At 38.6% G+C, this 60797-nt stretch overlaps 3 protein-coding genes and 2 non-coding genes across 5 annotated transcripts; all 5 read left to right on the forward strand.

The window, feature by feature from the left end:
• The first annotated feature begins 15230 nt into the window (after positions 1-15230).
• Positions 15231-15315, forward strand: TRNAM-CAU (transfer RNA methionine (anticodon CAU)). Its single transcript is given in 2 exon segments — positions 15231-15268; positions 15280-15315. It is a non-coding gene; the product is annotated as a tRNA-Met (tRNA).
• Positions 15316-16688: 1373 nt separating this feature from the next.
• LOC132294270 (lysine-specific histone demethylase 1 homolog 1) lies at positions 16689-19803 on the forward strand. Its single transcript, XM_059792069.1, has one exon. It carries the CDS (start codon positions 16918-16920, stop codon positions 19399-19401), a length of 2484 nt encoding a protein of 827 aa, XP_059648052.1. The 5' UTR covers positions 16689-16917; the 3' UTR covers positions 19402-19803.
• A 1166-nt stretch (positions 19804-20969) lies between these two features.
• On the forward strand, positions 20970-21061 carry TRNAY-GUA (transfer RNA tyrosine (anticodon GUA)). Its single transcript is given in 2 exon segments — positions 20970-21006; positions 21026-21061. It is a non-coding gene; the product is annotated as a tRNA-Tyr (tRNA).
• Positions 21062-22114: 1053 nt separating this feature from the next.
• Positions 22115-54183, forward strand: LOC132294271 (uncharacterized). Its single transcript, XM_059792070.1, has 5 exons — positions 22115-23152; positions 25569-25704; positions 26722-28437; positions 52120-52577; positions 53839-54183. Exons 1-4 carry the CDS (start codon positions 22311-22313, stop codon positions 52522-52524), a joined length of 3099 nt encoding a protein of 1032 aa, XP_059648053.1. The 5' UTR covers positions 22115-22310; the 3' UTR covers positions 52525-52577; positions 53839-54183.
• Positions 54184-54472: 289 nt separating this feature from the next.
• LOC132294272 (metacaspase-3-like) lies at positions 54473-59449 on the forward strand. The gene is made up of 6 exons (XM_059792071.1): positions 54473-56424; positions 56787-57117; positions 57237-57354; positions 57944-58114; positions 58824-58883; positions 59061-59449. Exons 1-5 carry the CDS (start codon positions 55908-55910, stop codon positions 58881-58883), a joined length of 1197 nt encoding a protein of 398 aa, XP_059648054.1. The 5' UTR covers positions 54473-55907; the 3' UTR covers positions 59061-59449.
• The last annotated feature ends 1348 nt before the right edge of the window (positions 59450-60797 follow it).

A 60797-nucleotide genomic window follows, 5' to 3' on the forward strand; every position in this document is an offset into this window, starting at 1 on the left:
CCATCAATTCTATCCAACGACCCAGATCAGAGAATGTAACCTCTTCCCATGCACTCGACCACACTAAATTATTCGCTGGTCATCAGGACCATCCTATTGTCCTGATTTGAGGTGCACTGAAGTTCTGTATACCACATCACACCAAATCCCTCTCCCTATGATCAAACCGCATCAATTAGTCAGATCTGCGACACACCATAATACAATGTACTGCGCCGCACTGGGTTGCACGCTCTTTTGAGGCACCGATTATACAGATGCAGCCTCCAGTGTATATATAAATTGTACACACACACACACACACACACACACATATATATATGTATAATTTTTCAAATAAATATAGAAACATAAATCAAATAGATTCCAAAAAATATAGAAAAATTTCAAAAAAATTCAAAAAATCCCAAAAAACCCTAATTAATCCTCCTAGATTACAGATTAAGTATAATAGTTGATTTTAAATATATACAACCTATATATATATAATTAAAATTTAACAATTCTAAAAATAAAATAATAATAAAACATGTTTTTAGTACTCCGATTTAATCCTGATTTAATTAAATAAAATTAACTTAATACTTTTGATTAATTCGTTCCAACCATGATTTTTAAGCAAATAAAATTAATCAAATATTGATACTCAAGGTGAAATCCTTATGAGTTTTAAGAGCAAAGTTAGAGAATAACTTGCTTGAAGGTTTCAAAACGAAACCAACGCTTCAAGTTTTGATTATCTCTTCTAATTCCGGCGTCCTCTTTCTCAGATCCGACTTCCTCCTTGTCAGCATTCTCATCTTCTCTCTCTGTCTCTCTTATTTTTAAACGTGTAAACCTTTAACAATAAAACCTTATGTGTATATTTATACACATTAAAATCCAAACCCTATTCCTAGTAGGATTACCAAATAAAATAATAAAAATAATATTTATCTTAAATAATATATATATGTATAGTTCCTTCCATGCTAATCCTTAACTAATTAAATCACACACACACACACACATACACACACACACACACACATATATCAATAAATATATATCTATATATATATATATATATATATATATATATAATTATGCAAAGATAATTATTTAAATATCTTTATAACCATGGACCCTTATTAATTAACCCCAAAAGGCTTCTTTCAAGCCCAAGACCACATCCTTTGGTCCAACTTCCTTTAAGCCCAAATCCAATTAATTTTAATAAATCAAATAATTAAATAAACGCTTAAATTAAAATAACTAATTACATGACGGACATAAACAAAGTAAGAAATTACAACCAAGTCACACCATACCAATAAAATCAATGCACCAACAATTCAATCAATAATCAAGCACACACACAAATAATCATCATATATAATCACGAAATATAATTTAATTAAAATAAGAAAATTAATCTAAACACTCGATTAAATAAAACAAATCATTTAAAAATAAAAATAAAAAGCAATTAAACCCAAATAAATCAAACAAATCATTTAAAAATAAAATAAAAGTAATTAATTCCAATTGATAAGTTCTTTAAAATATTGGGATATTACATTGAATCCCCAATGTTTTTACAAAGAATTCAAGGTGATATATGAGGACCAATTCATCTATGCGGACTATTTCGGTATTTTATGGTCTTAATTGATGCATCAACACAATGGTTACATGTAAGCTTACTTTCTACTCATAATGTTGCATTTGCTTGACTTCTTGCTCAAATAGTTTGATTACAAGCACAATTTCCCAACTATCCAATCAAAACGATTCATCTTAATACTGTTGGTGAATTCACATCTCGAGCATTTGATGACTATTGCATGTCAATTGGCATTAATGTTGAACGTCCTTTTCCACACACTCGTACCCAAAATGGTCTTACAAAATCTTTTGTTAAACGTCTTTAGTTAATTGTTAGACCATTACTTATGAGAACAAAGCTCCATATATCTGCTTGGGGACATGTCATATTACATGCAGCATCCTTAGTTTGCATAAGACTAATTATTTACCATAGTTTTTCACCTTTACAACTTGTAGTTGGTCAACAACCAAATATTTCTCACTTACGAGTTTTTGGTTGCGTTGTGCATGTTCCTATTGCACCATCACAACGCACCAAAATGTGTCATCAACGACCACTTGGAATTTATGTAGGTTTTGATTTTCCATTTATCATTAGATATCTTGAACTTACGACAGGTGGTGTCTTTCAAGCATGGTTTGCTGACTGTCGTTTTGACGAGACTATCTTCCCACAATTAGGGGGAGAACAGAAACAACCAACAGAGCGACATGAGATTAATTAAAATGTCTCGGCTTTATCTCATTTTGGTCTTTGAACAAATGTGAACTAAAAGTTTGAAGGATGATCATTCATTTGCAAGGTATACAAATCAATTGCCAGATGCATTCAGTGACACAAAGAAAGTGGTAAAGTCCTATATACCGGTTGCAAATATTCCAGCCCGAATTGATGTCCCTGAAGGACAACCCAACAGTACTGCAGCTGATGTACCTAAAACATGCTAGAAACGTGGTAAATCTATTGGTGCAAAAGATACTGTTCCCTGGAAGAGGAAAGTACAATAAAAATCAAATAAAGAATTCGGCGTTCCTGTAGAGGCCACACTTTCAAAAGGAACAATAAATATGATTAATCAATCTAAATTTTATAAGCAAGTAGCCTCATAAGAGATACATGCCCCAGAAGAGGCAAGTCCCGGAAGTAGTATAAGCCCCAAAAGAGGCAAGTCCTGGAAGTAGTATAAGCCCCAGAAGAGGCATGTCCCGGAAGTGCCACAAGCCCCTAAAGAGGCACCGATATCTCAATTAATTATAGAGAATTGTGGGATAGAATACGATTATTATTAACGATATTTGCGATACCCCTCGGATCCGAGACACGGATTGATCAAGCCCAGGCCCAAACCCGACGGAAATATCAAACAATTAATACTTTAATGAACATAGAATACAAATTGAAATAAAGAAATAATAGTTTAAGCTGAAAAAAATATAAAATATAAAATCCTTTAAAATTAAATACTTAATATCCCAGATAATAATAATCCAACTCCAAAACCTCCAAGGGTACAACTCGGGAATCCATCATGTGGACCCCTAATAAGAAAACCAAACTGAACTGAAAAACTAAAAGAAAACCATATGAATAGAGCTTCTACGTCGTCGGCAAAATGAGTGCTCGCCTCTGCTCAGCACGAATAAGCTCAAGCCTGAAACTGACGTACACCTGAAAAATAGGAGTGGGTCAGGCCCACGAACAAGTTCTATCCTATTATAATCCAAGCAGAGACTCGATACGCATATACACTCTAACCAACTCAACAATAACAATATAATCCGTGTCTATATATATATCCATACTATGGACTCTCACTGGACCATGATACGGGTCTCAACCAGAGTAGAAGGTAACATGCAAAACGCACCTGAGTGGGCATGACTACCTAAGCCTAATAGGGTACACCTCAACCAGCATAGCCAACTACGCGTCCTATTGCATATATGCTCCCTAACCGTTGACTCTGAGACTCAAGCTCAAGCCACGGTATCATAATAATATATTTAAAATCCGTTCCTATCCATCCATAGGAAATCCAGTAAGTCGTTCAACTTATTCAACCGCACAGACTTATATAAGAGATTCAATAAGTCGTTCGGCTTATTCAACCGCACAGACTTAAATATAAGGAGAATTATGTTTTTATAATCCGTACCCTTATCCCAAAATAGGTAGGATTTAGCACTCTGGGCTAATCCAAACCTAGTATGTCACCGTCCCATACCGATGCATACAATCCAATCCATCCAGCAGTTGATAGAACAAATAACCATTATAACTATCAACTAATCCATAAAATTCACAATTGATAATAGAAATATTAAAACATAAGCATCAATTGTTCCATATCAAGCCTGCTAAAATTTCGTAAATTAACAGTCTTGATCAAAACCACTCCGCACAATACCTTAATTGATTTTACAGATTATACATGTAAACCAATTACCTCCAAGCAAGCATAACAGAATATAAGAGTTCACATGCTTAGTTTTATAACACTGTAACATAATTAACTGTCAAACTATTACTACGAATTGCTATCCTAAGATTTAAGCAATTTAAAGTACTATCCATCAAGAAACAGTAAACCGCTTTAATTCCAAATAAGCATATTATAATATAAATATTCACACGCTTATTTAATATCACAAGAACCTGATTAACAGAGAAATTTACTCAAAGAATTTCTATTTAAGATTTTAAGAAATTTTAAAATCCTTTCCATCCAAAAACAGTAAACTAGTTTAATAAACAATTGTCTACGGTTCAAGCCCGAGCATCCGTTGATTTATTTTTCATTAATCCACTCTCTGAAGGGTTAATAAGACTTAGAGCACCTCAAAATACCCAAGTATAGCTTCCTCCATAATCTGAAAATCCCAAAATCCAAGTTCTGTAGCCAATCAGGTCGCAGAAAAACCAAAAACTGGAACCCAACTGAAAGAGCCTGCTCTTCTTTTCTAGGAGCCAGCTCTCCTAGTCTTGGAGCCTACTCCAAGTTCCCTAAGAGCCGGCTCTTTGATTTTAAGAGCCTGCTCTTTGTTTCCAAAGAGCTTGCTCTTTAAACTTTGAGTCGTCTCTCTTTTTGTATCTTCATCGTTTTCAATTCCGGTGAATTTCTGATGAACTGACCTTCATCCCTAGGGTTCCTAATTGTTTAAATTAGATTCCAGTGTGATCAAGAAATATTTTAATTCCTTATTCAATCAACGATATCAATTAAACATGAATTGTGACACAAAGAATTTAAACTGGGATAATTTTCCATTCATGAATATGCTGTTCAAGTGATCACTCACGCGAACTATATTCAGTTTAATATTTTCCCCAAGGTGTTCTAGAACTAATTTAAAGGTTTTAATCATCATCTATCATCAATTAAACCATGGGATAAGCAAGAAAATTAAAACGAGCAAATAACAATTTATAAAACACATACTGCTAGAAAAACATACAAACATGTGAGCCAGTTCAATTTTTAGTGTTTCATCTACCCCTGGAGTTGTATTAGACGTGCAAAGAATACGAGCCAAAGGAAAAGAGCTAGGATTAGAACTTGCCTTTGAGACTTTTGTTCAAAATCTCTACGTCGTCTTCAAAAGTTCTGGCGATTCCTACTAAAATCCCTCCTCTGTTCTTTCTCTACCTCCACAGACGTGAATAGGGTTCTAAAACCCTAGGCCTAACTTTATTATGTTTATTTATAGAGTTATACAAAACCTAAATTAATTCAAGCCCTAACAGAATCCTAATTGGCCCAGAAAAAACTTAATTAAAACCTGCGTCGGCTACATACGTGACTTCTAAAAACAAAAACCCTAATTATATTTTCATAACTAATCAATTCAATTTAAGGAAAACAATAAATTCTATTAAAGAAAACATAATGCAAACAAATCAAACAATTTAATTTAATAAAACAATTAAACAAGTCATGTAACTTAAACACATAATTAAACAAGTAACAAGCAATTCAAATAATCAATTAAATAATTTGAAATTCAATTAAAACAAATCAAACAATTTGCAATTAATTCATAATTAAATCAAAACAAATTCACCATTAAATAAATAAAAACGTAACTTAAACAATTAAATAAATTCCAGGTCTATCCTTTTAAATTAGGGGTATTACATTCTTCCCCCCTAACAAAAGGAATTCCGACCTCGGAATTCACTCTTACCTACTTCCCATAATTCAGAAAACTGAGAGCGAATGACATCCTCCCGTTCCCAAGTAGACTCAACCTTATTGTGATGACTCTACTGAACACGAACCAAAGGGATAACCTTATTACGAAGGATTTGATCCCGACGGTCGACAATACGACACGGTGGCTCCAAATAAGTCGCGTCCGGCTGCAACTCAATCTCCCCAATATCGATATGCTGATACCAATCCTCATCTCGCAGAAATTTTCATAACATGGAAACATGGAACACATTGTGAACGCGATCCAAAGTATCCGAAAGTGCTAATCTATAAGCAACAGCTCCAATGCGATCCGTGATCATGAATGGACCGACAAACCGCGGTGACAACTTCCCTTTCTTCCCAAAGCGCATAACACCTTTCATAGGTGACACTTTGAGTAAAACCTTATCTCCAACCCTAAACTCCAAAGCACGAGTACTCCGATCAGCATAACTCTTTTGCCTACTCTGAGCGGTACGCATGCAATCCCGAATAAGAACAATCTTCTCAGAAGTATCCTTAATAAACTCAGGACCTAAGAATCTGCTCTCTCCAACCTCCATCTAATAAACAGGCGATCGACACGGTCGACCGTATAATGCCTTAAATGGTGCCATACCAATAGTCTTTTGGAAACTATTATTGTAAGCAAACTCCATAAGTGGCAAATAATCCTCCATGGCCCTTGAAATCAAGAACACACGACCGAAACATATCTTTCATAATTTGATTCACCCTCTCAGTCTGTCCATCAGTCTAAGGATGATAAGCAGTGCTAAGATGCAATTCTGTACCCAAAGCCTGCTGAAAGCTCTTCCAAAATCCAAACATAAAGTTCGAATCCCTGTCCGATATAATAGACAATGGAATACCATGTAGCTTTACAATCTCTGAAATGTAAAGCCTCGCCAACTACTCCGAAATGAAATCAGTGCGAATAGGTAGGAAATAAGCTGATTTGGTCAACCTATCCACGATAACCCAAATAGAATTATGACCCTTGAAAGAAGTGGGCAATCCCTCCACAAAATCCATAGAAATGTTCTCCTATTTCCACTCCGGTACCGGTAGTGGTTGTAGAGCTCCTGGCGGCCTCTGATGATCAATTTTAACCATCTGACAAGTATTACACTGAGAAACAAACAGAGCAATGTCCTTCTTCATACCTGCCCACCAAAACTGCCGCTTCATATCCTGATACATCTTGTCTCCGCCTGGATGAACTGAAAACTCAGAATGATGAGTCTCCGTCATCACGTCCTTCCTTAAATCATCAGCAGAAGGTACCACTAAGTGTCCCTTGTACCTCAAGCCTCCGTCAGTCCCAACATGGTAAAATGGAACCTCCCCAGAAGCTATCTCTGCAACTTTGTCGATACACTGCTGATCGGTGAGTTATGCTTGCAAAAGATTGCGAATGATAGAAAGTGTAACCACCATGTAAGCCATAAAAGTGTCCGATAACTCATCTACATTCTTCAAAGCATTCCACTCAGTGGTGAATAAGGCAGAAAGACTACCAACAGATCGGCGACTGAGTGCATCTGCCACTACATTCGCTTTCCAAACTCCAACCATCTGCGCTATCTCATATTCAACTCCTGCTAAGTGAATAAATACTGCAGACTCTTGTGATCACTGAATAATCTGAAGAACTCACCCAACAAATAATGCCTCCATATGCGCAAGGCAAAGACCACAGCTACCAATTCCAAATTATGTGTTGGATAATTAAGCTCATGAGGCTTAAGCTTCCGAGATCCATATAAAATTGGTCGCTCTTCCTGCATCAAAACACATCCAAGACCCTGCAAAAAAGCATCTGTATAGACTAGATACTCTATACCGCTCTGTGGAGTAGCCAAAACCGGTGCAGAAGTCAACTTAGTCTTCAGCTCATCAAAAGCTCGCTGACAGTGTTCATCCCGCACAAACTGTACACCCTTTTTAGTTAGGTGCGTGAGTAGTCCAGCTATCTTAGAGAACCCTTGGATGAACCTTCGATAATATCCCGCCAAACTGAGGAAACTCCGAATCTCAGTAGGTGAAGTAGGCTGTCCCCACTCAACTACGGCTGAAACCTTGGCTGGATCTATTGTTATCCCCCTTTTGGACACCACGTGACCCAGAAACTTCACTTCCCGCTGCCAAAATTCACACTTCTCGAACTTGGCAAATAACTGGTGTTCACGAAGCGTCTGCAACACTGTAAATCTCAATAGGTGAAGTAGGCTATTCCCACTCAACTACAGCTGAAACCTTGGCTGGATCTACTACTATCCCCCTTTCGGACACCACGTGACCCAGAAACTTCACTTCCCGCTGCCAAAATTCACACTTCTCAAACTTGGCAAATAACTGGTGTTCACAAAGCGTCTGCAACACTATGCGAAGATATCTCGCATGATCGTCCTCCGACCGAGAATAGATCAAGATATCATCAATAAAGACAATAACAAACTGATCCAAATAAGCCCTGGAGACTCTATTCATTAAGTCCATGAACACTGCTGATGCGTTAGTCGTCCCAAACGGTATGACACAAAACTCATAAGAACCATATCTTGTGAGAAACATTGTCTTAGGAATATCCTGCTCCCTAACCCTCAGTTGATAATACCTAGAACGCAGATTAATCTTGGAGAAATATGTGGCTCCCCTTAACTGATCAAACAAATCATCGATCCTGGGTAGCGGATACTTGTTACGAATAGTAACCTTGTTCAACTCCTTGTAATCAATACACAGGGGAAGTGAACCATCCTTCTTTTTCACAAACAAAACTGGTGCTCCCCAGGGTGAAGTACTCCTATGAATGAAACCCTAGCTAAGTAATTGCTGAATCTGATCCCTCAGCTCTTTCATCTCTACTGGTGCCATCCTATACGGTGCCTTAGCAATAGGCGTAGTGCCTGAAGCTAAGTCAATCACAAAGTCGATCTCGCGACTAGGTGGCAACCCTGGAATCTCCTGAAATATATCCGGAAAGTCCTGTACAATTGGTATACGATCCAATGATACAGTAACCTCCTCCTCTGTTTCCTCCTCCACATGGAACAAATACATGCTACCGCCCTCATTAGAACGTGGCATAGCTACAACATACATATCCTGACCAGGTATGGTGAACACAATAGACCTATCAAAGTAATTAACTTGGGCATGGTAGTGAGATAACCAATCCATCCCAAGTATCACGTCATAAGTGTGCATGTCCAGGACCAGTAAATTAGCTAGAAATCTGAGTCTGCCAACATCTAGTGTCATAGGCCCATCACTCTCATGTAAAATGGCTGTATCGCCCAATGGTGTAGAAATACCCTGAGGTCTAGTGTATACCCTCATCCTCATCCCAGATAAAACAACTAAAATCCTAGTTACAAATGAGTGTGTAGCACCCGTATCAAATAAAACACGTCTATGCAAACCATGAATAGGAAACTTACCCTCAACAGCCTGAGGTGCCTGAACATCCTGTGGCACGGGGTTGTACACCCTGCCATAGTGCAAATGCTGTTGTGCTTGTTCTTGAGTCTGCGGCGATGCCGGTAAAACTAGATGTGTCTGTTCCTAAATTCGTGGAACCTGTGGAGCTGGTAGAGGCACTGGCGCCCTCTGTCCTGGCTGCACATGTTGTCCCTGTCCCTGTCCTGCTTTAGGACACTGCTCGGTAGTATGACCATATTCTGAGAAGATTGCTCTTATTCGGGATCGCATGCGTACTGCTTAGAGTAGGCAAAAGAGTTATGCTGATCGGCGTACTCGTGCTTTTGGAGTTTAGGGTTGGAGATAAGGTTTTACTTAAAGTGTCGCTTATGAAAGGTGTTATGCGCTTTAGGAAGAAAGGAAAGTTGTCACCGCGGTTTGTCGGTCCATTCATGATCACGGATCGCGTTGGAGCTGTTGCTTATAGATTAGCACTTCCGGATACTTTGGATCGCGTTCACAATGTGTTCTATGTTTCCATGTTGCGGAAATTTTTGCGAGATGAGGATCAGTATCAGCATATCGATATTGGGGAGATTGAGTTGCAGCCAGATGCGACTTATTTGGAGCCATCGTGTCGTATTGTCGACCGTCGGGATCAAATCCTTCGTAATAAGGTTATCCCTTTGGTTCATGTTCAGTGGAGTCATCACAATGAGGCTGAGTCTACTTGGGAACGGGAGGATGTCATTTGCTCGCAATTTCCTGAATTATGGGAAGAAGGTAAAAGCGAATTCCGAGGTCAGAATTCCTTTTATTAGGGGGAAAGAATGTAATACCCCTAATTTAAAAGGATAGACCTGGAATTTATTTAATTGTTTAAGTTGTGTTTTTATTTATTTAATGGTGAATTTGTTTTGATTTAATTGTGAATTAATTATAAATTGTTTGATTTGTTTTAATTGGATTTTAAATTATTTAATTGTTTATTTGAATTGCTTGTTACTTGTTTAATTGTGTGTTTAAGTTACATGACTTGTTTAATTGTTTTATTAAATTAAATTGTTTGATTTGTTTGCATTATGTTTTCTTTAGTAGAATTTATTATTTTCTTTTCATTGAATTGATTATTAAATGTTTTAATTAATTATTAGTTATGAAAATATAATTATGGTTTTTATTTTTAGAAGTCACGTATGTAGCCGACGCAGGTTTTAATTAAGTTTTCTCTGGGCCGATTAGGATTCTGTTAGGGCTTGAATTAATTTAGGTTTTGTATAACTCTATAAATAAACATAATAAAGTTAGGCGTAGGGTTTTAGAACCCTATTCACGTCTGTGGAGGTAGAGAAAGAACAGAGGAGGGATTTTAGTAGGAATCGCTGGAACTTTTGAAGACGACGTAGAGATTTTGAACAAAAGTTTCAAAGGCAAGTTCTAATCCTAGCTCTTTTCCTCTGGCTCGTGTTCTTTTCACGTCTAATACAACTCCAGGGGTAGATGAAACACTAAAAATTGAACTGGTTCGCATGTTTGTATGTTTTTCTAGCAGTATGTGTTTTATGAACTGTTATTTGCTTGTTTTAATTTTCTTGCTTATCCTATGGTTTAATTGATGATAGATGATGATTAAAACCTTTAAATTAGTTCTGGAACACCTTGGGGAAAATATTAAACTGAATATAGTTCGCGTGGGTGATTACTTGAACAGCACGTTCATGAATGGAAAATTATCCCGGTTTAAATTCTTTGTGTCACAATTCATGTTTAATTGATATCGTTGATTGAATAAGGAATTAAAATATTTCTTGATCACACTAGAATCTAATTTAAACACTTAGGAACCCTAGGGATGAAGGTCAGTTCATCAGAAACTCACCGGAATTGAAAACAATGAAGACACAGGAAGAGAGACGACTCAAAGTTTAAAGAGCAAGCTCTTTGGAAACAAAAAGTAGGCTCTTAAAATCAAAGAGCCGGCTCTTAGGGGACTTGGAGCCGGTTCCAAGACTAGGAGAGCCGGCTCCTAGCAAATAAGAGCAGGCTCTTCTTTTAGAAGAGCAGGCTCTTTCAGTTGGGTTCCAGTTTTTGGTTTTTCTATGACCTGATTGGCTACAGAACTTGGATTTTGGGATTTTCAGATTATGGAGGAAGCTATACTTGGGTATTTTGAGGTGTTCTAAGTCTTATTAACCCTTCAGAGAGTGGATTAATGAAAAATAAATCAACGGATGCTCGGGCTTGAACCGTAGACAATTGTTTATTAAACTAGTTTACTGTTTTTGGATGGAAAGGATTTTAAAATTTCTTAAAATCTTAAATAGAAATTCTTTGAGTAAATTTCTCTGTTAATCAGGTTCTTGTGATATTAAATAAGCGTGTGAATATTTATATTATAATATGCTTATTTGGAATTAAAGCGGTTTACTGTTTCTGGATGGATAGTACTTTAAATTGCTTAAATCTTAGGATAGCAATTCGTAGTAATGGTTTGACAGTTAATTATGTTACAGTGTTATAAAACTAAGCATGTGAACTCTTATATTCTGTTATGCTTGCTTGGAGGTAATTGGTTTACATGTATAATCTGTAAAATCAATTAAGGTATTGTGCGGAGTGGTTTTGATCAAGACTGTAAATTTACGAAATTTTAGCAGGCTTGATATGGAACAATTGATGCTTATGTTTTAATATTTCTATTATCAATTGTGAATTTTATGGATTAGTTGATAGTTATAATGGTTATTTGTTCTATCAACTGCTGGATGGATTGGATTGTATGCATCGGTATGGGACGGTGACATACTAGGTTTGGATTAGCCCAGAGTGCTAAATCCTACCTATTTTGGGATAAGGGTACGGATTATAAAAACATAATTCTCCTTATATTTAAGTCTGTGCGGTTGAATAAGCTGAACGACTTACTGAATCTCTTATATAAGTCTGTGCGGTTGAATAAGTTGAACGACTTACTGGATTTCCTATGGATGGATAGGAACGGATTTTAAATATATTATTATGATACCGTGGCTTGAGCTTGAGTCTCAGAGTCAACGGTTAGGGAGCGTATATGCAATAGGACGCGTAGCTGGCTATGCTGGTTGAGGTGTACCCTGTTAGGCTTAGGTAGTCATGCCCACTCAGGTGCGTTTTGCATGTTACCTTCTACTCTGGTTGAGACTCGTATCATGGTCCAGTGAGAGTCCATAGTATGGATATATATATAGACACGGATTATATAGTTATTGTTGAGTTGGTTAGAGTGTATATGCGTATCGAGTCTCTGCTTGGATTATAGTAGGATAGAACTTGTTCGTGGGCCTGACCCACTCCTATTTTTCAGGTGTACGTCAGTTCCAGGCTTGAGCTTGTTCGTGCTGAGCAAAGGCGACTACTCATTCTTCTGACGACGTAGGAGCTCTATTCATATGGTTTTCTTTTAGTTTTCAGTTCAGTTTGGTTTTCTTATTAGGGGTCCACAAGATGGATTGCCGAGTTGTACCCTTGGAGGTTTTGGAGTTGGATTATTATTATCTGGGATTTTAAATATTTAATTTTAAAGAATTTTATATTTTAGATTTCTTTCAGCTTAAACTATTATTTCTTAAATTCATCTTGTATTCTGTGTTTACTTTAAAATATTAATTGTTTTATATTTTCTCGAGTTTGGGCTTGGGCCTAATCAACCCGTGTCTCGGATTCGAGGGGTATCATAATATTCTACTTTGCAATTGTTCTTGATATTGCAGGTGATAAAAAGGATCTCGAACCTCAAAACGTTGAAGAGTGTCAACATAGAAATAATTGGCCAAAATGGAAAGAAGCAATACATACAGAACTAAACTCATTAGCAAAACGTAAATTATTTAGGCTTGTAGTCTAGACACTTGAAGATGTCATGCCTGTAGGGTATAAATGGGTATTTGTACGGAAACATAACGAGAAAAATAAAATTGTAAGATACAAAACCCGACTTATTGCTCAAGGTTTCTCGCAGAGACCTGGTATTGATTATGAGAAGACATATTCTCTCACAATGGATGCAATCACATTTCGCTTCTTGATCAATTTGACAATTTCAGAAGGACTTGATATGCGTCTGATGGACGTGGTTACAACTTATTTATATAGATCACTAGATAATGACATATATATGAAAATCCCTATAGGATTTAAAATACCTGAAGCAATTAGCTTGAAACCACGTACTATGTATTCGATTAAGCTACAACGATCCTTGTACGAATTGAATCCTCTCAGTAAGTATTTACTAAAAGAATGATATGTGAATAATCCAATTTGTCCATCCATTTTCATCAAGAAATCAAAATCTGGATTTGTCATTATAGCTGTATATGTTGACGATCTAAATCTTGTGGGAACTCCTGAAGAGCTCACTACAACCGCTGATTATTTAAAGAAAAAATTCTAAATGAAAGATCTTGGTAAAACAAAATTTTGTCTCGGCCTATAGATCGAGCATTTACCAAGTGAAATTCTTATCCATCAATCAACATACACTGAAAAAGTACTGAAGCACTTTTAAACGGATAAAGTTCACCCCTTGAGTTCTCCAATGATTGTCCAATCACTTGATGTTAAGAAAGATCATTTTCGTCCTCAAGAAGAAGACGAAGAAGTTCTTGGTCCTGAAGTATCATATCTTAGTGCAATCGGTGCTCTTATGTACTTTATGAATTGCATCAGACCTAATATAGCATTTGCAGTCAATTTACTATCACGGTATAGTTCTGCACCAACTCGGAGACATTGGAATAGGGTCAAACATATTCTGCGTTACCTTCAGGGAACGACTAATATGGTTATTTTATTCAAGAAAATCAAAGCCCTTGTTGATCGGATATGTAGATATAGGTTATCTTTCTGACCCACATACAACTCGATCACAAACAGGGTACTTGTTTAATTGTGGTGATACTGCTATATCATGGCGATCTATGAAACAGAGCATGACTACAACTTCCTCAAATCACTCTGAAATACTTGCAATTCATGAAACAGGTAGAGAGTGTGTTTGGTTGAGATCTGTGGTACAACATATTGGGGAATCATGTGGACTCTCATCAATCAAAGATAGTCCAACAATATTATATGAAGATAATACAACATGTATTGCACAAGTAAGAGAGGCTACATAAAAAGTGACAGAACCAAGTACATTTCACCAAAATTCTTTTCCACACACAAGCTCCAGAAGAGCCATGATATTAATGTTCAGCAAATACGCTCGAGTGATAATCTAGCAAATTTATTCACTAAAGCGCTTCCAACTACAACATTTAAGAAACTAGTGCATAATATTGAAATGCGTCGACTCAATGATATTTAATGCTAAATGAAGGGGAACAATTGAATTGAAAATGCATTGGCATATTGTACTCTTTTCCTTTACTATGGTTTTTCCTACTGAGTTTTCTTGGCAAGGTTTTAATGAGACAGTTTTAATCTATGCAATACCATTTTCAGACACACAAGAATATTGTACTCTTTTTCCTTCGCTAAATTTTTATCCTACTGGGTTTTTCTTAGTAAGGTTTTAATGAAGCATAGTTTTAGTGTAGTATGATGGATCCCAAGGGGGAGTGTTGTAAAAGTTGATGTAGGGTCCACATATTAAATGTTTTGCACCTATTATATGAGTTATGTACGTCAAAAAAAGAGAAATGTATAATTTGTGTTTGTATAGGCGTGGACCGTGAACAAGAGATGGAGGAAAAGAACAGTAAAGTGGGAGTGAAAATCTGCATATAAATATACATGAATTGTGTTGAATTTTAATACACCGAATAAAGAGAAATAATAGAAAACTTATCTCTTCTTGTTCATTCTCATCTCTTATGTTTTATATTTCTTGCTCTATATTTATAATAGGATGTTAAATATAATTGACTATTAGGTGCCTGTTGGGTAATGTAATGCTACATTTCAGCAACCTTTTGTTATCATGTTATTATATATTCATAATCATATATCATTTCAACAAAAGATTAGCATACTGGGGTGGTGGCGCAGTTGGCTAGCGCGTAGGTCTCATAGCTTCTGAGTTATCCTGAGGTCGAGAGTTCGAGCCTCTCTCACCCCATTCTTTTTCTTCTTTTTTCCTTCTCCACTCACATATAATGGTAACATTTTGGTTCCCAGGAAAAGGGCTTAGGCCCACTACAACACTCACATATAACTAATGGTAACATTTTGGTTCCCAGGAAAAGGGCTTAGGCCCACTACAGGGAGTTAGGCCCATCATAAGATTCTTGTATCGTATTCTTCCCACTTTAACCTTGACTGGGTCATGCCCAGATTAAGGCCTACTTCAACCTTAACTCATGCTGAGTTGCACCTCAATAAAAATAAAAAAAAAAAAATTATTATTTTTTTCAATAAAAAGTCGACAAGAAGAAAGTATTAGTTGCCGTCATATGTTAACATGTAAAGTACCTCATGTTCCTCACAATAGAAGAGGTATTAAATATCATTGTGAAATATGTAGCAAAATATCTATGTAAAAGAAATATGTGTCTCAAGTTTGTTATTCCTTTAATTATTTATGTACAAACCACCTTGAGTAATTTATTTATTTTTATTTTATTTTTAAGTTGAAGGCAAATACATACTTATTATTCACAATATGTTATAAAATAGAAACCCTATAATCACCAAAAGTTTTTTTTTTTTTTTTTTTTTGAAGTATGAAATTGAAATTTCAAAATAAAAATTTGGAAAAAAAATTAGTTCAAGTGTAATGTTTCAAAAAGGCAACATCAATTTCTTTAATTTTGTTTGCATAGAAATTATGCAAATATAACATTTTGAACATTTCATATTATTTTGGCATTATTTAGTAGTTTGATTGATAGAGGCAAAAACTAGTTCAACTTTAATGTTTCAAAAAGGGCGACATCAATTTTTTTAATTTTGTTTGCATAAAAATTATGCAAATATAAAAATTTGAACATTTCGTATTATTTTGGCATTATCTAGTGGCCTAATTGACAGAGACATGATGTGTTCGTGTTTAAATTCCCCTCTTTTTTTGTGAGTATAAAAATTATATATCTTTCATGTTTTATTCTCATTAAAGATGCTAAAAAAAATACTACTAAAAAATTATTAGTAAACTGAGAAGGATATTATTCAGGGGAATGAATAATCCACTTTACCTCTCATAGCCTTAAAAGTTAATCATCATTAACAAACTTCTTTTTTCTTTTTAAAATGTTTTTCAACTTCTTTCCTTTTTAATTTTTTTTTTAGTTGAAGAAATTGTACACCCTCCAAAAGAATTGTGTGTACAAAAAGTTAAAACCTTTTCTTTAGAAACAACTAGATTTGTTAATAAAACTTCTGTTAAATGTCAAAAATGCCTTTATATTATTAACAAAGTAACACAATTACCGTATTTATTATTAATATGAAATGACTCTATTCAATTAATTATATTTTAAATTTTAACCAATTATGGAGTAAATTGTTAGCAAGAATTGGAGGAATAGAGAGCCCTAATTGAATAAAGTCCCAAAACCCTAGTCTACTGACGTACCAACACTGAGCCCTAATTTAATTTGGAAATTTGGACTGAAACACATAGAAGTAACACATTCAAGTACACACTCCACAGGGAGGGAAAAAAAAAAAAAAAAAAAAGTACACTCCACAAAATCTGAGAACTTTGACTCACACCAATCACATGGAAACATCCGATACTCCACCCGAAATCTCCGACAGCCTCAACAATGTCACCTCCGACGATTCTTTTCCCGGAGACCACCACTCTCCTCCTCCCCATACCACACCCGAACCCCCCGTATCTGACTCTCAGCTCGACGACACTTCCGAACCGGTCCCCAACGACCCTGAACAACCCGAGCCCGGTTTACCCAACGACGAACCCGGTCCGCCACCGCCCAAGAAACGTCGTCGCCGGAAGAAGCTCTTCCCGGAGATGATCTCGTCGGCGGCAGCCGTCACCGGCCTACGGGTCCTCCGGCCCCACTCCAGACAAAACGAGAAATTGGCGGACGAGATGGTTGAAATCGACGACGCTATTTCGCTCTCCAAGAACGGCCGGCGCATCTCCGACGTCGCCAAGGAAGTCGACGTGGAGGCGCTGATCGCGATCTCCGTCGGCTTCCCCGTCGACTCGCTCACCGAGGAGGAGATCGAAGCCAACGTGGTGTCGCAAATCGGCGGCGTCGAACAGGCGAACTACATCGTCGTTCGGAACCACATTCTTTCTCGTTGGCGATCGAACGTCTCGGTCTGGATGACAAAAGATGATGCCATGGAGTGGATTCGAGCTCAGCACCGAGATCTAGTCGATTCTGCCTACACTTTCTTGCTCAATCATGGTTACATCAACTTCGGCCTCGCTCCGGCCATCAAAGAATCGAAATTACGGCCACCAGATGGCGCACCAAAGGCCAATGTCATCATAGTCGGAGCTGGACTCGCCGGATTGGTCGCCGCAAGGCAATTGATCTTTCTAGGGTTTAAGGTCGTTGTGCTGGAGGGTCGCAGCCGTCCTGGTGGCCGTGTCCGGACAAAGAAGATGTGCGGCGGTGGCGAGGGAGTGGTGGCGGCGGCGGATCTTGGCGGAAGCGTCCTCACCGGAATCAATGGGAACCCACTTGGGGTTCTTGCTAGGCAATTAGGGTATCCACTTCATAAGGTGAGAGATATATGCCCTTTGTATTTACCCGATGGTAGAACTGTAAATTCCGAAATGGATTCTCGAGTTGAAGCTTCTTTCAATAAATTGTTAGATAGGGTTTGTAAACTTAGGCAATCAATGATGGAGGAAGTGAAATCAGTAGATGTTTCATTAGGGACAGCACTCGAGGCGTTCCGCTGCGTTTTTGGGGTGGCAGAGGATCCCCAAGAGCGAATGCTCTTGAATTGGCACCTTGCAAACCTAGAGTACGCAAATGCAACCTTGATGTCGAATTTGTCGATGGCGTTTTGGGATCAAGATGATCCCTATGAGATGGGTGGTGATCACTGTTTCATTCCCGGAGGGAATGAGAGGTTTATCAGGGCAATGGCGGAGGACCTCCCGATTTTCTATGACCGGCCGGTGGAGAGTATAAGATATGGAGTTGATGGGGTTTTGGTGTATGCAGGTGGGCAAGAGTACCGTGGGGACATGGTTCTTTGCACGGTGCCATTGGGTGTGCTCAAGAAGGGATCAATTGAGTTTGTCCCGGAGCTTCCAAAGCGAAAAACAGATGCAATTGAAAGATTAGGATTTGGATTGCTAAATAAGGTTGCAATGTTGTTTCCCTATGATTTTTGGGGTGGTGAAATTGATACATTTGGTCATTTGGCCGAGGACTCGAGTATGAGGGGCGAGTTCTTTTTGTTTTATAGCTATTCGTCTGTTTCAGGAGGCCCACTACTTGTAGCTCTTGTTGCTGGTGAAGCTGCAATTAACTTTGAAATGATGTCTCCAGTTGCATCTGTAGAGAGGGTACTAGATATTTTGAGGGCAATTTTCGATCCAAAAGGGATTTCTGTTCCTAATCCACTTCAGGCGGTTTGTACTCGTTGGGGACAAGATCAGTTCACATACGGGTCATACTCTTATGTTGCGGTTGGGTCTTCAGGCGATGATTATGATATTCTTGCAGAGAGTGTCGGAGATGGGAGGGTTTTCTTTGCTGGAGAGGCGACTAACAAACAGTATCCAGCAACAATGCACGGAGCTTTTCTTAGTGGCATGAGAGAGTCAGCTAATATGTTGAGAGTTGCTAAGAGGAGGTCATTGGTACTGGCTGAAAAATCAAATAATATCAATGCAGAAAGTGATGTAGATAAATTGTTTGACACTCCTGACCTTACATTTGGTAGCTTCTCTGTTCTGTTCGATCCCAATTCTACTGATTTCGAGTCTAATTCTTTGTTAAAAGTTGCATTCAGAGGTGAAAAATTGGGCTCTGGCTGTATACATCTTTATGGCTTGATAAGAAGGAAGCAGGTTGCTGAGCTGAGTGAACTGGATGGAGATGTAAGCAGGATGAGAATGTTAAATCGAGATTTTCAGGTAAGGTTGGTTGGGCGGAGAGGTTTATGTAGTTCTGCAGAATCTCTCATTACCTGCATTAAATCAGCTAGATCCGACGTTACCCAAGGATTTCAGAACAACACTGGCCTCCGAAACACAGAGTTCTCTTGAACAATTTTAAGCAATAATAGGCATTATTGGCTAACCCATTGCTTTGAAAGTTGTAAATGGTCAGAATTCTTCCAATATTGACTTGATGAAGGGAGCTCTTAGAATAATTTATTCCCCATGGATGTGAAGCTTGTTGGACTAAAAAGCCTTCTCCTTGTTGTACAGTAATAACAAATTCTAGGGTTAGATTCTTGGATCCGAATGAAACACAAAATTGGTCCGATTTCACGAGGCTTAAAACCTTGTGTTGAATTCCTTGAGAGGTAGCTAGATGATTATGACATCTCTATGTAATTTTATTTTATTTTTAATTTTATTTTTTTTTTCTGCTCACGATGTCGTGTGTACTTCCATCTTTGCGGAGGAAATTGATAAATTGAATGTCATTTTCTATTTGTTGTGTATCTTGTGTCTTCACTTTCTTCGCCTGCTAATTGTCTCTTGCTTCAATTACTTTACAAATAGACCTTATTTGAACTGCAAATTGTATGCTAGAATATGTGGTATATGAGATTGATCTCATAAGTTTGACATGAATATGCTTATGGCATAATTCAGAGGCAAGGTCAACTATCTTCTGCAATTTCCTAAAACTATATTGCATCTAAAATGTTTGTTCTTGTGATTTAAATCATGATTGTTGTATGTAAATAGGGAGTGTAAAAGTCATTTCACCTTATGTGTAGTTGCAGAATTCCATTTAGAAGGATTTCCTTTATACCAAAAGGAAGTGCCTCACTAAATTCTCTTATCATCTCTCAATTGCATCCTAACTTTGCACAAGGAATGAGCAATTTGTTGGCATCATGAGGCACCTACTGAAACATAAAGCAGCAATAGACACTTTGGGAGAAGAGACATGAATGATCATTCTGCAATATTTTTCAATACAAGCATTGGTGAAACCCCATAGCAAAGCCCATTGGATATTTCGAGCAACCATGGTCTCGGCAATCAAAGCTGAAGCTAATGGCAATAGGCTTATTCAGATGGCTGATTGGTTCCTTCTTGACTTCGCGGGTACGAACGTTACCCTATTTCCAATTAAGGATTGATTCTGATACCATTTGTTACGATTCACTTATTTTGTATAGATATTGTTTTCTGTTTTGTATACTATCCTCCCGATACTAATGGTTTTTATCAAATGCGTCTATACAATTGGGGGATATTCACACATATAAATGCCAACAACCTCTCTGCAGATAGTATGAAATGTCACTCTAGGCAAGGAGTTGCTTTTTCCACTTCTTATTCAGTTCTTGATGCTGCATGTCTAAGGCTTAAGATATAAATTTCTTAGTTTTAATTGGGTTTTACTTTGATGTTATCCTTTCTTCTAATAAAATACCATTTCTAAAAATAGTAATAATAAGCATTAAATTTTTTTGCGAACTGACCTGGAGAAGGGGAAACAGACAAAGGGGTTGCATAAAGTGGGTTAAACATCTTTCTCTATTTCAAAGATGTGGCCACAATATTAGATGCTACAATTAGCTTGGATTCATTTGTGAGTGTTTTGATTTTATACTTGTATTAATATAATATAATTCAATAATTAACACAAACCGACCTTAGCTCAGTTGGTAGAGCGGAGGACTGTAGTTGGTTAAGCCCGATGGCCATCCTTAGGTCGCTGGTTCGAATCCGGCAGGTCGGACAATTTTTTCATTTTTAACGACTTTTCATGGATCCTCACGGACGGGCCAGGCCCAAAGCCCGTTATATCTTTAGCAATTTTCCACCCGTTTCTGTTTTTTTTTTTTTTTTTTAAAAAGAAAAAGAAAAATTACAGTCTCTCTTTGATTTGCAAATTGCAACCAATGTAACTCCATCTTAAATTGGTTAATACTGTTTGTTGTTTTACTATACTATGTTTATAATTTTGGTTTCTAACGGTGTGGTTTATTCTCATTTTAATATTTATTGAATTCATGAATTTATATTATATTGGGAGCTCTTAGATATATAATTAAAAAAATAAATAAATTGAGAATGCTGAATAAAAAATTATAAGACCGATCAACTAACTTGATTAAAATAATTTTGATGAAGCTATTTTAATTAGTGCAAATAAAGGAATGGTCTTAATTCAATATAAAACCACCAAAACCGAATTTCAAGAATTCTAAAGATTTAGGACTGAATTAAAAAAGAATAACAATTTAAAAACTATTTAAGAAAATTAACCAAATTCGAGTTGAGTTTTGAGTTTAGAAAAATATATTCAAACCAAACTCTATAGTCAGAAAGAAGAAAAAAAATAAAAAATTACCAAGTATATCACAACTATTTTGTGTAAAATGTATTCACCGAAAATTTGTATATATATGTATATATATATATTTGTATAAATATAAATATACAAATGAACAAACTACAAATACATACTTCTTATATTCCAAAATTATTATATATATTTTTATTTTGGGATGTATCAAAATACATGTTTTATTTATTTTTTACTTCATAATATTTTCAAATTATTGTTTTAACATTGACTTAATTAAACAACTGGACAAAATTTTTTACTCCATAATATTTTCAAACTATCATTTTAATATTGACTTAATTAAACAAAATGTTTCACAAAAACACTCTTGAGAATTTTGTGAGAGGGAGAATAATATATATAGAAAATGAATAAGGATATAGTGTGATATACTAATACTCCAGTAATTCTTAATTACCAAAAAATAAAATTATACAGTAGAATAGAAAGACTTGTTCGAATGTGGGAGGCGAACAGCTCGGACAGCTTCTGTGACACAACACCACCACCACACCACCTGCTACTCTTTTCTACTCTCTCTCTCTCTCTCTCTCTAAACATGTACATTTCTTCACAGTAGCACCCTCCCTCTCTCTTTTTCTCTCTATATCTATATATATATTTATATCACCACAAAATGGTTACTATCGCCACCGAGTCCCAAGCCTCCGGCCTAAAACCAGAGTCCCTCATTCGAATCGACATCAGCACACTGTCTCAGTCGGAGCTCCACGCCCTATCTCTCTGCTCCGACGCTGCATTCGATCTCCACCGCACCCACGACGTTGTTGTCCCCCAAATTGACAAAACCCTCTTCAACGAGAGCGCCGGAAGCCGCCGCCAGACCTATTCCCGCCTCCGCCTCGACTCAACCTCCGCCGGCCACCGACGCCGCCTCGCCGGCCTCATCCCCAACCCCAAACCCCCTCCCGCCCCCACCAACCATGACCCCGAACGCGCCGAAAACAAATCCATCGTCAATTACCTCAAACACCTCATCTCCGGCAACGACATCGAAAATTTGCCACCGGAAACGGAGGCGGTTCAAGAAACACCGACTACTGCCTATGCACAAGCGGAATTGGGTATCCAGGAACTGCAAATTGCGCTCCATTCTAGCGAGAGAAAGAGAAAGAGGGGGCGAAAACCTAAGCTGAAGGTTGTGGAAAATGGTGATGGTGGTGGTGTTGAATTGGAGATTTTGAATAGGAATGGTGCGGCTGTTGATCTTGCGGCATTGGCAAATGGGGATGATTTGTATGGCGCAGAATTGAGGAGGAGGACTTTTGGGTTGGAGACTGAAGAGGAAGTGTTAGGGTTTTTGAGGGATTTGGAGGGACAGTGGGGTAGTAGGAGGAGGAAGAGGAGAATTGTTGACGCCAGCGAGTTTGGCGACGCATTGCCGGTTGGATGGAAGCTCTTGCTAGGACTCAGGAGGCGAGAAGGCCGTGTGTCTGTATACTGTCGCAGATACATAAGGTGGTGGTCTTTTTATAACTTGGTTGCTATTATATCTATATATATATATATATATATATATATATATGTTTGTATCTAGATGTCATGTTACCATTGATTTGAATTATTTTGTTATCCACATTTCATTGGTGTATATGCACACATGAGGGTAATACTAGGAGAAAAGGAAGACTAAATTTAACATGGGTAGAGTTAGTAAGAAAGGATATGATAGCGTGTGTATTGATTGAGACTATGGCCTTAAATAGACCGGAATGGAAACATAGAATTCATGTTGCCAAACCCCAAGTAGTTGGGGAAAAGGCTTGGTTGTTGTTGTTGTTGTAGTATTGGTATATGCACACACACGTGAGTACTTCATTACATCATAATTCTTTCCAACTAAAAAATAATGAATTGTACATGGTGTCGCCTCTATAATTTGTTGCTGAAGTTTTATGGAAAATCATGCTTATGAGTTCTAAATTAACTTGATCGTGCTTGGATTCTTGCAATTTGTGTTTATTTGTTATTTTTTGGAGCTCTGTGCTTCCTGCGTTAGGGAGGGTAACACAATTGCTTGCTATTCATCTCGAGACATTTTTTTTCATTAGAGGTTTTTTGAATTCTGTTGAAGAAAGTTTTTCATCATAATAAGTGGTGCCATTATTGTTAGAACAATGGGAAGTTGGTGATCATAGAAAAAAGGCATTAATTGCTTCCTTAGTTCTGAAGTTGGAATTAGTGTCTTACTGTTAGATGTGGTTGCCTTGTTTATTCTTATAACTTATGAGGTGGAGATTTCATACTTTTTGCAAATCTGGAGTATTGGTAATATTTTGTTCTCTTCACTATACAATTTTGGTAAAGAACCATTCTTTTGTACTTATTAAAACAGAACTGTTATTCTCTTTTAGCTGTTGACATGAATATCTTATTCGTCTTTGTAAGTTTGATAATTGGGGAAATTTTATCTTCTTTTTTAATAGAAAATTTTCTCTCTACATTTGTGCTTAAGTCTGAGTTGTGCTTCCATGACTGCTATGACTGTAGTAAGGTTTCCCCTACTCAATCTCATAACCCAAACTACCTTCCTACGAAATGAGGCATGTTTTCTAGCTAAATCAGTCACTACTCCAAGTGGATATGTGATAAATAATTTCTTAATAATGTACTTTAAGTAAACCAACTAGCTAATCTCATAGAAGTTATGAAAAGTCTTTAGACCCAGGAAAATTAGTAAACCCCTAAATTGTCAGCAAATATAGATGTTTATTGCATTGAAATATGTTTGTGTACCCCAATTCAGTACCTAAATATAAACATAAATTTAGATCATATAATATCATGGAAATTCTTGAAATCAGAGAATTCACTGTAAAGGGAGCCAAAGATTCTTGGAAAACTGTAATTAGCAACACTATATTCAAAGGTGCTAACAAGATCTCGAGTCTATCATTACTTGGAACATTCCCGCAATGGAACTCTGGCTTAAGTTAGTCACAGCCACAGGAACCAAATTTCGTCAAATACGCACTGAGGATGTGCCTGAAATAGCAGAGCTTATTTATAAAAATCCTGGACCTATTCATGTCGGTCATGTCTGACATGAGTACTCAAGTGTGTGAGGATCCTGACATTGGCTAGAGGCCAAACGTTTTGAGACCTTTGGCTCCAAGGGATTTACTTTTGAAAGGAGCTTACTTTACTTGAATTTAATTGGCAAAACTACAACATAGATACACTTGTCAGGGGAAAAAAAAAAGAGAGGCTAGTAGTCAATCAACAATAAAAAGTAAGAACGCTTAAAAAGATAGAACTATGTCTAATTTGATTGATCTAACGTCTTCAAAGAGCATGAAAGGTCAAATGTATCTTCAGAAAGTTTCCTACATGAAATAGCTCCATCAACAAATTGTATGTGGGAATTTCTGAAAATAAACAAATTTTAAGTGGGTCACCTATGTGCATGACTTCTGAAAAACAAAAAGTTTTCAATTATCATGAAACTGTCATAAATATGTCTCCTAAGAAAGGGAGGTGGAGAAATTACTGGAGGAATAGCCTCAGGAACACTATTGACCATGACAGTGACGTTTGGAGGAAGTTCACCCAAAAAAAAAAAAATTGAGAAATATATGGAGTAGCAAAATTTTTAATCCATAATCTCCATTTGTTTTGTGCCAGGTCAATGACTAATTTTTGTAGACTTTCCAATTGCAGGGGAGCTGCCAAACCTTATGTGTGTTTTGTGTATTCAAAATCTGCTTTCACAAAAGGAACAAATTTTAGAGTAATTATACTTGGATTATGACTAATAGATATGTTTTTTTTCAATATAAAGTTTGTACACGTTTGTATCTCTTAAAACATCATCTATCACTTGCTTTCTCACTGGACCTGAATCTGAAATGTTTGTTCTTTTGGTATTTTCCAGCCCTACTGGACAACAGTTTGTATCCTGCAAGGACGTCTCTTCATATTTGCATTCCTATTTTGGACTTGATGATGCAAACGAGCCAATGGAGCAGAGTGGCAACATTCAGCAGGCCTACGGAGTGGCTTCTGAAAGTGTAAGTGAATTATATCTAGTAGTAGGGCTGCAGCAAACCAGGCAAAGCTGAGTAATATGGCAGGCTTAACACAGTCAGGCAGGTAGTGTATCAAGCTTGGCTCAAAATTATATAAGCTCCATAGATGTGCTTTCAGGCCTGGCTTGTGTAATTTTTAGGTGAGCTTGAGCTTGGCTCAGATTGGCTTGGTTACAAAGAATAACACAGATCTAAACAGTTCCTAAACAATAAATTTATAAATAACAGTCCCCATATCCAAAATTCTAATTAATCTCCATATTTTTTCTTTAGGAAACAAGTGGATTTAATTTGTTTTTTTTTAAAGAGTACATACATAAAATGGCTGAAAAAATAAAATTGAAGAGAAAAAGAGAAACTAGGCGGAAGAGGTGTTAAGACTTTAGCCTTGACATCATGACCACCTACAACTTACTGGAACAATGAAACTTTAGCAATGCCGTGGCTGGTGATGTTGAGTTCTTTTTTAATGGAGATGATGAAGAACGACCCATTTAATCTCTCTCCCTCTCTCTCTATATATATCTATATCTATATATATATAGATACTCTACAACAATCTCTACACAGTAGCCTGTTTGTTTCCCAATAGTCATGTATTGGTGAAGTAATAAAAATTGAAGTACTACTGTCTTTCAAAGATAATTTATATTAATAAGCTCAAGTATTGTTTGGGATTTTAAATTAAAAAATGAGGAATACCATTAAATAGCACTGTCTTTGGGATTTGCATTTAGAACCAAGAAGAGCCGAGCCTTAAAAAAAAGGAAAAAAAGATGAGCCGAGCCTTAACAAGTTGAGCTTAGTCTTGCTCAAGTTCGTGGTTGTTTTACAATCGTGGTTTGAGCTAGGCTTGCCTATACTACTGAATGAGCTTGACTGAGATCTCAAGCGAGCCAAGCCTGTCCTGTTCATGAATAGCCTGGCTCATTTGCAGCCCTATCCAATAGTTTGGTTTTTGTCAGACTTTTGTGCAATTATTTATGGGTTTTCCAACAGCATGTAGGTCTTAACCATAAGGATGATAACAGAAAGCAAGAGATCCTTCCCAATTCAATTTTACCCAGTTCATTAATTTCTGATGCACATGAGAAGGAAGTTGTCTTAATGGAGATTGACAATCTGGCCGAGGTTCAAGTGCGGGATCTTTTTGAATGTTACAAATGCAACATGACTTTTGATGAAAAAAATACGTATCTGCAGCATCTGTTATCATTTCACCAGCGGACCACAAGGAGGTATAGACTTGGTACATCTGTTGGGGAGGGTGTGATAATTAAAGATGGAAAATATGAATGCCAGTTCTGCCATAAGGTATTTCAGGAAAGGCGAAGATACAATGGCCATGTGGGAATCCATGTGAGGAACCATGTCAGGAGTTCTGAAGAATCACCTGGTGAGATTGCAGTAGCAAAGCACATTGAATCTTCATGCCAGGATGAGTTGCCTCAGAGGATATCTAAAATGGATGCTTTAATTGAAATTGCCCAGAGTTCTATTTTAGAAAGTGGCAGTGGACCTAATGATAAACTTGATGATGATTCATCTCATAAGCTAAACATGGTTACCAGACCAGAAATTCTTGCTGCCCATTCTGATCATGAATTAAGCTTGGCTTCTCAACCCTGTGACAAGGAATTGGAAGACCACATGACCAACAGAGCTTCGAGTCAAGAGAAAAATCAGCATGGTAACAAGTCTAATATGACTTCTTTTTGTACAACCACTTCCGAGCATCCCAAGCCTAGTGAAGTGGAAAAACATGGAAATAGTGAGCTAGAGATTGGTTTTGCAAACAGGCACATCAAACCAAATGATGTTGAAACAGAGAGTGTAGGGCATCCTGTTGAAGAATTTGTTGTTCAGAACATGGTTGCTGTCTCTTCAATGCCCAAGCCTAATGAAGTGGATAAATGTGGAAATAGTGAGCTAGAGATTGGTTTTTCAAACAGGCACATCGAACCAAATCATGATGTTGTAACAGAGAGTGTAGGGCATCCTGTTGAAGAATTTGTTGTTCAGAACATGGTTGCTGACTCTTCGATGCCCCTGACTGAACCAGACAAGCACATCAAACCAAATCACGATGTTGTAACAGAGAGTGCAGGGCATCCTGTCGAAGAATTTGTTGTTCAGAACATGGTTGCTGACTCTACAATGCCAGAGAGTGTAGGGCATCGTGATGTTGTAACAGAGAGTGTAGGGCATCCTGTTGAAGAATTTGTTATTCAGAACATGGTTGCTAACTCTTCGATACCCTTGATTGAACCAAGCAGGCACATCAAACCAAATCATGATGTTGTAACAGAGAGTGTAGGGCATCCTGTTGAAGAATTTGTTATTCAGAACATGGTGGCTGACTCTTCGATGCCCCTGATTGAACCAAGCAGGCACATCAAACCAAATCATGATGTTGTAACAGAGAGTGTAGGGCATCCTGTCGAAGAATTTGTTATTCAGAACATGGTGGCTGACTCTTCGATGCCCCTGATTGAACCAAGCAGGCACATCAAACCAAATCATGATGTTGTAACAGAGAGTGTAGGGCATCCTGTCGAAGAATTTGTTATTCAGAACATGGTAGCTGACTCTACAACGTCAGAGAGTGTAGGGCATCCTGTTGAAGAATTTGTTATTCGGAACATGGTCGCTGACTCCTCAATGCCCCTGGCTGAACCATTACAACTTCCGGCGTTTACTGCTATACGAAATGAGGTAACTAGGCCTTGCATTATAACTTCTTATCTGTTTGCATAATAGTTGTTAAAATGTGGAGAATATTCAATATATAAGGTATGATTGTATTACTTCTGCCTTTTGGGATAATTGTCTTTGTTATGTGACTGACAATATTTGTTCAAATGTGGAGAATATTCAATATATAAGGTACGATCATATCCTTTTTTTGGGGTATTTTTCTTTGGCCTTTTAGGAGTGACAACATTTTCACATGGGGGTCACCCAGTATACACCCCATGTGGGACAAAACACATCTACACATCTGTGACAGGCTCCTCCGACCAGACCCTTGCACCTCGTAAAGGGGACCACCCACACCTCTGCACGGGACCCTCACAATAGTTGCCCCAACCTACGTTGACAACACTTGGGTTGGTGCCCTCACAATAAGTTGCCCCAACCTACCTTGTACTACCCCTGGGTTGGGACCCTCATAATAGTTCCCCTGACCTACGTTGTAGTACCCCTGGGTTGGCTTTACTAGTGTAACAATGGGCCAGTTCTACCACTTTTGGATTATTTACACCCTTTATTAACCCCAAGATCACCCCGTAACACCCAATGCGGGACATAATACTTTTACAGTCCATGAGAACATGCTTCATATCAAATACTTGCCTTCCTTGAGTGACGTAGGACAAGTAACCAGAAAGAAAGAAAGGGATGAGAAAATAGAAGAATAGATAGATTAGAAGAAGGGGATGTGAAAATAGACGAAAGGGGGTGAGAACAAAGTGAATAGATAGGTAGGATAGACTGAATGGGTGAGAAAAGCAAGAACATAAATGAGAGAAACAATAGAACACATAGAGAGACTCAAAGAAAACGATAATCAATATTCTCCAAAATTGAGTTCTCAAATCACAAAGGAGCCTATAAATAGGCAAATTACTAAGCAAACCCTAAAACATAAAAATACCAAAGTAACCCTAAAATTCAAATCTAGGAAGCACGGACACTCCAAAATGGGCGAAGAATCCGTGTCCGACACGTGTCGGACACTGACACGCGTCGGACACGCCAAAAAACATGTCTGGAATTTTTTATTTTTTTTTAATTTTCGGACACGACACGGACACGGCATGGACGCTTCTGGAATTTTTTTTTTTTTTTTTTTGAATGCTGATATGTTCTTTTTTTTTTTTTTTTTGTACTACCCTTTTGGTATTGTAAATGGTAAAAGTCCTAGGTCAAATGATGGATAGGAATAGATGATAGTACACTGACTTGTTTTTGTATCTTTTTTGGGGACTAGCCTTTAGGTTTTTGTGAATGTTAAGTGCTAACAGTAAAGTCATGAATGTTAATAGTCCTTTTTGTCTATGCTTTTGTATTTGGAGTAAAGTTGCAATGATGATTAAATGATACTAGTTATTATTCTAATGTCTTATTTTTTATTTGGTTTTATAATTTTGCAACTTTGTTCTTTTACAGTTTATTAGTTATGAGTTATGATTTGTGTTTTTTTTTTCATTGTGAGGTTGATGAAAAATAGTAACACTCAGTAATTTTTAAAGTACTACATCATATATATATATATATATATATATATATATATGTACACTATTCGCCGTGTCCGTGTCCTAATTTTTTTGGATTTGCCGTGTCGGTGTCGTGTCGTATCCGTGTCCCGTATCCGTGTCCATGCTTCTTAGATTCAAACATTATCAAAATAACAATAAGCATACATAAAACTCTAAATCACTAAAATCCCCAATTTTATTTCTCTTTCCCTCTTCTCCAAAAGTAATGTTGAAGCATGTGTAACTCATGTATTCGAATCATATCCCGTTCCCCATCAATTCTCCTCGGCTGAGAATAACTCTTCTCCAAAGATTAAAGTGGCTCAAAATAACTCGGATCAAAGTGGCAAGACTCGTCTGAAGCTGTAAAAGTACAAGCTAACACAAGAGGCTCAAAGGTACCTCGGTTAGACATCAAATAGTCCACATTAAAAATTGGACAAATAGTATTATCTGTTGACAAGTTAAATAAATATGCATTAGGTCCAAACTTATTAGTGATGTGGAAATGTTGAATGCTGTTCACAGTTATATATATGAGAGGGAGAGAGAAGTTTCAGACTTGTCTATATTCATTATACTTGAAAAACCTAATAAAGTGTACAAGGCTTATATAAAGAGTACAAGTCTTACTTGACTACACAAGGGCCCCTATCAACTTTCTGTAATTACATAATGGCCCAACACTTATATATATATATATAACATTCTAACACTCCCCCTAAAGCTGGAGAATATATATCAAATAATCCCAGCTTGAAACAGATAGTTCTTAACTGGTTATGACCCAATGCTTTTGTAAACATATCAGCTAATTGATCTTCAGACTGCACAAATGGAGTAGAGATGCTCCCACTTAATATTTTTTCTAGAATGAAGTGACAATCAACTTCAATATGTTTGGTCCTCTCATGAAACACATGATTTGATGCAATGTGAACTGTTGCTTGATTATCACAGAACAATGGAGTAGGAGCCTCAACTATCAACCCAAGTTCTTTTAGAAAATGTTGTATCCATGTCAACTCACTAGTGGTATGGGCCATTGCCCTATATTCAGCTTCAGCACTAGATCGAGCTACCACCGTCTGCTTTTTTCTTCGCCATGTAACAAGATTTCCTCTTACAAATGTGCAGTATCCTGTAGTAGATCTCCTATCTGAAGGAGAACCAGCCCAGTCAGCATCTGTAAAACCTTCCACCCTGAGATGACCATTTGATTTATATAGTAACCCTAAACCTGGAGCTTTCTTGAGATATCGTATAATCCGAAGAACAGCAATCCAATGTGGCATTCTAGGAACTCCCATGAACTGACTTACAACACTGACTGCATATGAAATATCAGGTCGAGTGATAGTGAGATAAATTAATTTCCCAACAAGGCGACGAAACCTGCCCGGGTCATTAAATAGATCACCCTCATCAGATACAAGTTTTGTATTTGAATCCATAGGAGTATCAACTGGACGACCTCTCAACATACCTGTCTTTTCTAATAAATCCAACACATATTTGCGTTGGGATAAACTTATACCCTTCTTGGATCTAGCAACTTCAATGCCCAAGAAATACCTAAGTTTACCCAAGTCTTTAGTGTGGAATTGATATTGCAGAAACAACTTTAACTTAGCAATGCCTTCATAATCATCACCTGTGATCACAATATCATCTACATACACCACAAGAAATATGAAGCGAGCTTTAGTGTGCTGGTGAAACACCGAATGGTCGGTCTGACATCTCTTAAGACCAAATTTTAACGCCACCTCAGAGAATTTTCAAAACCAAGCCCGTGGAGATTGTTTCAATCCATACAGAGCCTTTTTAAGGTGACAAACAGTGTGAAGATACTCCCCCTGAGCAACAAACCCAGTTGGTTGCTCCATATAAACCTCTTCTGCTAAGTCACCATGCAAAAAGGCATTTTTAACGTCTAACTGAAATAGAGGCCAATGTCTATTAACAGCAAGAGAAATCAAAACACGAATAGAAGAAATCTTAGCAACGGGAGAAAATGTCTCGTTATAGTCAATACCATAAGTTTGGGTATAACCTTTGGCAACAAGACGGGCTTTTAAACGCTTAACAGACATCTGGAAGATACTTCACAGTATATACCTAGCGACAACCAACAGGTTTGACATCTGGTGGTAATGCAACAAGATCCCACGTGCCATTCTTATGCAAAGCATCCATTTCATCTTGCATTGCTTTCCTCCAGCCCAAATCAGATAACGCATCCTGCACAGTCTTAGGAATGAATGTAGTAGACAACTGAGAGGAAAAACAGGAGAATGATGGCGATAAGGAATTATAAGAGACATAATAAGCAATGGGATGGTTAGTAACACATGAGCGAGGAGCTTTACGAAGTGCAATAGGTAAGGAATCAGACACAGTGGAAGGCGCCGGATCCAAGGACTCTGAAGACGATGGAGGAGGCACGACAACCGATGGCTTTGGTCTTCGAGTGTACACCTGTAACGGGGCAGATGAAGGAACAAGAGATCGAGGTTGAAGAGAGAGTGAGGGAAGAGGAACGGCAGAAGGAGGCGACTCAAGAGTGATATCAAGAAGTGAATCAATATCTGAAAAATATGGGATGGACTCAGAAAACGTTACATCTGCGCTAATAAAGTACCGTTGAGAAACAGGACTATAGCAGTGATGACCTTTATGAGAGCGAGAGTAGCTAAGAAATACACACTTTGTGGCACGTGGGTCTAATTTATCAAAACTAGGACCAAGATTGTGGACATAACATACACATCCAAAAACCCTAGGAGGAAGAGAAAACAAGGGAGAATCAGGAAATAAAATAGAATGTGGAGATTTGCCATCTAATACAGATGACGGCATACGGTTAATAAGATGACAGGCAGTAAGAACAGCATCACCCCAAAACCGTTTAGGCATACGCATATGAAACAAAAGAGCACGAGTTACTTCTAAGAGATGTCGATTCTTACGTTCTGCAACGCCATTTTGTTGTGGAGTATAAACACATGAATTTTGATGAATAATTCCTTTATCACTAAGATATGTATCAAATGGAGTTGAAGAATATTCCTTAGCATTATCAGAACGTAGAATACGAATTGGACATCCAAACTGAGTTTTGATTTCTTTGCGAAATTTTTGAAAAATTAAAAATAACTCAGAACGATCTTTCATTAAAAACAACCAAGTCAGGTGAGAATAATCATCCACAAATGTCCCAAAATAATGAAATTTATTGATTGAAGAATGTTTTATTGGACCCCATACATCTGAATGAACCAAATGAAAAGGACTAGAGACATGATTATTAACCCTAGACTTGAAAGACACACGATGGTGCTTACTAAGTTGACAAACTTCACATGACAAGAATTTCAAATGACTAAGACTAGGAACTTGACGCTTCAAAACTTGAAGTGACGGGTGACCAAGGTGACAGTGCCACTGGAATGGAGACAGAAAAGATTGAAGAGCCATAGGAGAAGATTCGAAATCAAAATAATATAAGCCACCAGCTTCATGCCCCGTACCAATCGTCTTCTTCGTCTTGAGATCCTGAAACACACAAGAAGTAGGATCAAATGTAACAGAGCACTGGAGAGATTTAGTAAGCTTACTGATAGACATTAAATTAAAGGAAAACTGCGGAACATGTAAAACAGACGAGAGAGACAATGAATCACTAAGTGGAGTTGTCCCCAAACCTGAAACCTGAGTGGATGAACCATTAGCAAGAGTAACACTTTGAGAAGGATGTACAGAATGAAAATCAGATAGAAGAGAAGAACATCCGGTCATATGATCAGATGCTCCAATGTCTATGATCCAAGGACTGCGAGTGGAAGACAATAGACATGTGTGTGCAGTACCTGACTGGGCAACAGTAGCCGTGGAAGATGAATTAGATGCTTGCTTATAAGACAAAAATTGGGTATACTCATCTTGTGGAACAGGAACTGTATCTGATTTAACTACGCTGTGTGATCCAGAAGCAACATCATTCGGAGAAGAGGAAACTTGATTGGCATAATTAGATGGTTTCCCATGAAGATCCCAACAAAAGTTCACAGTATGATTAGAAAGACCACAATGGGTACACTTTCTGAATTCCCTGCCACGGCTACGTCCTCCACGTGAATCACGACCACCACGGGTGGAGCGTCCCCCACGACCTCCTCGGTAAGTATTATGTTCACCCTTTGAGACCACTAATGCTGAACGCTCACCACTCTGTCCAGTATTCAAATTTGAGGTATCACTTGCAAGTGTAGCACGCTGAAGTCTAGAAAACACCTCAGCAAGAGATGGAAGTGTTGGACTGCTCATAATCTGTGCACGAAAAGGCTCATATGCTGATGATAAACCAGTAAGAAAACGGACAACATTAAAGTCCGCATGCTGTTGTTGCATACTGCGTACATCACCTGTAATGGGCTGATACATATTAAGCTCTTCACAGACTCCCATAACTTAAGAATAATACTCTTTTATACTTTAAGTACCTTGTTCAAGATTGAAGTACTGCTTACAGAGCTCATAAACACAAGTGATATTACCTGTCCCAGAATACAATTGCTGCAATCTGTCCCATATCTCCTTGACAGTATCCAAATAAAGTAGAGTTGAACTAATTTGGGGTTCAATACTGTTTATCATCATAGAGATGATCTGAGCATCTTCCTTTTCCCATGCATCAAAGGAGGCATCAGCTGCCTTGGGTTTCTCTTTAGTCAAATGAGAACCAAGACCTCTGCCTTTGAGGAAAATGGCAATAGATTTAGCCCACAATATGTAATTCTTCCCATTCAGTTTAACTGAAGTCATGGGAGAATGAAGACTGTTCGTGGGTGACAGTAAATCTGAACTAGATGCCATGTTGAATCCAGCAAAACAGAGAAGAAAAACGCGGGAGAGAAAAAAATAGATTATGTATTCTGGCCGAACTTGGAAAACCGGGTCGGATCTGGAACCAGGACGGATCCGGTCAACGGACCTGGTCAAACGGGTTGGACTGACCTGGGCTATCCAGGTTTAGCAAACCAGGGTTGAAGTAGCCATAACCGTGTAGCCAAACAGAGGTCTTCTTCTTCACACCTTCACGGACGTCGGGGAATAACGCGGCGGCAACGACAGCGACCCAATCACAAGTAACGGCCGAACCAATAAGTAGCGATCGCTGCAACTTCCGACCAACAGAGATGAACCTCACCTCTGCGAATCAAGATTGCAGAGGTCGATGAGCTCGCTGGCAACCAAAGAGAAGCTGCCTGCGACGACGAACACGGCAGAGACGACGACGAGCAACTCCCAGATCTGACGACGCCGTAGATCTGACGACGATGAACAAGCCGCTGCTGATGACGACAAACAAGGAACCGATGAACCGATGGTAGAGATCACCAACACCACAACTGCAATTCGAATCTTAGACAAGAAGAACCCAATTACAGATTCTCACACCCATGATCGTACGCTCTGATACCATGTTCACAGTTATATATATGAGAGGGAGAGAGAAGTTTCAGACTTGTCTATATTCATTATACTTGAAAAACCTAATAAAGTGTACAAGGCTTATATAAAGAGTACAAGTCTTACTTAACTACACAAGGGCCCCTATCAACTTTCTGTAATTACATAATGGCCCAACACTTATATATATATATGTATATATAACATTCTAACAAATGCCTTGGGCTTCAAGTGAATTTAAGGAGCTATAAGGATAAGGTGGTTGTGGTGAACAACTCATAAGATCATCACCTTCCAAAAATTTATGATTCCTATGACCAGCATATGCTATAAATTTATAATTTTTATTACTCAAAACAATTTGTGATCTTATATCGACATGAAGCTCATGGACATACTCAGCAAAGGAATCAGAGATTTTAAATGAACAAGGATGTGGAGGCATCAAAATAAAGTCAATGGGCTGGCGAAGGAAAATCCTATATATAATCCCAAAAGAGCAATTGTCAACGCACCAATTAGCCAAGTTATTATATGCAAAATCCATGACAGATAACAAAAAGTCCAAAGTGTTTAAGGGCACCCTTACAAGATAATTAACCAACTTTCCTACACCATGATTAACAACCTCAAATTTTATGTCAATTTGAGGACAAAATGCAAAGGAAAATTTCAAACTACTGCCCAAAGATGCCCAAAGTATTTTCCAAAATTGGATTCTGTATTTAAAATCCCTATCTGAAACAATAAGTGTGTGTGTCATGAATGCTAATATCCTCTACATGATTTTCTAAAATGGGATGATGTGGGACATTAGATTTAGGTGGTTGATATTTAAACATATTTTCAGATGGAACCTGAAAATTTCCTTTTGCCATTTTTCTTATTAACATGAGTTAATCAACACAAGGTTGAGGAGAGGGCCTATATCGTGCCTTGGAGCCCTTTTCTAATGGCTTTGCAGGATTTAACTTGATATTTTTGCCATTATACTTGAAGCTATAGGTGTTCTCTCTACAACAACGAGTTACACTTAAATCACAAATCCATGGGTGACCAAGTACTATATGGGCTACTTCCATAGGTACATCACATCATATTTTATCGAAATAGTCACCCATTTGAATAGGGACCAGACATCTTTCTAAGACTGTCAAAGAAGTCTCATTTACCCAGTCTATCTTATATGGATATGCGGGTGAGGCTCGGGTTGAAGTCTCATTCTAACAACACCTGATTTAGACACAACATTTATCAAACTTCCTTTGTCAATGATGATTTGACAAACTTTTTCCCTACATTTAAGAAATGTGCAAAATATGTTGGTATTCTTCCAATCATTTTTCCCTAGAAGAAGAGATGGAATGCTTAGGCTTCTGGATGATTTTGGACTAAAGAAAATGTCATTATGGTGGTCCATGGACTTAACATGATAATGGTAATGATTATTCCTAGTGTTATGTCTAAGTTTTGGAGAAACAAATGTGTCACCCCTAGTATATATATATATGCCAATTTCTCACGGAGTTGGGTGAGTGAATCATTTATATCACTCATAAAATGCTCTATTATGTGGATTCTCAATTCCATTGCGAGTGGGGCCTTGGACACGTCTTAAATGGCCATGGTGGTCTCAATGGGACGACAATGTGGGTATGACATTTGTTAGGAAAGAATTGCCAATATATGACCCAAATTATATTAAGTAAACCAAATTATGAATTATTGCATTGCTCGCACAAGAACAAAAATACAAATAAGGGTGAATATGACAAACTAGTTCATTTTTTTTTTTTTTTGATAAGAAAGAAATGCATAGAAAGCGTTTAAAAGGGGAATGCATCCCAAGGGAACAACAGAAGGCCAAAAACAGGCCTTTAAGCCTTCAAAGAGGCTAAGAAAACAACAATATCCTCTAAAGATCTAAAATCTCTACCAAAAACCCAACAATAAAGAGTGGAAATAATAGAGAACTTAAGAAAAGAAATAGGCCTCTCCTTGCCATCAAAATATCTCCTATTCCTCTCAAGCCAAATGCACCACCATACACAGAGGCGTAGCCCTCCAAGCGTCACGAATATGGGCCCCCACAGAACACCCTCTCCAAGCCTCAACCAGCCCTCTAGTGGAACGAGGCATGACCCAATGGATCCCAAACAAACCAAGCATCAAGGCCCAACAGTCCTTGACCATGGAACAGTGCAGAAGAAGATGATGCACTGTCTCCTCATCCCGAAGACACATGTAACACCGATGACCACCACGTGATTTCTCCTTCTCAAATTGCCTTGGGTTAAGATCTTACCTAAAACAGTGGTCCAAGTAAAGAAAGCCACCTTGAGAGTTGCCTTAGAGCGCCGCACAGACTTCCACGGGAAGGTTCCTCCAGGCTCCACAAAAAGACACCTGAAGAAGGAATGAACATCAAAGCGACCCTGCGAATTGGGAGCCCAAATCCAACAATCAGAGTCTCCAGCCATGACTCCCTGCCGATACAACACCTCCAACAAACGAGTGGCATCCTCAACCTCCCAATCCTAAAGAAGACGCCTGAAACGAATGTCCCAAACCAGTCTCCCACTATCAAGCTGATAACAGTCGACCACCCTGGCCTGCCTATCCGTAGCAATCTTGAAGAGCCGTGGGAAGGCGAGAGCAAGAGAAAGATCCCCACACCAAACATCCTCCTAAAAACTGATTCTTTTGCCATCCCTGAGTCTAAAACGACCATGAATGGAAAAATCAACCCAACCCTTCCGGATGCACTTCTAGACCCCCACACCCCTCGGGCCACGCACCTCAAGAGAACACCACCCTCCTCTGCATTCCCCATATCTACTCGCAATGACCCTCCGCCAAAGCCAAAGCCTCTTTACCCCAAACCTCCACAGCCATTTCCCAAGAAGAGCTTTGTTGAAAGACATCAATCTTCAAAGCCTCAACCCACCATTCCGAATCGGCCTGCGCATATGCTTCTACCGAACCAGATGAAACTTAAACTCATCTCCTTTCCCCCCCACAGAAAGTCACGTTGCAAACGCTTAATCCTCTCAGCGACAAAGGAGGGAATATGGAAAAGTGAGATAAAATATGTAGGAAGGCAAGAAAGAGTACTCTTAATCAGAGTGACCCTCCCCCCCCGGAAAGATGCTGCTTCTTCCTGCCTACCAGCCTCCTCTCAAATCTATCCATAACTGGATCCCAGACCGCCACACATCTCAAAGGAGCTCCCAGGGGCAGTCCTAAATAAGAGATAGGAAAAGAGCCAGTACGATAACCACGAATGCCAGTAAACAAGGCGATCTCAGGAACCTCCCCAATCGGTACCAAAACGCTCTTACCCACTTTCACCTTGAGGCCAAAAACAACAAGGAACCAGATCAAAACATATCTTAGATACTTGAGTTGGGACACCTCCGCATCACAAAGCACAAGCGTATCATCCGCAAACATCAAGTGGGATATCCCCAACTGACTATTGGCGTCCTTACCCACCCGGAACACTCGCAGAAAACCTAGCTCAACAGCCCTCCTCGTCAACCTACTGAGGGCCTCCATCACCAAAAGGAACAAGAAAGGGGAAAACAGATCTCCTTGCCTCAGGCCCCTCGAGCCAGAGAAGAAACCTGTCGGAACACCATTCACAAAAATAGAGAAACGAGCACTGGAGATACAAAAATGAATCTATTTCCTCCATCGCACCCCAAACCCCATCCTCTCCATCAGGTAGAGAAGGAAACTCCGACTCACATGGTCATACGCCTTCTCAATATCCAACTTACACAACACGCCCGGCTCCCCACTGCGCAATCTGGAGTCCACACACTCGCTAGCAATGAGAACAGAATCCAGAATCTGATGACCTCCCACAAAGGCATTCTGAGAGTCAGAGATCACACCATCCAAAACTTTCCTCAATCTAAAAACAAGGACTTTGGCAATCAACTTGTAAATGCAACCCACCGAACTAATGGGGCTAAAAGTAAGGACTTTGGCAATCAACTTGTAAATGCAACCCACCAAACTAATGGGGCGAAAGTCCCGAACAATACCCCCCCCCCCCCCCTCCCCTTTCGGGAGTGAGAGCAATAAAGGTGGCACTCAAGCTCTTCTCAAAAGACCCCTGGGCGTGGAAAGCATGAAAAGTGCCCATCACCACCCCTTTAACCACCTCCCAGCACTCCAAAAGGAATCTCTTGGTGAACCCATCTGGACCTGGGGCTTTATTCCCTTTACAACTCTTCAAAGCGACCAAAATTTCCTCTTCGGTAAAAGGCTCCTCCAGACCCGAGCACTCCTCACTAGAGATAGAGTCAAAATGGAGCCCCTCAAGCAAAGGTCTCCACCCAGCCAACTCTGTGAACAACTTCACATAGTACTCAGCAATACCTTGGCAGACATCCTCCTCCTTGAACAACATCTCTCCTTCCACCCGAATCCTCCCAATATGATTGCCCCTTCTATGGGCATTAGCCAATCTATTCTGGACTGGATTTGCAAATAACTGGGTCAGTTCTTGACCATATATGATTCTGTTATCGTAACAATCTGCTGCTTCCTGAGGTGGGCTGGTCCTAAAACTGATAATGAATTGGGCTAACTGTATTCCGAGTCACTCCTGGATTGGGCTCGAGCAATAATTGGACTGGGCTAAACCAATCTGATCCTATCTCTATGTGAACTGGGTTACTGTTGAAAATTGCTGAACTGGTTCTTGGCTGATTTTGGAATTGGACTAACTCTGAATGTGATTCTGGGATGGGCCAAACAGATCTGATCCAAATATTGTTCTAGAGTTTTGTTTTTTGTTTTTGTTTTTTGACTGGGCTGGGCTGCGCTGGGCTGTCTCTAAAGCTGTAATCCAATAGAACTTAGCAAAGTTGGACCAAACCTGAGTTGGAGCGGCTCAATTTGGATCAAGTTGAAACTTCCTGGGCCGGGTTAAATCCGACTTTAATTTAAATTTGAGTTTGGTCAAATCTGATTGATAAGGGAAACAAAATATTTCCTTTCCAAACCAAACCTAATAACTTTCCAAAATCAATGGCGAACACAGGAGATATGGATCTGTGATCTCTCAGACAATATTCAAATTTGACTTCCCAAAATCACGCACTAAATCTCGACGACGGTGAGAGCAAACTCAGGCAAGACAACTGCAACAAGACGGAGACTGGTTTCCGGCGACAGCTGTTGTTGATGACGACTCTCGCGGACAAGGATTTACGATGGTGAGGATTGGAAGTGTGGATCTGTATTTTTTTCTTTTTCTTTTTTGTTTGCGATGATGAAGAAGAGTAATAGTTGTGATAAACAATAACAAAATGCTTGGGCCTTTGTTCTATCTTAACTTGATCGTTTTGCTTTGATACCAATTGGCGCAGGACAAGTAGCCAGAAATAAAGAAAGGGATGAGAAAATAGAAGAATAGATAGGCTAGAAGAAGGGGATGAGAAAATAGAGGAAAGGGGGTGAGAACAGAATGAATAGATAGGCAGGATAGACTGAATGGGTGAGAAAAGTAAGGACAGAAATGAGAGAAACAATAGAACACAGAGAGAGACTCAAAGAAAACGATAATCAATATTCTCCAAAACTGAGTTCTCAAATTACAAAGGAGCCTTTAAATAAGCAAACCCTAAAACATAAAAATACCAAAGTAACCCTAAAATTCAAACATTATCAAAATAACGATAAAGCATAAATAAAACCCTAAATCACTAAAATCCCCAATTTTATTTCTCTTTCCCTTTTTTCTAAAAGTAATGTTGAAGCATGTGCAACTCATGTATTCGAATCATATCCCGTTCCCCATCATTGAGCGAATAGTTAATCTTTCTCGCCATCATTACAAATTAACATACAAAAATTGGAGTTTCCTTCTTCTTTAGTTGTTTGCAGAATTATCAAGGTCTAGATAATTTCCAAATGAATTTTGTAAATATGCAGAGTTTGTACTTTTAACTAGGTTTTAGAAAAGGTTTTTATTTTTTTATTTTTTATAAGTAAATATATATTAATAAAGACGCTCAAAGGGGAGCGAACCCTTAACAAAGCAAAACAAAAGACGCAAAAGGCGCCATTACAACGATAAGTTGTCAACAAAATCCAGCAAAATGTCCACCGATGGACAATTTCTCCCATTAACCCAAGAAAAAAGAGAATGCAAAACATGCGACTTAATAACCCATGTCGGCGCCTCCTTTCCCTCGAAAGATCTCCTGTTCCGCTCGAGCCATAGCCCCCACCAAACACAAAGAGGTGCAACCCTCCAAGATTTTCTAAACCGACTACCCATTGGTCTCCCTCTCCAAGCCTCTAATATATCCACTGTGTTCCTTGACACCACCCACTCAACCCCTAACACATTCAAACCATACTCCAAACATCCGCTGCCACTTTGCAGTGCAACAAGAGATGGTTAACCGATTCACCCGTCAACTTACACATGCAACACCAATTAACTATTATTTGGCCTCTTCTTCTAAGATTATTGAGCGTAAGAATGCTGCCAAGTACCACTGTCCATGTGAAAAATGCCACCTTCAGTGGAGCTGACGTCCTCCATACAACCTTCCAAGGGAAACCGTTGCTTAACGAAACCGTAAGACTTTGGTAAAACAACCTCACCTCAAACACCCCTCTAGAACCCCCCATCCACACCTTCTCATCCCTTCCTTCCCCCTCCACCCCTTGACTATAAATTAATCCCATTAAATATGTAAATTCCAGCAGCTCCCAATCATTAAAGTTTCTATGAAAGCGCACATCCCAACTAGCTCTTCCATTCTCTAACCGAAAATAATCTGCAACCACAACAAACTTATCCTCAACCATCCTAAAAAGCCGAGGTAACCTACAAGCCAACACCACATCCCCACACCATACATCCTTCCAAAACCTCACATGCTGCCCATTCCTAACTCTAAACCGTATCCGCTTAGAAAACTCATTCCAACCTCGCCTAATACCTTTCCAAGAACTTATACCTGCTGATGAAGACACACCTCTAGACATCCACCCTCCCTTCTCTTCCCCAAAACGACAAGCAATAACACGCCTCCAAAGCACAGACCTTTCACACCCAAATCTCCATAACCATTTCCTTAACAAAGCTTTATTAAACAATCCAACCTTCAAACTCCCAACCTTCCTCTTTTAATAGGGGTGCAAACTTTCTCCCATTTCACCAGATGGTACTTAAACTCCTCCCCTAAACCCCCCCATAAAAAGTTCCCCTGAATTTTGTTCAATCTACTAATCACTATTCTCGGAATTGGAAACAGAGACATGAAATATGTAGGAAGGTTACAGAAAGTACTTTTCAACAATGTGAGTTTACCCCCTTTCGACAAATATTGCTTCTTCCACCTGAATAACCTCTTTTGGAACTGTTCCACCACTGGCTCGCAAATGGCAATTCTCCTCGTAGATGAACCCAAGGACAACCCCAAGTACGAAAACGGAAAAGACTCCACTCCGCAACCCAAAATAGCTGTCAAATCATGAATATTATCCAGCTCCCCCACTGGAACAATCACACTCTTGCCAATATTAATTTTTAGCCCCGAGACAACTTGAAAACAGTCCAAAACACACCTCAAATGCCTTAAATGATTCACACTCGCATCACAAAAAAAGTAATATCATCAGTAAACAGCAAGTGAGATGGAACAATTTGGTTTGGTGCACGCCCCACCGAAAAACCTTGGATAAAGCTTACTACACAATAACGAACAGAAAAGGGGACAACGGGTACCCCTGACGTAAACCTCTCGAACTTGCAAAGAAACCTGCTGGTGACCCATTCACTAAGATAGAGAAACGAGCCGACGAAATACATTGATGTATCCACCCTCTCCATTTAGCTCCAAACCCTATCCTCTCCAACAAATACGATAAGAACACCCAATTCACATGGTCATAGGCTTTCTCAATATCCAATTTACACACAATCCCCGGCTCACCACTCTTGACTCTTGCATCAATACATTCACTAGCAATAAGAACCAGGTCAAGAATCTGCCTTCCTCCAACATACGCATTATGCGACTCCGAAATGACCCCATTCAAAACTTTCCTTAGCCTAATAGCCAGGATCGTCGCAATAATCTTATAAACAAAGCCCACCAAACTAATTGGTCTGAAATCCTTAACTTCAACGGCTCCACCTTTTTAGGTATGAGGGTAATGAAAGAAGCATTCAAACTCTTCTCAAAACAACCTTCCTCAAAGAAAGTATGCAATACTCTCATCACATCCGCTCTCACCACCTCTCAATTCTTTTGGAAAAATGCCATTGTGAACCTATCCGGCCCTGGTGCTTTATCTCTATCACAACTCCTTAGAGCTTCCAACACTTCCTCCTCCCCAAAAGGCCTTTCCATCCCCACCCTATCCTCATCAGAAATTGTATCAAACTCAATATCATCCAACCTCAGTCTCCAAGAGAAAGACTCTGTGAACATCTCCTAATAATATGCCACAAAACCTAGCTGAATCTCCTCTTCAGTTTCAGCCATAACTCCATCAAAACATATCCTCCCCATATTGTTCCCCTTTCTATGAGCGTTAGCTAAGCAATGAAAAAACTTAGTATTCCGATCACCTTCTTTAAGCCACAAAGCTTTAGACTTCTGTCTCCACGAAACTTCCTCCATCACTACAATCTCTTCAAACTCAGCCTTAGCCTTGCACTCCTCCCTTCTGCTCCTTTCCAACCCAGAAATCCCCTCAACACCTTCCTTCCTATCCAGCTCTGAAATTTCCATAAGAAGCTGATTTTTCCTCCACTCCAGTTTACCAAACACATCCTTATTCCAAACTTTGATATCTCCCTTTAGGCGGTCTTAACTTAGATGCCAATTGAAAACTTGGATTACCCCTAACATCATACCCACACCACCAGTTCTGAACCTTGTCTTTGAAATCTCCCACTCGTAGCCACATATTTTCAAATCTAAATGGGGATTTTCCTCTCCTAATCCTTCCACAATCCAGCAAAACAGGAACATGATCAGAAATTGCCCGTGCACACGCCACTTGAGACACATCCGGAAACTTCTCCTCCATCTTTACTGAAATAAGAAATCTATCCAACCGAGAAAAAGGAGAAGGATCACGCCTAGGGGTGAGCAAATAATCCGTCAATCCGGTCCGAACCAATCCGATCCGTATGGTTTGGTTCGGTTTTAAGATCTCATGGTTCGGTGATGGTTTAGAAAAATAGTAATCAGCTATTCGCGGTTCGGTTAACGGATTGAGCCCTGAAAAAACCAATCCGAACCGTTCCGAACCGTTGCCTAAATAATATATTAATATATTATATATATATACAATATTGAATATACTTACTGTATTTCTATTTTTTTTTTTATTCATTATTCTATTTGGATAATTTATATTGCCAGTTATTAAGTATATAATTTACAAATCTATTGCTATTGTTGTTATTTGGTATATGATTTACAAATTTTATTTCTATTAGTGTTAGCATGTTACCTTGTATATGATTTACAAATCTATTTTATTTTTCTAGTTTTAATTACTAGTTTTTAATACTAATTTGAGATTTTAATGGGCATAAAGTGTAATTATATTGGGCTATTTGAAAAGCCCAATCCGCCCAAACCGATCTGATCCGATCTGTTATTTCACGGATTGGTTTGGTTCGGATTGAAGGTCCTCACGGATCGGTTCGGTTTCAAATTTCTCCAATCCGTAGGGATCGGTTCTGATTAAACTTTACCCCAAACCGAACCGATCCGATCCGTGATTACCCCACGCCCACTCGACCATGTAAATGTGCCTCCCACCATGGGAAGATCCAACAACCTGTTAGCTTCCACGAACTCAGAGAAATCAGCCATTGCTCCATCCCACGCATCCCTAGAAGATCTCTCCCTCGTGCTAAGGACAGCATTAAAGTCCCCTCTAACACACCACGGAACCCCCCATCTGCTGCTAACATTCCAAGACACAATGTTGAGCTTCATTGACAAACACTAAGTCTTTCACTCTCCCTCCTTCCCCCACTCCTCTTCACTCTCCTTGCTCCACTCCTTCCTTTATAATTAACATCAGAAAACAGGCCTTTCAGCTCTTGCACCCCTTTCAAAACTGGCAAGCTCTTTGCCTTCTTCTTTACCCATTCATCCTCCACTGCTTGAAACAACTCCTTAACTTACTTATCCTCCCCTTCCTACGTCAGCCCCAAAAGTTTGCTTTCCTCCTCGATGCCCTTCATAAACCAGTTGTCTTCTAAGCCATCCAAATCCGAGAATCTCTGACCAGCACTGACCACTGCCAAAGGAGTATGAACTTCCACCTCCCCCCCAAACACAAACCCCCCCCCCCCCCCCCAACCACCAAAATGAGGATACATATGTTCTGCATCAACCTCGCTATTACTTAGATCATCCTTTTCACTGCATGTACTGAACTTTGGTCGCACACGGTCTACAGCTCCTCCATCAGTAATCAACATACACCCCACACAAAAAATAGTACCCCCTTTGTCTATATCATTCGGCCTCAACTTGATCAACCATCTCTCTTCAACTTGATCAACCATCTCTCTTCCACTTGCTGTTCATACCCTCCATCATCCCTGACTGAAAAATATGAACCCCTCCCTTCGCCCTCCACTTCAAATATCGGCGTAAGCCTCTGAACTATCGATGTCCTCCCCCTTCCCTCCCTCTCACCCACTATCCTCACCTCCCCAGAAGGAGTAGAAGAAGAAGAATTATGGGTAGAGATAGAAGATTTCGGCGGGAACAAGATAGTAGACATACCTGGACCACCATCTCCAGCTACAGCCCATTTTTGTTTCTGAAACCTCGACCATCTTTTGCCTATCAACCAGCTACTCGCCTTAATAACACGAATTGGTCGGAACAGATCGCCAGATATCCTAACCCTCTCCTCTTGACCTCCACCCTCTGATGCTTTAGACACAACCCTAAAATTACTCCCATATTGGTCAGACAAGCCACAGCCACTTAAGTCCCCACGCGGGCCTTCTCGAGCCCAGTAATGCCACCCTCCCCCAAAGGCCCAAAACCATTAACCACATGCAGCCCACGCGACTCCACACCCACACCCCCACCAGATCTTGGCCTAAAAAACTGGCGCATACCCTTCGATATTCCTTTCCAGCCCACGTGAGTAAACCCATCCTTATGACTCACCCCATCACTCACCTGGCCATTCGCCCACTAGCTGGCTGCTGCCCACGCTTCCTCCTCCACAATTGCTCAACTTTGGCCCGTCCTAACACCCTTCGGCCCAACCTACCACCATCCCCAGCCCAGTTGGATTCACGGCCGCCCCCCCCCCCCCCCCCCCCCCCCCCCCAACCCAACCTTATCACCAACCCCATATCCTGTACCTGAAGATAAGGGATTGTAATCTTGATAGGCATCTCTGCGAGCTCCATGTGTAACCTTCCTCCATTCCTTCTGAATGCACCTGTCCGGCGCGTGGCAGCTACTTCGTCTTCCTCCCACATATCTCACTACTCTCTGGGTCTCCCTTTCCTTCAACCACTCTTGAATTTCAAACGCCCCTTTCTCCCCTTTGCTAAGAATCCTGATTCACTCTTCCTCCGTCATTAGATGAGCCCCATCGCTTCCTTCTAAGCTATCCGTTGTGGGAACAAGCTCTGGCAATACCTCTTCCCAAATCGAGATTCTATAACATAAACTATATATATATATATATATATATATATATATTTTGATAAGTAACTGTAACATAAACTATTATCATGGATGAACACAAACTTCGGGCAAGTTGATCCAAATCTCACTGTAATCCAAACACTTTCAGCATCTCTTGTTTCATCTGCATCCACTCTCACAAAGCCGCCACACAAATCCCCCACTTCAACGAACAGGGCCTGACACCATAGATGCAGTGGAAGCCCAAACATCCAAATCTGCTTATGCCCTTTATCCCTGAGCACACCACAGCAACCAACCCCGAAGGACCGCACATCAATCCTCAGGGTTGCAGATCCCTACTGTCGCCGAACTTCCTTCAACACCTTTTGAGCCTCCGCTGGAGATGGAAACCTAAATAAGAGAAGAGAATCTGATAAGGGCGTCACACCCACCCCACAAGATGTATTCCATGCCCGCACTACCCACTCCTCTACTCGATCACACCCCCCAACCTCTTTATCAAATTGTCCAACCAAACAGGACAAAAGCATCGCTCTTCTCCCTTCAACTGACTCCTCATCAATTTACAGCGATGGCCCTTGATGAGGGATCGCCATCTTCACTTTCCCCCCAAGAAAAAGCCTTGGGAGCCTTTCAACCTCAAGAAAGACTTCATCCCTTGCGATTGCAGTCGTGTTGACATGGACACAATGTATAATGGGGAAATCAGAGCCATAATTCTCTTTTCTGGTTACACAACTACGCTTGATAATAATAATGATATGAATTATTTTAACTTGGCATCCATAAATTTGAGTTTTGATGAATTTTGATTGAATTATAGTCGTGGGTTGATATTAATAATAAATTTTGTGTTGGTTTACAAGTTGCTGTCGAAAGGAAACACTTTTTTGTATCTATCTTTCATTGTTTATTATTTATATTAGTTTTTAAGTTGTTAACCTAAAAATTTATATGTGCGCTAGAAAATTTTTAATAGAGTAGTTTTTTTCTTAATTGCTTTATTGGTTATGGACCTAAACACTTGTTTAGTTATTAACTTAGTAGGAAAAAAAAAGAGCTTATTAGATCAACCAATATTTACTTTGCATATATAACTTGAAGAAAAATGCTCGCTTGGAAGTTCAACCCCCAGACACCATAGCCAAAAGTGGTTTAGAGGAGTGGAAGAACTGCCTTGTTGGGTACTTCATTGATCGTAAGTTACCTTATATTATATCACAGTGAATTCTATTGCCCCTAATAAGGACGGAAAGCAAGCAAGCATACCAATACATGGTAACTAAGATAATGAATGTTAATTACCACAACAAGCAAGCTTCATATAATACTCCCTTTGTCCCATATTAGATGTCCATCTTTGGTATTATAACTTTTTAAGGAGATATGCAATTAATGCATTGACCCCTTTAAAATTACTAATTTGTCCTTTTATGTTGTTTAAATATGTATATTACGAAGTTGTGAGATTTTTGAAAACTTAAAGGATAATTATGGAAAAATAGATATATTTTGCTTTGACTTTTCAAATGGCACAACTAATTTGGGACATCCATAAAAGGGATATGGGACTACGAATATGGGACAGAGGTAGTATAAAATAAGTAATCCAAAAAATTAAACAATTGTAAAGGGAAAAAAAAAAAAGAAAGTAAAAAGGCAAAAATTAAAACTTAGATGGGAAAAAAAATTATGCTCCTGTCAATATTGGAAGCCTAGTTTTTCTAGAATAAAACCATAAACTATAACTTTACATAAAGGACTAAGCACTTGAATTAATCAAATGATTGGAGTCGTAGCGATATAATAATAGGTAACCACAGACAAATCCAGATTAATCTAACATAATCGAGTAAATTTAGGCTTCAAATGATGATCTACCTAAATTTGTTTTTTTTTGGGTTTGGGGTTTTTGGGTTTGGGGGGGGGGGGGGTGGTGATGGGGCACTTAGATTGAAGATCTAGGTACAATCATGGATATTTGAGGTTGGGAAATATAAGTCCAAGCTTCGAAGGAGGTTGTAGAGGATTGGAAAGGTCAATAAATCAGGAAGAGAAGAGAGGGGGAACTGTTAGTTGTGGAGATGTACAAGGTTGTAAATCAGGAAAAAAATGAGGGGTCTGGGTGTTGGTTGGGAAGATGGCTAGATATGGCCTTCTAAACATTCCCATTTTGACAAAAGTTCATTGAAGTTGTGGACCTTACAAGTGGATTGCCTAAGAAATGATAGATCACTTAGATTGAAGATCTAGGTACAATGATGGATATTTGTGGTTAGGAAATATTAGTCCAAGCACCAACGGGCCAGGCCTAGCGGTACTAGGCTCCTACTTTCCAAAGAGAGGTCAGGGGTTCGAGCCTCAGTGGAGGCACGTGTGTGTGAGTACCAATTAAGAAAATATATATATATATATATATATATATATATATATATATATATATATATATATATATATATATTAGTCCAAGCTTAGAAGGAGGTTGTAGAGGACTTGAAAGGTCAATAAATCTAGAAGAGAAGAGAGGGGGAACTGTTAGTTGTGGAGTTGTACAAGGTTGTAAATCAGGAAAAAAAAAAAATGAGAGGTCTCGGTGTTGGGTGGGAAGACGGCTAGATATGGCCTTCTAAACATTCCCATTTTGACAAAAGTTCATTGAAGTTGTGAAAAACTGCAATGGCATTCTGAGTTGTTAACAAGTATGTAACAACTTTTAGATTTGTGAATTTTATTAGATATGATATTTTGGACTATAATGGTCAAGCAAGTTGATGATACTGGTGCAAAATAGTCACCTAAGGACAAGTTGTTAATACGTAAAAAATAGAATTTGTGTACATCTGACCCTTCCCAAACCTAGCAATGGTGGGAGCCTCATGCACTGGGCTACCCCCTTCTCTTTTATTATTAGAATTTGTGTGTCCCCAATCAAATTATGTTTAAACCATGGTTTTAGTAATGATCACATATATTGCATAGCCATATTGACAGCTCGTATGATCTTTGTGGTCCGCCATATCCGTCATATGGATTTAAGTCGTAGCAGTCGTCATCTTACGATCCATTACAGTTATGCCGGGGTATGAATGTTTGAAAGATCAAATTAACCATTTTTAGCCCCCTCTGTTGGTTCTTGATTTCTAACTCTGGAAGCCTCCACCTCTGCCAAGCTTAGTTTACTTTGTGATCTCAAATCTTCATGATCTGGGATATTCTTGGTTTTGTGCATCTGATCCAATATTTCCTTGGCCTACAGGTTCTTTTTATTTTTTGCGTGATTTCAATTCTTTAATTCAAAAGATATTTTTTATTTGATGGTATAAAAAGATTCCTTTAATGCTTTCCATTGATGTTTTTATTTTCACTAGAATTTTCATTTATATTCAAGTTTTAAAGATGTAATTTGCTTGGTATACCATGGTTAAATTTTATATGCATTATCAAATAACTCAAATTGTTGGAACAACCAAAATTCTAGATTCGATATGGGACAATTTAGTATTTCTTCATTCAGTCTCATCCAATCACCACGAGAGCTCACATCAACGGGAAGTTTTGGCACCTTGATGTTGGCTGAATTATGTTGTTTTTCCATTAAAGCGATATTTGAGTTGGGTTCAGGATGTCGTGAGATAGTTCGGTCCATATCCGGTGTGGGCGTCAGAGCATTGATAGGACCTTTCTCTAGTACAGGAGGACTGGGAAGGAGGCACCTCTGATGTACCAGTTATTGTGTCCACAGTAAATGCTGAGTGCGGAGCAAATGTTGGCTGGTGTAGCTAAGGAATCCACCCTAGTAAGCTCTGCAAACTTACCGCCGACAATGGACTGACCACCACGAATACAAATTTAAGTACAAATCTGAGCCCTCCCTAACACCAATTGGTTTTAGGAGAACTGGTGGAAGCTGGGACCAACAAGTGGTATAAGAGCCAGGGTCTTGTGTTCGAGTGACCAAGGGTGGTTCTTTGGAGGGAGGGAGGGAGAGGGAGGGGGGATTGTTGAGTGTAGCAAGAAATCCACCCTGGTAAGCTCTGCGAACTAACCAACGACAATAGCCTGAGCGCCACGAACACAAGTTTAAGGTTGAAGTCCTCCCTCACACCATTTGGTTTTAGGAGAACTGGTGGAAGCTGGGACCAACAATAATTGCTAAAAGTATCGAAGTAGTAAGTCCACCCAAATGAGTGTTCTCCTTTTCCAACTCCCCAGAGCCTCTGGTAGCACAACCGGGACGATGACGGGTTCATATTGGTTAGTTTTAAGGATATATTCCATATTCCATTTAAGGTAAAGCATTATTTTTCAATTCTTTTGCGTAATTCGGATTAGATCTATCAATTCTAGCTGAGGCATGCTTGATCTAGGTTAGAATCATCAAGATATGTGTATATTAGTGAAGTATAGAATAGTATCTCCTCAATTACAACTTTAAACCCTATATAGAATCATTCTCCATATTAACTCATGTTCATAAGTTGTACAAAATACATTAAAATCGTATCTTTGGGATTTTGGATTTAATGATGTGTATTACTTCTAGTTTTGTAGCTGTATGATCCACACAAAAAATATTTACAGGTCCAATCTCCGGGTCTGTTATTGTTAGCCGAGATATGATAGACACAAATCATGGGATTTGACTTACCATATTATCTGAGAGACGATAGCCACAAATTATGGATTTGACGTTATTTACGCATATGTCTAGGCATAGAGTATGCAATGATTTTATTCAGTTTCCTTCTTGAAATATTAACTTGTGCTCTTTTTAGTATATAAATAGTAGAGTTGTGAATGAGTGTTGTATTCTCATTCAAACCTCTACATATTATTAATCTCATTCAAGCCTCCACATATTTCTCTTGTATTCTTTCTATCTTGTATTTTTTCTGCTATGTAACAACCATTCCGCATCACCACTACCGCTGCTGCCCGTGTGATTTTGAAACTTGATTTACATACATTGACAGGGAGCAGATGAACTTTGTATGGTTGATCAAAAGCATCATAATGCAACAGGGTTTGAGGAGTTGAGGTTTGATGAATTAGAACCTTTGAAATTCAGTTTTGTGAATGGGCAAGAGTCACTGTCTCCACCAGAGGTATCCATGGAGTTGGCAAATGATGCAGGGATGGAAGTGGGGTTCTCTTCCTCGGTCCAATTTGAATCGGAGGCAATCATGTTAAGCATGACTTCTAGGCATCAGCTTACAACTATATGCGTATGGTGCAGAGTAGAGTTTAACATTGAGGCTTTCGATTCTGAATCTCAATCAGATTCTGTTGGTTTTATGTGTCCAACTTGCAGGGCTAAAATCTCCGGGCAGCTTAATGTATTGGATGGTGGCCTGTCCGCAAATTCACACTTTTTCTGATCAATTTTGCCTCTCCCACATGGTTTTTAAGGATGATTCTTCTCAGATGGGAGGTAATTTTCAAACCTCTAGAATAATTCCTTATTAATTTGTAATGTTTTTAACTGATTGAAAATCAAATTCATGTTTTTCTTCTTGTCCAAATGGAATTGTTCTTCTAATAGTAGGTTGTATTATTAACAAGAATTACTGATCCTAAGCCGGTATTCTACCACAATAAGTAAATAAATAAATAATAAACAAAATAAGAACCTTGACAGTGCCTCGAGCACCTAGGTGGTCATTCTGGTGAGACATCAGACATGACGCATTACATATTTGCTATACATGTTCCGTCCTAATATCTAACTCAAATCCCAAAAGTTATTCTTAATTGGTCACTTATAGTTGGCACATTTGGTCACCTGATAATTGTGTCATTGTGTCTGTGCTGTGAGGGCTCTAAGTCACTTGGATGGTTCATTGTGCCATCAATGCCTGGTAGTGGCAACATCATCCATGATCTATTATCACAAACATAATCATATGACATGAACTCAGAGTTGATACATAAGTTTTTGTTTTTTAAAAAGAAAAAAGGAAATTTAACTGTTGATTTAAGTTCATGATTGATCGGAAGCTTTTATTTTTATTTTTTAATGTCCTTTTCGAACTTTCCAACCGTGGAATTATAACTAGCATAAATTTGTCTTGGTCTCATGTGCAAATAGGACGACCAGTTAGTTTATAACAAACTAAAGTGCAAACCAAGAACATGAAGTGAGCGCCTTGCAGAGTATGTCCAGGTGACCGCTAGCCTAGTGTTAGAGGTTCTTGTCCTTCATCGGATCCGGAGGGGGAAGGTCATGGGCTCTTATATGGGTGGGTATGTAGCATTACCCAACGACTTAAGCTTTTGGGTTAAAAGGCAAGCAGCCAACCTGTACCAAGTGGTATCAGAGCTTGACCCTGTCCTTGATCCGGTATCACGCCAAGCGCCGATCCTAGAGGTGTTTGGTCCCAGCCGGATAGGCAGGGTGATCCGACCGTAACAAGAGCGTTGCGAGTTCAAGTGGGGGGAGAATGTTAGGGGTGGTTGTTACACATTGGATTCGGATGGGGAAGGTCATGGGCTGATATTGGTAGGCATGCAGCACTACCTAACAACTTAAAATTTTGGTCAAAAGGCAAGCGCCTGGCGCATTACACCTAGCCATAAGAGAGACTTTAAGTGCCAACTGCCAAGGCATTCCTTATGCAAGAACTTGGCAACACTTGAAAGACCATGTGCCGATACTGAATGCTGATTGCTTGTTTGTTTGGTACTTCTTGCAGTGGTATGGTTGGTGGGAGATACTTAAAGTGGCCAAACTTGCAACAGGAAGTGAACTGCACTTGTGCAATGAGAAAATTGCATTGCGATGGAATCTCGTAGCGAGAATCAGGAAGTAGACTTCACTGTTATGTATGTATATGGTCTTTTTGCTGGATATTATCCGTCAAATATAGTTCCTAGGCTTGTTGTGTGTGTTATCATATGGTGCATTGTCTCATATCAGTCCTTTTGGTGGTAATAAACTAGAAATTAAGGATGACTGAGTCGCCATGGACTTGAATCAAATATACGTATATATAATACATGTAATAATGTGTATTTATTTGTATGTTTTATTTCCTTCATCTTTTTTTGGCGTTTCTTTGGCCATGTCCAATCTCAAAATTCCCCCTGGAAGGAGAAAAAAGTGTAATGTGATTGACCTCTCATATAAATCTAATATCCTCAATTGTTCTTGCGTTGCCACAGATATTTTTTACCTGGGAAAATGTTGTGCGTTCTTTAATCTGCTTAGGATCATTGCTTGTTGGCCAACCTAAATATGTGGCAATGATCCTAAGCAGATTAAAGAACAGATGCACAACATCAATATTGTGTGTGTAGATTACTTATGGATCATAGTGTAGAGTGTAGATTACTTATCTAATGATCCTAAAGCAGATTTGAGTACCAACTAGGTTACAGTTTGCTCTGTTTTTTAGTTTCTCTAATACAAGTGTAGTTAATTACTGTACTAATATTGATCATACTGTAGATGTGTAGATTACTTATCTAATTGATATAATATTAAGTTCAAATTTTGATCCTTTTGATGGGTTGACATAGTGTTTGATATACAATGAATGGTAGATAAAATTACAAGTGTCATGTTTCTTTTTACCTATGCGAGTGCTTCTAGGTTTTGCAAGTTAATAAAGTTTTTAGTATCAACAAAAAGCACAGCATGAAAAGGGTTGCTTATGTTTGCCCAGTTGAGCAATAGTAAAATGCCAATGCTGACACAAGGAACAAAAGGAGTGTTGCATTAGTGATTAAAAAAGAAAAGAAAAAAAAGAAAAGAAAAAAAAGAATGTAATTTATTGATTTGTATGGCCTCCAACTTTGAACGAATTTTGATTGATGTTGATGATAAAAGGAATTTTCCAAAGAACCTTTTGCCGACATTCATTCATGCTGTAATGCTGCTGATCTCAATTTGGTAAACGAGATGCCCGAGGGAAAAAGAATCCTTTGAAGTTCGAAATCGAAAAGAAAAGAAGCATAAGAGAGAAATTATACCAAGAAATATGTGTGTGTGTGTGTTTTTTTTTTTTTTTTTTTAATAAATAAATTATTATTATTTTTTATTTTTATATTCGGTTCGTATTCTCTTTCCTCTCCTCTGTATTCTCTATCCGCACTTCTATGCGAATAAAAATGATGCGTCTTGATGAAAGTCATTCTCACTGCCTTTCATTCCTGAGCACTATGCATGTGGAAATTTTTTAAATTAAAAATATTCTTTAGTCCTTTGTCCTATATTTTCTAAAATCGAATTGCCCACAATCGAATTGCCCACACTCGATAAATTAGATTAATAGATGTCATTTTTTATTTATTTTTTTATTTTTTATTTTCTAAATACAGTTTGAATGTGTTTCTAACTTTAGCTGGTAAAACTTATCCTAATTCACGATGAAAAGGGATAAAAGACATGTTGATTATAGAAGAGTTGTCAAAAAAAAAGGAGTTATCCTATGAAGTTATCAAATGGCATTAATGTTAAGATTACAGAACAGAAAAAAGAGTCGTCTGAGTTCAGCCTTGCTTAACTCGAACCATATAAATCAAAACATACATAGACCAATCCACCACTGAATAGAGTGAATCTGGTTCTCCATTACCTCCGAATAAAGCTATGGGCATTTAAAAGAACAAAAACAAATTGATTTGAATCATTAAAATTCCACACTTTTGAACTACTTTTATATCCTGCCTCTATATTTAATATTGGTCATTTCCACTCTCCAGAATTCAACACAATCTACTAAGTACCCAAAAACAGAAAACAAATTAACATATCAAAGAAATGGGAAGTAGAATAGAGAAGTGCAATTGGTGTGGGTCGCATGTAAGGCTGCTATTCGAGGCACAGGCCTTTAGCTGTCCGTTTTGCCGGGCACACAACACGCTCCGACCCTACAACGACAATGGCTACACTAACCCGACAGCTTACTGGAACAATGGCTACCCCAACAACAACAATGGCTACCCCAACAGTAACAATGGCTACACAAACCCGGCAGCTTCCTGGAACAATGGCTACACTAACCCGGCAGCTTCCTGGAACAATGGTTACGTCAATGGTGGACCTTATAACAAAGTGAATGCGGTGGCCCCTCCAATGTACAGTTACCCCGTGCCTGCTTATGGTAATACCCTGCAATCTCTTCCAGTGAAGGGGAGAAAGCGAGCAGTGCTTTGCGGTTTGAGCTATTATGGCACTCCTAACATTCTGAAGGGTAGTGCCAACAATATCAACTACATGAGGTATTTTCTGATTCAGAAGATGGGATTCCCATGTGAATCCATTTTTGTCCTTACAGGTCTCTCTCTCTCTCTCTCTCTCTCTCTGGCGCACACAAAAAAAAAACATTAAACAATAAATATGGACTCACTCACTATAAGAGTTTAAGTTCAATAAGACCAACATTAACGTATGAGTTTGACATTTTATGAGAAACTTAAAATGGCTAATATGAAAACTCCATGCAAAGGCATGTGTGCGCGTCAGCGCTCCCACGTGCATGTGCGAGTGTCTGTCAAATAGAGAGAACTTCCTATATAATATCATGTGAAGTTTTCTAGATTGAAATGGTCATAGTAAAAGACAGTCTAGTTGTATTATGAGCTTGTAACATTAGTCATTCCTTAAATGATTTTCATATTTCCATTAACCAACCTGCAGAGGATGAGACAAACCCGTCACGGATCCCAACAATACGTAACATGCGAGTGGCCTTGCATTGGCTTATCCAAGGTTGCCAACCAGGAGACTCGTTGGTGTTCTACTACTGCGGCCATGGCTCACGGGTGCACGACCTTGATAATGATGAGAGAGATGGGTTTGATGAAGCACTCTGCCCTGTTGATTATAGGACTGGGGGAAAGTTATTGGATGATGAGATTAATGACACCATAGTAAAGCCATTACCCCGTAAAGCCAAACTTCATGCCATCATTGATACTTGCTACAGTGGAACATGTCTAGATCTGCCATTTGTTTGCAAGATAAACGGGTTAGTGACATATTTGTTGACTAATTGTAACTTAGATGGTAAACAACTCTCATGGTAACAGTTATCTGCATTCAGAACAAGAACTCTACTTTATTGTTATTTAACGTCTTTTCAAGCAGGGAACAACATTATAAGTGGGAAGATCACCACAGCCAACATGCTTATAAAGGTACAAGTGGTGGCAAAGCATACTGCTTCAGTGCTTGTGATGATCACCAAAATGCTGCAGATACTACAGTGAGTATCATTTTTATGCCCCTTCCTCCAAAATACTGTTAACTGGTCTCACTTGTATATGTATATAAAAAAAAGAAACACAACTCACAGCAGCTTTATGTCATTACTAACAAACAAAAATTTGGTGAAAGTCGCTCCAACTCAATCAATATCAACATCTCGTGACCTGTTAGGTTTGGTTGATTTTGTTAAAATAAAGTAGGTTTCAGGGGTTCATTGATTAGGACACCCTCAGGTGCTGGTAACGTCAGGACCATGGTCGTCCGTCTCTGGTTTGCCAGCTGAAAAGATCTCTGAGATTGACCAACCGTAGAAGGTGATAAATAGAGACAAACTACGGCATAAATAAGTTCACTATATTTAATAAATTAAACTACCTATGTATTTGAACTAAACTAGAATAAAAAAATATATATAAAAATTTCAAAGATAACGACCAATATTGTATGTAAGTCTGGAGGTCAAGGGCTCAAGACTAACCATATAAAATACACGTTCCACATAAAGTAAATGTAACACGTGGGTATCAATTATAAACAAGTATCGTCCATAAATAACAATTATTCAGAATCTTGCATTGCTTATGCAGGATTTCACAGGCAACACTGCGATTGGTGCCTTCACTCAAAGCTTCATCGACACTCTGGAAACTCAGCCTCAATTAACATATGGCAGCTTACTTAACTCCATGCACAGGAAGATCTCTAAAATCCAACAAGAAGTGCGCCTGAATAATCCAAATGCACACCCTAAACCACAGGTATGTTTCTCTAGGTTGTCTTAAATTAGCTCTTACGAGGGATAGCTCATGCATGCTAGGAAATTTCTAATTTTGACAATGGTATTTGGAATGAACATGTTAGGTGTGTAGTTACTTATACCATTAATTAGTGTGAAGGTGTTTCAGACCTTGAATAATTCAATTATTTTATCCCTATTAACATGAAGGAGTGATGCTAATCATTTTACAAACCAACATGTCATGTTCAACTCAAATTTACAAGCTTTCCAACTAATTGGTTCATTTGCATCGATCTAAGTCTCCAGTCTACTCCATGTAAAGTAAAACCATCCACAACAAAATTCAAAACAATCAAGGTGTTTCTCATAGCCTACCTCCAAGTTGTTTATAGTCTTCCTTCTATTTTTGGTCTTGGATCAATTCACTCCTTGATACCAGTGCATCAATTGGTCCAACTGATCAAAGTCAAACCCTCTCAAATGTCCAAATCATCCTATTGTCTATAGAAGGAATGCATTTTCATATGTATAGTCAAACTCTAAACAGAGCAATGATGGATTGGTGGTTTATATGTTCATTCATCATAACAGGCATTAATATATTAAATACAAAATTAATTCACGTCAATACCAGTTTTTTTCCAAGATATTTAAATCCTTTGCTAATAATGTTTGTCCATGAGTAATTTTCTTGAGCTAATACTTGGTTTCACTTTGGTATTTTGTAGGAGCCTATACTGTCCTCTACTGTGGGGTTTGACATTCACTCAACGATATTCACCTTATAGGTATAATCATCAAGTTCTAGCCAAAGCTGCTGAATTGAAGTAATAAGTGCCATTTGATTTATGATGTAATCAGTCTAAAATAAATTGCTCCTACTTCATCTTCTGTACAACTATGAGCAATAAAGTTTTAATCTATTGGAAGTCATTACCTATCCACTAAAGAACCTTTTCAACTAGGTCTCCTGATGAAAATCAGCACATGGAAGCTTCTATTTTGGTCCTAGTAAAAGCATCAGCATTTTAAGAAACATAATCTACTATAACTTGGCCAAGGCTTGAAGTCCTATCACCTGCAGCCGACGCTCACCTGTTGCCAATGAGAAGGAGGCAAGTGTCAACGGCATTTGGACGCTTGTCTAGATGGATCGTAATGCCACACAATATTACGATTTTAAATCTACTAACATCAGAATGCTGCTATTGCCAGAACAGCAGTTGCTTCTAGAGCAAGTGTTGCTGGTGAATAGTTGTATTGACTGCTTTAGCTGTTTTACAGTGCCCCGGAAGGCTGGAAGCAGCAATTGGTGCCTTGGCGATAGGTTTCTATATTGAGCTCACTTTTCTTCTATATTGTGCTTTAGTTTATGTTATTATCCTAGCGAATTCTCTTTAGAGAAACAGCATATTAAATGAATCACATGAAGTTATTGATGAACAAAACATCCTTTAGAACTTGAAGCAAAATAATTTTTTATTGTAAGAAAGATAAGAAAAGGTCGAGTTGAAATGAAAAACAGAAGTTTCTCAAAGAGAGCCATAGTAGTTTTACCTCTATATCATCTGCTTCAGCTTCTGAAAAGGGTTATTGGTGAATGTGCCCTGTTCAGCTGTATGCATCACTTGTACGCGCTGCAACATTTTCAAAGCAGTCGCATCACACAGTAAACACGTGATATTGAGGCCTCTAAAGCATCACGATGCTTCCAAGGCAGAGTGCCAATGCCATTTTTCAGAAATGAACCATATTAATGAGAAAATTGAGGGGCATGGCTTGTGCCTTTTGACTTAACCTCATTATAAAAGAATTTTCAAAATTCCCAAGGAAAATGGAGTAATTGGTAGCAGAAAGGTGGTTCAACATATTTCACTGGCATTAGTTTAAGTTAAAAACAACATATTTTACGAAGTACCATATATGAAGGCAAATGATCGATGTATCAGATAAGTATGTCAGTGCAATTTATCTAATTGTTCATTTATGTTGTGGAATATAATACAGAAGCATGATGTTGTCAGATTAAATTCATGAAAACCTTGAAGCTAGCTTGCTTTCCAAGGTTACTAAATGCTACTCTAGTTGTTGGACCAAACACAAACATGAACAAAGTCGATAAAACCCACATATTACCATCACCAAATGACATTTGGTATTGAATATGAGGTTACTGTTTTCCTCATTGATATGATAAATGGAGCAATTTATGCTTTACGATACTTTGTAGTCCACTAACAGAAAAATGCCTCAAAACAGGGTTAGTGTTTTCCACATTAAAATCTAGAAAGGGCATTCTATATCTTAAAGCATATACCCAAGCCCATCTCTAATAAGCACCCAACAAAGATTTTTAACTTTATGAACGTCTTTAAGCTACCAGAATGCTTTAAGAATATCTGACACGATATGAGTTTCCAATACCCTGTTAATAGTGCTTTCCTTATTCATTTTTATTAGTGCCATTTTAAGATAAGAAAAGGTCAAGCTTGCCTAATTTCTCAACCGCACAAGCTAATGATGATATCAAACAGCATGAAAGAAAAGAAGAGCGAATCCGGTTCCAATACCCAATATAATGGAATAAAGCTAATTTTTTTCATGGGATAAAGCTAAAATGTGAAAAGGACAAGTCTAACTGACTTTACTAGGTGATTCCACTTACCTTTCATTTTAAATACCCTTGTATAGGTATTCTCACC

Source organism: Cornus florida, unplaced genomic scaffold (assembly GCF_030987335.1).
Source record: "Cornus florida cultivar Cherokee Brave unplaced genomic scaffold, ASM3098733v1 CherokeeBrave_3.0.0_Hap2_Chr02, whole genome shotgun sequence".
Taxonomy (NCBI): Eukaryota; Viridiplantae; Streptophyta; class Magnoliopsida; order Cornales; family Cornaceae; genus Cornus; species Cornus florida.

Bases quoted from the DNA above. Each gene is read 5' to 3' on its own strand.
- LOC132294270 (XM_059792069.1), top strand. From the start codon at position 16,918: ATGGAAACATCCGATACTCCACCCGAAATCTCCGACAGCCTCAACAAT.
- LOC132294271 (XM_059792070.1), top strand. From the start codon at position 22,311: ATGGTTACTATCGCCACCGAGTCCCAAGCCTCCGGCCTAAAACCAGAG. The intron at 23,153-25,568 runs GTGGTGGTCTTT...GGTATTTTCCAG, and splicing joins TACTGTCGCAGATACATAAG to CCCTACTGGACAACAGTTTG. The intron at 25,705-26,721 runs GTAAGTGAATTA...GTTTTCCAACAG, and splicing joins ACGGAGTGGCTTCTGAAAGT to CATGTAGGTCTTAACCATAA.
- LOC132294272 (XM_059792071.1), top strand. From the start codon at position 55,908: ATGGGAAGTAGAATAGAGAAGTGCAATTGGTGTGGGTCGCATGTAAGG. The intron at 56,425-56,786 runs GTCTCTCTCTCT...ACCAACCTGCAG, and splicing joins ATCCATTTTTGTCCTTACAG to AGGATGAGACAAACCCGTCA. The intron at 57,355-57,943 runs GTGAGTATCATT...TTGCTTATGCAG, and splicing joins AAAATGCTGCAGATACTACA to GATTTCACAGGCAACACTGC.